General features: G+C 41.5%; 3 protein-coding genes across 4 annotated transcripts; 2 read left to right on the top strand and 1 right to left on the bottom strand.

Moving 5' to 3' along the window:
• The first annotated feature begins 30,742 nt into the window (after positions 1-30,742).
• On the top strand, positions 30,743-34,150 carry LOC306710157 (lysozyme C-like). Its single transcript, XM_079178558.1, has 4 exons — positions 30,743-30,893; positions 31,338-31,496; positions 33,643-33,721; positions 33,810-34,150. Exons 1-4 carry the CDS (start codon positions 30,767-30,769, stop codon positions 33,874-33,876), a joined length of 432 nt encoding a protein of 143 aa, XP_079034684.1. The 5' UTR covers positions 30,743-30,766; the 3' UTR covers positions 33,877-34,150.
• A 4,204-nt stretch (positions 34,151-38,354) lies between these two features.
• On the top strand, positions 38,355-41,370 carry LOC306710158 (lysozyme C-like; the record flags this gene model as incomplete). The annotated part of the gene is made up of 4 exons (XM_079178559.1): positions 38,355-38,481; positions 38,916-39,074; positions 40,881-40,959; positions 41,048-41,370. 4 exons carry the CDS (start codon positions 38,355-38,357, stop codon positions 41,112-41,114), a joined length of 432 nt encoding a protein of 143 aa, XP_079034685.1. The 3' UTR covers positions 41,115-41,370.
• A 3,232-nt stretch (positions 41,371-44,602) lies between these two features.
• On the bottom strand, positions 44,603-70,407 carry mbd2 (methyl-CpG binding domain protein 2). 2 transcript variants are annotated; one of them, XM_079179491.1, is made up of 7 exons: positions 69,960-70,407; positions 66,139-66,298; positions 62,219-62,359; positions 59,882-59,972; positions 59,620-59,797; positions 53,945-54,072; positions 44,603-45,358 (listed from the first exon to the last, which is right to left on the bottom strand). In XM_079179491.1, exons 1-6 carry the CDS (start codon positions 70,070-70,072, stop codon positions 53,955-53,957), a joined length of 801 nt encoding a protein of 266 aa, XP_079035617.1. In that variant the 5' UTR covers positions 70,073-70,407; the 3' UTR covers positions 44,603-45,358; positions 53,945-53,954. The 2 variants fall into 2 exon arrangements, with proteins under 2 accessions (XP_079035617.1, XP_079035618.1); XM_079179492.1 differs by having other exon boundaries at positions 59,891-59,972.
• Between the last annotated feature and the right edge of the window lie 1,682 nt (positions 70,408-72,089).

The following is a 72,089-nucleotide window of genomic DNA, read 5'->3' as shown; positions in this document are numbered from 1 at the left end:
GCTGGAGCTCGGAGGAACCGGACTGGGAACACTGGGGCTCCGGCTGGAGCTCGGGAGAGCCGGACTGGGGCTCCGGCTGGAGCTCGGGGGAACCGGACTGGGAACACTGGGGCTCCGGCTGAATCTCGGGGGCTGGTGATCGCTGCTCCTCGGAGACGGCGGCAGGGGCTGGTGATCGCTGCTCCTCGGAGGCGGCAGCAGCAGGGGCTGGTGATCGCTGCTCCTCGGAGACGGCAGCAGCAGGGGCTGGAGGTCGCTGCTCCTCGGAGACGGCAGAAGCTGGAGGTCGCTGCTCCTCGGATGCGGCAGAAGCTGAAGGTCGCTGCTCCTCGGCGGCGGCGGGAGCTGAAGGTCGCTGCTCCTCGGCGGCGGCAGGCACTGGAGGTCGCTGCTGCACGGAGGCGGCAGGCACTGGAGGTCGCTGCGGCACGGAGGCGGCAGCGGCAAGCACAGAAGGTCGCTGCGGCACGGAGGCGGCAGGCACAGGAGGTCGCTGCGGCTCTGAGGCGGCGAGGCTCAACCAAATGGCAAAGCCCGCCAGGAATAGGCTCACCTCATCGGCGGCGACCGAGTGACCGGTTCGGGATAGGCTGCGGTGCCGAGGCTGCGGTGCCGAGGCGGCGGCGGCGGCCGGGAACCGCTGTGGCGACGAGACGTCGGCGGCTGGGTCCGGGAGAGGCTGAGGCGCCGAGGAGACAGCTGGAGTCGGTCGGACCGTCGACTGGACACGGGGAGCTGGAGTCGGTCGGACCGTCGACTGGACACGGGGAGCTGGAGTCGGTCGGACCGTCGACTGGACACGGGGAGCTGGAGTTAGCTGCAGCCCAGCGGAAACGGGGGATCGCTGCGGCTCAGCGGAAACGGGGGATCGCTGCAGCCCAGCGAAAACGGGGGATCGCTGCGGCTCAGCGGAAACGGGGGATCGCTGCGGCCCAGCGGGAACGGGGGATCGCTGCTGCTCAGCGGGAACGGGGGATCGCTGCGGCCCAGCGGGAACGGGGGATCGCTGCGGCCCAGCGGGAACGGGGGATCGCTGCGGCCCAGCGGGAACGGGGGATCGCTGCGGCCCAGCGGGAACGGGGGATCGCTGCGGCCCAGCGGGAACTGAAGACTGACCCTTTCTCTGCCTCTGACTCTTCTTTGGGGTGACAGAGCGGCTTAGCTCCCGGTTAGCCCTCTGGATGCTCAGAGGCCCTCCATAGGCCTGGCAGGTTCCCAAAAACTGTTCCGGCCTCTTTCGAGAGTCGAGCAGGTAGTCCATCAGGTCACTCTTCTTCTTCTGGACACTCGGGGGCCCTCCATAGGTCAGGCGGGTTCCTGCTAACTGTTCATACCATTCCGAGAGAGTGGTATGAAAAAGGTCGTCTGCTGAGTCCTCTTTTGGCCAGATTCTTCTGTCACGGGGCATGGTGGAGGACACAAGCGCAGACCAGGCAGAGTAGCGTGTAGAAGTAGTTTTAATGAACAATTCAAAACCAACAGCAGACTTACAGGCACAATGGGGCATCCACGGAAGAGACACGGGAAGAGGGGAGGAAATCCAGCAGGACAGGAAACAGGGCAGGCAGACAGGGAAACCAGTAACTGGACAAGCCGAACGGGCGGGTAGACATTGCAAGAATCTGGCAAGGAGTGACTGATGGGCAGGAGCTTATGAAGAGGGAAGAACAGGTGAGAAGGGTTTTGCTGATGAGGGGGAAGTGCTTGATTACTAATCAGCGGCAGGTGAAGGGAATTAGGCTGAGGGAGTGACAGACAGGTAGAGTGGAGCAACACAGACACCCAGAACACAGAGGCAAAGCCTAATCGTGACAGTTTCAGCTGCTATGTTCCCAAGTCCTCAGCCTTAAATTTAGTGTTCTTATCATTTATAATATCAATCTGTCTTGTACAATTAGGTTACAGTAGAGGACCATATTTGTTAAGCCATGCCCTCAAACTACTCCTTAAACTAATTGCTTTGTTCCAGGACATTTTGAGCGTTTTAGAGGACGTTTCCATGAGCTGCTTTGAAGTATCCCAGGTTTTCCAGGTTCTGTGGGAACCCTGGTAAACCAAAGGTTTTTAAACTGATTTGCAAAATGCACCAGTAGCCTGGAACTCCCGGACCCTTTGATTTCCTCTGTTCGGGCAGGAAAAGGGACTCTTTAGTCTGAATGATGTTCAAACAGACTCGTCAGCTGTTGTTTTCTCTCAGTGACTGCGAAAGCCTTCCGCTGCAGGATGAAGAGCGGAAAATGAAGGTCAGACGTCTAATTGATGTTTTAATTAACTTATTAACCAAACGGCTCTTTGTAATTCCAGGAGGCCGACTTTGACTGTGTGACGACAATGTTCGAGTAAAAAGAGCCACATTAGCAGCTCAGTGAGGCTGTTCAGCTTCCGCTAAAGAAAACTTGAAGATGAAAAAAGGTTCATGTCCGACGTTTGCTTATGATCCTTAGCAGTCATGGTGAAGTAAATGCTAAGTATAATTTCATTATGCTGTTAAATGATTTATCATGTTTTACAATATGAAAGTACTTAGGTGTATGTGGCCAACTGTGTCTCCTCAAAACTTGCATTAATATACTGTACTACTGAATACTGAAAGGTTTTAGAGGAAATGTAATTGATCCCTGGATTATGTTCTCCGGCCATGTTTTCACCACTCCAGGAAATGCTACATGCTTGTACAAAGCTCAGGACACTGGAGAGCACTTGTTTTTCAGTTTAGGTTTTCTGTGTAGAATCGTGGTGGGACCGTGTGGCAGCGTTAAGCTAACCTGACCCGCCTGACAGTTTGTTACACAGAACCATCTGAGAAGACATTATAATATTTCAAAGGTCAGTGGATAAACCATCTGTCAATCATCTCTCTGCCGAAGCCAGGACATGCTGAACTCAGATGGTGCCATGTACCTCCGTTATATCAGCATGTTAGCTTATTAGCATTAGCATTTAAATCTAATATGATGTGATGCTGCAGTTGAAAATACACAAATCTGAAAAGTACTTTATAGATGAATTATTTAGCTGAAAGTGTAGCCTCTAAGAGTAGACAGTCTTGTACTTCTGTGTATAAGCATGGTGGCTAACATGTGAAACCAATTGTTATATTTAATTATATCACATAGTATGGTGAGAAAAATTACAAAAAGGCAATACATTTAATGCATTTGTATATCTATCTTAATATGAATTGAGTTAGTCGACCAGGAAAGGTAATAAGGGTTTTTAATGAAGTGTGTACATTACATGCTTGCGTACAGTTGAAACGTTTTCATTGATGTTTGGCATTGTCTTCTTTGTATCAGACATGATGTTACTGACCCTAGAAAGTCCCCGGGGGTTTGTGGGCCACACGGAATATTTGTTTTCAAATAATGGCTACAAATATCTCTTACAGTATGGTAATACATATAGTACTACATGGAATAAAGTAGTAACGCATATCCCTTTTGTCCAATTTACTCTGGAATTTGCAACTTTATGACTCTTAGGCTCAGAGAGAGACATTTTGGAGTTTCTCTGACGCCCGCCAGCCGAGAGCACGATGTGTCAGCCAATCACAGCACATAGGTGCGTAACGTGACCAAAAGAAGTATCCCACACATGCCAGCCTGATTTGCAGGAGGCCTCTTGGGGCCATAGAAAGATTCAGAAGGGACATATTTTTGTAAGCGCTATATAACTGTAGCCATTTAGAAGGAAACAGATCTTAATAAAATACCCAACATGTACCATCAGTATGATGTCTTTCCTCTGCTCTGACATGGGACATCGTTTGATAAACCTAAGCAGCATAAAGGTTTGAGGGACAAAGTGTCAGCTGTTGAACCTGGCCGGCATCTCGCCCGTTGCCATGAAAACCTACATTACCTCAACTTTCTCCTGCAAGCCCCTGGGAGAGAGTGAGGGCAGGGTTGCCTGGGTACCATGCAAACACAAACACACACACACACGCACACACACTGTAGCCGTGTGTGCAGATGTCCAGCATGATTCACCACACTTCAGATCAGCACATTCCTCCTGTCTGAGTTCACGTCAGAGTGTGAATGTTACACAGTCCACGGCTCCGTCAGCTCTGAGTCAGATCTCTGTTATAGCACTAAGGACTTACAATCCTACACATCATTAAAGGATACAATGTCCTCGGATGTGCTCCAGACTGTTCTTTCAGCACCAAGGACAGAGACTGGTCAATCAGTCCAACGTTTTTAGTGTTTTGTTTGGACAGGGAGACAACGGGGGTGTTGTGTAAAACTTAGATTTTTAGTGATAATTATATTGAAATATAATTATATAATATTTTATATGATATTTATAGTATGGAATATAATATGTATTATATGTGTTTTGTAGAACCAGTCTAAGCCAGAGTGCAGTGACCCCCGGAGCGCTAAGCCCCATTTCCTGTAAAAGGGCAGCTTTATTGGCACAAATACACAAAACACTAGACATTCGCAAGAGTTGAAATATTTCAACTTAAGAAAGAAAATTTGGTGACGCTGTGTTGCAAAAGCCTATCAGTGTTGAGATTCTCCTCCTCATGTAAAAATACATTGTAGCCGTCTGGGGCACCAAGAGATCTACAATAGTACCTCATGTACAGAGACCTGGGCCCTATTCCTCGTACGTGGTTGAACTAAGTCGATCAAATGTCCTATTATCCAGCTTAAATTAACTCGATGATTGACATCAGGCTATCTCGGTTCCTCAAAGGCTGATCCGCGCTCAAACAGTCTCGTTAATTTGAACCAGATGTCAGACAACAGTATCGTTGCGCGTGTCCGTCCTACTTCAAAAGGGGGAAGCGTCGATCACCGAAACCATGATTTTCTAACAGTACAACGGCAAATAAACTCAAAGAAAGAGCCTCTTTTTTCTCCGCTGACGAGCAGGAGATGATCATGAACGCATACGAAGAATTCAAGACCATAATCATGGCGAAATCTAACGCTGCGAGGGCTAGACAAGAAGCATGGCAAAATATCGCAGACGTCATTAAATGCGCAAGTGTTGGGAAAATGTATCGGCTAATTTTAAGTGCCTCATCACCCCAATCAATCAGATGATATTTCTTTAAGTAGGCTTAATGGAATGCATCATCCAATGAGATCTATAGCGAAAATAATTATATCAACTCTTTCAGAATAAGTAGATAAAAACAAGCCCAAAGAGTATCTAACTGATACCAATTAATAGATACTTATGAGGATATATGTACTGTATGCGCTTATGTATCATGTATATATATATGTGTATATACATGTATGTGTAGGTTACCATATAGAATAGGAGTTTGAATATGTGTGTGTGAATCTGTGTATGGGCGGATCAGTGTGTATGTATTATTCATAATAAGCAGTAAAAATAAATTGTGTGTAATTCTCTCTATTCTTATCATGAGTCCACCTTAATCATGTTCTACAACAATGATATCTATGGTGTACTAATAATACTGTCATATCATTATGAGTGCTTTCAACCATCATGTAGTTCAACCAGCCATCAAGAGACACGGGAGCAAGTAAACACTAAGCACACAAACATTATTCAGAATGGTGAGTCAATACAACATGTGTCATGGTGATGTAATGAACACATCCAGAAGTTTCTTAAGCGCCAAATAAACTTTACGAACAGCACGGCATGCAGCGGCTTTCCCGATGTTCTCCGCATCACCGACACTGTAGAAACATGAACCACTCGCAACACAGCGCGAGGCTGCATCCAGTCTGTGAGACAGTAGATGGCGTGTGGTGTTCAATGTACGGCTCGAGAAGGTCTTTAAATAAATGATTCCTTGTCGGTAGAATCGATAGCGCTCGTACAGGAAGTCATCATGATGTGATAACGGATCTTGATGATCTCGAAGAACTCTCTCCCTATAAAACGCTAATCTGACTAATATCGCTTCCTCATCGATGGATCTCTGAGGAAGGGAGCTGACACTTTTTTCCGGGGGAGTGGCAGTTTATCCAGCGGATCTAGCTCAAGCCTGCTCTGGAGCAGGTTCAGGCTTATGGATGTGTTGCTATGGTGATTTTTCCAAACTTGCTTCGAGGAACCGAAAAGCCTCACTTATGTAATCTCATCCTGGAAATTATCCGGCTAACTCAGTTAGCCACGTACGAGGAATAGGGCCCAGATGTGTATTGTGAATTAATGTATGCGTATAAATGATGGACTGTCTTTAATCAATAACATCAGCCTTGTTTATGATAGATGACGTTATTTTGAGGGTTGATGGGGCAATTACAATATCAGCATAGCCTAGCACGATCAATACAAAGTCCATTTAAAACTCCATTTAAAAAACAAGCATTTTAAAACATGTTTGCTTGTTGTCTTGCAGACGGACCTGACACGTATGAATCATTATGTAGTTATATCCTATTGTAAACAAATCACAGCAAAATCAGTTTATTTTGGGGTGATACCGCTGTAGTAATTACTTCGGATGTTGATCTGCCTCCAACTGTTATGAACTCGGACACAACAGTGTTTTGTTTTCCAACATATTGGGGACTTCCACAACATGTACAAAGCAGCAACAGTGGTTATTTTGGCCGTGGCTGGTGAAGCGTTGTTGGTCTCTTCCTGGAGTGAAGCCCCCCTTCTCTCCAGCGCTTTAGTGTAAATATACACAAATGATTCCGTGGTCAAACTCGCTTTGCTTTTGGTGCGAACATGTCAACTAAAACATTTGATTTAACTGGATTCAAGACTTGTAAATGGAAGCTCATCCTTGACCTTGGAGAAATGACTGTATGTGTGATAAAATAATCTCAACTAAAGGTCCACTTGTTAGCTTTCTTCTCACATCTCACAGCCCTCATCAGTCTGGAGACCCTCAGGTTTTCTCCTGTTGTCCACAAGTTTTCGTCTGAAAGGAGATCTAAAACAAAAACACATTTTTCACACAATATTTAGCCAGCTTAGTCTCAGATGAAGAGGCTGAAAGCAGTAATCAGACTACTCCAGTTTTGAAAAGGAGTGATCAGTTTTCTTGTAAATGGATGACATCTGAATTTGACAGACAACTGGTATTAATTAATACTTTAAAGCTAGAGAACGTACTGTACGTGAAATTGTTCTGGTGACTACTAATGTCAATGTGTTGACCGTTTCCTCAGAGTACAGTGACCAAAAGCAAAGCGGATGTCAGATGTCCTGCCTGTTTGATCACAGTGATACTGACGACATGATAATTACTTGTGAACACTGTTGATCGTACTCTGCACCCCACTGTTACTCTCTGCTCTCCGTCTGTCTGCTTTATTTTTTCAGTTTGATGTTTTGAGCATTTCTGATTTTGATGTTGTTTTTCCTCGTTATTTGCTTTGGTTTGAGGGCTGAGTTATATTTAGAAAGATTCCTCCAGGCCCCGTATATCGCCTCTCAAAGCTCTTATCGTCTGTTAACGTGAACCAAACAAAGTTTCATAATAACATGATGCTCACTGGCTTCTGCAGGAGCATTCCATCCAGATTTCCAGATTTGATGCCCGGTAGCAGGAAAATAAGATGGATGAGCGCAGCGGGAGGTCGGTGACTGTTGAGCCCACATCTTCACAGAGACCTGGATCCATCGTGGTCCAGGATCAAGCTACACTTGACGGGCGGACATCAGGACTCCAGTGGACCAGAGGAGGAGGACTCCGTCTACATCTTGATGCTTGGTGCTCAAACAGTCAGAGTTGATGGACAATGTCTTCCACATGTGGAATGTTTTATGTGAAGATGTCGGCCATATTATCTGACCAGAGGATTGTTTCGGTTAATGCTGCTTACATTCCTAATGATGCAAATTCAAAAGAATGTACTACAGGAATGTGCTACTGGTTTTGTTTGGTTTGTTTGTTGTGTTACGAATGGGCTACTACTGAATTTCATTGTGCATCCGTGTGTTTTATGACAATAAAAGATCCTTCAATCCTTACTAAATGTATCACACGTATTATGTTGCTATGTAATGTTTTGTCACATTGTTACTGCTATACAATGATATGTGATCCCCACCACATCACACACTGTTATCTTGTGTACTGTTCAATCTACAGTTACAGTACATAGCATAACATGCATCATGTTGTACTGTTATATTATTGTATGGTTAGTTACTATGGCACCATATGTTACTTTGTGTTGTTGTTAAGCCAGGTGTTGTAAAGTTGTTTTTGTCACGTTTAAGTTCATTTGTTGAATTCCTTCACGTCACCTTACATTATGTTACTTTGTGTCATGTGGCATGACAAGTTACAATAGAGTGTTGCAGGAATGAGTCCTAACACCCAGACATGCGTTCCCTCATCTCAACATCAATGGGTTTTTTGGGATGTTTTTTTTTTATTTATTTTTTAAGCTGAAGAGATTTAAACGTTTTCTTCTACGACATGACATAAGTCGAAATACCCCTCTCATGAATGTTAAAGCTTTTGCAAATCCTAAAAAAGGTGGTTGCTGACAAGAAGCTCCATGAGATGACGTCCTCACTAGAACACTGGTCCTCCTTTTCCGTGACATTACATTTGGGTTACTTGAGTTATTTTATGTTAAGTGAGTCTGTTACCTTACATTATGTTAAGTTACGTTTATGTTTACATACACAAAATATTCAATTTTTGCCCATGTTCAAAATAAGACCAAACATGTGACAATCACACCAATGTACTTGCTGTTTGGTTAAGTTAATTATTACTTTAAGTTACATTTTATTACTTTATGTCACGTTTTGTGTTAGGTTGCCAAACAATACATTACAATAAGTCACTTTGGTTTGTTATGTCATATTTCAAGTTACTTTGTTGCATTTCATACAGGTTCATACATGTTGCATTACAGTCATTTGTCATATTATGTTATATAACATTGTGTTATGTTATTGTATGTTAAGTTACTGTGTTGAGTTACTTTATTAGTTTCCATATTAAGTTACTTCATGTAATGTAACCATACAAGAGGTTACCTTGATTTGTTATGTTCTGTGAAGTTTTGTTATATTGTTTCATGTTAAGATACTTTGTGTTAAATTAAATGAAGTTACTAATTTATGTAGCATAGTGCATGTCACTTTGTGTCATGTTATCAATATTGCTATGTTATTTGTGTGACGAGACAATATTTCGTTGTGTCATATTATAGAATATCATCTGGTTGTAGATGCAAATGTGGTATGAAATTCAGGCAAAAGCCGAGAATTTAAAGGTTTGCAGACAACAGCTTAAACTTCCAGCACCCCCACCCCTCCCTCCATTATGTGTGTCCCAGGGTCAGGCTGTCTATTTCAGTATGAAAGTCCTGCAGGCAGCCTTGTGACCCTGGAGGTTCTGCTGCCTCTGAGATACCAGCCCTGAAATTAACAAACCTGCCCTCCTCATCCTTCACCCCTCCACTTCCACCATGCTGCTCTTTTATCTAGTTTATCTTTCCTTCTGTCTGTCTTCTCTCCTCTGTTTTTATTCTGAGTCCTCTTCCCTTCCTCCTCATGTTTTGATGACTTGTTTGTCCTTCTAATCCTTCTGTCTTCCCTTTTCTTCCTCGTCACTTTTGTCGTGAACCTCCTGCTCTCATCTCTCTTCCTTCAGATGATTCATCTTCAGCTATAAACAAGGAGGGTTCTCTCCTGCTTTAAGCACCTTGTCTGACTGTCATGTTGTGTACAGTGGAAGTTGAATACCCTCTCTACATGAGAGTAAGTGTTAGATTAATCAACTGAAAACTAGTAGGGGACTTTGAACTGAAATGTTTGACTTTGGCCAAACATTTTTTGTTGTAAATGTAGAACCATGATATATTATTTTTAGTTCATAGTATTATATTAAAGGTTTGTGAGATAATTGTTAAAGTGTTATTTGTTAGATTCTTCATGTTTGGTGAGCGACCAAAACTTGGAGTGATTGCTTGGGAACATCAGCCAAGAAACAAGGTATGTTTAAGCAGGACAGAGATGTTTTTAAATAGGTTTTAGTCCCCTGAACACAATATTAATATGGTTCTTTATAAGTATAAATTCCAGTCTGCTGCATGTCTTAACTGGGGGAGGGGACTGCGTTCAAGTCTAGCAAGGTAGATTATTTACTTTTACATTGCAAAATGTTTCCTAATGAGTTCTTGTTTCTTTTAGCTTTTAAACAAAGACACTAGAGGAGCCAACCACTGTTTTTCCCAGACTTCTTTGATTTTAGTGTGCCTTTTCACTAATCAATTGAATTTGCCATTTTCTGTGTTATTTGTCTTGTGGGGCTTTGTGCTGTGCTGAAGGGGGGACAGCGTGGCAGAGTAGTCATGTTCTATGTGTATCTTATTGCGTGGTTTGAGTCACCTTAGCTTGCTGCGAGTAGTTCAATTTGATTGGGTTTGTGTGCAGTGGTGGTTTATTCATAATTTGCTTCCATATTTTGTGACAATTTCCTCTTTTTACGCATAACTCTACACTGACCTTCCTGATGGTGCAGTTTAGTCCCACGTTGTTTATTTTCTTTGCTGGTTCATTTGTTGATTTGATTTATGTATTAATTGTATAATTTACTCCAACCCTCCTTTATTATGACCTGCATTTAGGCCTTCTATTGAAACTCACTTGTTGAGTGAAGACAAGTCTTCTATTCCATGCATTGTCAATAAAAGCTATATTTTCGGTGTAGTAGTTTCTGGCTCCAATTTATTCTGGGCCTTGTGCATTGAGTATCACCGGGTCACATAGACATAGTGTTCTCCAGAGATTGGGAATCTTTGGCAATCTCTGAACTTAGTTCAGAATTAGTACAATATCTGTGTCAGAGGGGAATAAATAATAACAATATCATAATTCAGATGCAGCTAACCAGCTATGAGACAACTTTGTTAACGTTGTTTTTCGTCCCATCTGTTATTTGGTTTCTCCCTACGTTACTCCAAGATTCCACACTTTACTCCGTGTCATGATTGGAATCGGGGTAACATTAGGTCAATCTCTGTAAAATAACAAAACAGATATGAATGTAGAATCTGTGGGCAACGGGACAAGAGTTTGGTATCGGCAGCATTCTGGATTCCGTATTTAGTTTGTGTGGTATTGACCAATTATTTTTTAGCAAGCTTTGGTTGAATGCAGGTAAACAGTAACAGTGTGGAGAGTAAAGGAGGCTGAACGCATTGGCTGAAATGCATCTCAGAACCCAGCGGCTATCATCTGATTATGATTTGGATTCTTATTAGCCTGGCTAATAAGCTACTTCGTTCGTTGGCGTCATCTCTCAATTCCAACTACATTGACACGTCTCAAGTTGCTAATCGGTCTGTAAGCAGAGGAAGTCTTGGTCTGGATATCCACAGAAATATTGGTTCGTTGTCCGACCAATAGCCAATGCGTTCTGAGATCGACATTGGAGTAATATTACTGTGGTCACGGGACTCCTCGTTGCTGTAAATTACCATGTCACATTACGTTTCTTTGTGTTGTTTTGTTTTGCAGTTGCTCTGAACATCTAATATTGCTGCAGACGGGTTTTCGTTGGAGTTAGTCAGGCTGGTCTTATCCAGCATTCGTAGATATGCCTTTCTTTTTTGAAGTGCAGTAACTTATAGAAATCCCACAGAATTGTTTTGTATGTTACCCACATAATCATGAACGAGGAAGTATAAAGACTGGAAAAGCCAACACAAGGAGGGAGAGAGCAAAGTTGGATGGGTCCAACAACCAGCAATCTTTCAGGCAGGAGAGCACTGTTCGATCACATAACTTGCGTACTTTAGTAACGGACCTTCGCTAGTTTTTTTAACCCAAACAAAACGATTTCACGATCTTTTTCTAAACCTAACTATTTAAAAATATTTTCCTTGACCTAACTAAGTAGTGTTATTACATAAACCTAACTAAGTATTTCCCAATCTTTTCCTTAACCTGCTAAAGTAGTTTTCTTGCCTTACTCTAACTAAGTTGTTTCCTGTGAAGAACTTTAATTTGAAAATACTTTTTGTGTGTAACGAGCGGAAGTTGACCCATTTTGCTGGCTTTCTTGGGAAAACGTATGAAAAATTAAGAGTAACTTTTCATAAAGATACAGTATCAAGGATTCAAGGCTCATTTATTGTCATTACGCAACAATGCTCAATGGAATTCAGTTGTAGCCCATTTTTAACGCAACAAACACATGACAAATATAACAAACAGTACTACATTCCTGTAGTGCATTGTTTTTATTTGCATCATAAGGAATGTAAACAGCAACAACAGAAACAATTCTCTGGTCAGATAATATGGCCGACATCTTCACATTCAAAATTCAACATGAGGAAAACATTGTCCATCAACTTTGACTGTTTGAGCACCAAGCATCAAGACACAGCGTCCGCCTACTCTGGTCCACCAGAGTCCTGGGCCCCGTTCCTCGTACCTGGCTAACTGAGTTAGCCGGATCATTTTCAGGATGAGATTACATAAGTCAGGCTTTTCAGTTCCTCGAAGCAAGTTTGGAAAAATCACCATAGCAACACATCCATAAGCCTGAACCTGCTCCAGAGCAGGCTTGAGCTAGATCCGCTGGATAAGCTGCCACTCCCCCGGAAAAAAGTGTCAGCTCCCTTCCTCAGAGATCCATCGATGAGGAAGCGATATTAGTCAGATTAGCGTTTTATAGGGAGAGAGTTCTTCGAGATCATCAAGATCCGTTATCACATCATGATGACTTCCTGTACGAGCGCTATCGATTCTACCGACAAGGAATCATTTATTTAAAGACCTTCATTTATTTAAAGACCTTCTGGAGCCGTACATTGAACACCACACGCCATCTACTGTCTCACAGACTGGATGCAGCCTCGCGCTGTGTAGCGAGTGGTTCATGTTTGTACAGTGTCGGTGATGCGGAGAACATCGGGAAAGCCGCTGCATGCCGTGTTGTTCGTAAAGTTTATTTGGCGCTTAAGAAACTTCTGGATGTGTTCATTTCATCACCATGACACATGTTGTATCGACTCACCATCAGTGGCGGGCCGTGGATTTTATACCTGGGCCTTCAGTGCTGTTTGACACTTCTAATAACCTCATTATGACGTCACAGCTACGGGTTATTATTTGTTTCGTGTAAAAGCCGCATATTCACATAACACTGCAACATTTGACAAATGAAATAAAATGTGCAGATACATGAATACGAGCATGACGGGACGCTGCATCATTAACGGACAATATAGTCCAAATCAATGTAACACAATGACAAACTCACAAGAGCAGCCGCATATATTCATATGACAACAAAGCAACAAATCAATCCAGCAGACCTGCAGCGGATCCACGCATTCCACCACACGAGCGCGAGCCATTCAAATATTCATAAAAACGCCACGATAGACAAATGAACAGTAGAGGTAAACAAACGAACTTCACTTACCAAATGCTGTCTATCCTCCTTTCTTTGTTGACAAAGAGTTTAATCCCAGTACATTAGAGCTATTTTATAATTTAATATTTTTTCTTAAATACATTTAATTTTTTCTTATATCTATATTTTCCCATTATCTTATTTTCTCATTGCACAGCTACTGTGTTCCTCAGTTGCTCTGCTTCCAGTGCAGCTTGTTTTAAGTAGAGCTTTTATCCAATCAGATTTCACCTCTGTGTCTCTAGGTAAGAAGAGAGGCCCCAGCCTGCAGACTCACCCAGTGCTGCCATGTGCAGTTTAAGTTGAATGGGGACGATATTGTTGATTCAACCAATCAGATCTTTAGTTTGAGATTCATGGACGCACCAGAGCGGTTTGCAGGCCTAGTTACGTCAACATTACTGAGTCCAGATGCCTCTCTCCCGCAAGGTGCAGTGTGCTGTGATTGGTCGGTGGGCGGGCACGTGACTATGTGCCCGCGAAACATAATGCTTGCTAGCAGAGCTTTGGTTGTAGCAGACAGAGTTCAAGTGGAAATATTTGAAAGACATTTTACCTAGCTTTGTTTTTTTAATATCAAATGGCGGAAGGAGGAGAAACGGATTTAGTGGCGGAGTTACTGGGAACGCTTTTCTCAAGAAGGACATTTCTGAACAAACTAGACAGTAAGAAACGACCCCACAGCTAGCAGCCCTGACCAGCCAGGAAAAGGATTTGTATGCAGCGTCGGAGAAGCATTGCACATGTTATGGCTGGGAATGTGTTTCATTTTAACTGAGCGTCGGTACTTTTGGAGAGACTCGAGTGGATCTACAACTCAACGACCACGTTCGCAGGGAAACAGCTCCACAACCGCGGCCCGCCCTTCACCGGTCCACGGCCGAAGACGACCACCGAACAGCCGCGGAAGACGGACAACCGACGATGAATGGAGTAGGACTTCTTACTGGAACTGACTTTGTGATTCTGTTTAGGCCAGCAGAGAAGGCTTTGCAGGCCCTGACGGCCCGCCACTGCTCACCATTCTGAATAATGTTTGTGTGCTTAGTGTTTACTTGCTCCCGTGTCCTCTTGATGGCTGGTTGAACTACATGATGGTTGAAAGCACTCACAATGATATGACAGTATTATTAGTACACCATAGATATCATTACTGTAGAACATGATTAATTAAGGTGGACTCATGATAAGAATAGAGAGAATCACACACAATTTATTTTCACTGCTTCAATTGATTGAATTTCTGATTATGAATAATACACACACACTGATCCGCCCATACACAGATTCACGCACGCACATTCAAACTCCTAGATCTATATGGTAAACTACACATACATGTATATACACATATATATAGTACATGATACATAAGCGCATACAGTACATATATCCTCATAAGTATCTATTAATTGGTATCAGTTAGATTCTCTTTGGGCTTGTTTTTATCTACTTATTCTGAAAGAGTTGAGATCATTATTTTCGTTATAGATCTCATTGAATGATGCATTCCATTAAGCCTACTGCCAGCAGCACATTTAAAGAAATATCATCTGATTGATTGAGGTGATGAGGCACTTAAAATTAACCTATACATTTTCCCAACACTTACGCATTTACGAGATTGTTTGGGCGCGGATCAGCCTTTGAGGAACCGAGATAGCCTGACATCAATCATCGGGTTAATTTAAGCTGGATAATAGGACATTTGATCGACTTAGTTGAACCACGTACGAGGAACGGGGCCCTGCTCTCAGTCCTGCTGTCCACCTCCTCCCTCTCCTCTCTGGGGCAGTTTGGTGGCGTTTGGTCCAGCAGGTCTGTCTGGTTGGTCGGCCGTGGGCGCCAATCGTCTCAAAGTCCGCTGCACTTAATCCCCACGCTTCTTTTTCAGATGTTGATGAATGTGTTCTGTCATAGGCCGTGAGTGATAAACACAAAAAAACGAATAAAGACAAAAATGTGAGAAATTCATGGGATCTACCGGCCGCAGCATGTACATGCGCCTCATCCAAACCATTGTATGAGGATACGTTGAGTTTGTTGACATCCTGTTGTGTCTCATTCAGATGCCAAAAGGATTCTTTGTGCATCCGTATCAGACACCAAAGGGCCGTGACAAAACATTGGCATTCGTCGCCCCGGCAATGAGACCACTAATAGCAGTATTACCAGCAGAGGCCATTCAGAAAAGGTTCTAATGAAGAGCTGTATTGACACACACACACACACACTCAGATGAACTGTGGGAGTTGAATTGCACTTCATTTTTTTTCAGCTCAGCCCTCTGGAACAAAACTCATCATCCCAGACATCATTTCTCTCCAGCCTCGCTCTCTCTCCCTCTTCATCCTCTCTACTCGAACCAATCAGTGACACAGAGAGGGAGGTCATCATGTGTCTCTGCTGAATACTGGAGTCATTATTCAAACTTTCATATGTCTGTATAAAGTCAGGGACGACCTCACATACTGAGTATAAATAAAACGTCTCTGGGTGTAAATTCAGCCCGAGGTGTCTGCGAGTTATCACTCACATTCATGGTGTCAATCTTGCTGTGAACCTGAACCTATAATTCACTCAATAAATGAGTCACGCCGCATATAATTGGTTTTAATGTGTTTCCAGGTTGTGTAGTGGATGGATTCCTGTTTGCTGTCTGACACCTTGTCTCACTGCCTTCCTCTTTGTTAGACATTGATTTTATGTTCAAGCATGTATGTTGGGTTCTTGTAAATAAACAAAAAGTTCTATTTTTATTCAGTATTTCTCACCAAAACCATGTATTTGCGTGAGTGCTGGGATGGACTCCCAGTGAACTGTGACAAACCACCACATGCTGCAGTATTCAAGCCCTGCACTCCCACACAGGTGTTGCCACTTATTCTGGCTCATTAGGCCTTTGCTCAGGTTGATGGGCGGGTGGAGTTATGCAGGGCAATTGTGTGAGGTCGCCAAAACTTCATGAACCAATAAGACCCGGGAAACATCGCAGAACCTCTTTGGCCCAAATCCTTGAAGGCCTTGAACCCTTGAACCCTCTGGGACTTGAACTGACGCCACCTGATAAATGGTTGAGTGTGAGAGACTGCAAGGGCTTGAAATAGTGTAAATAGGAACTAGACAGCACATTGCAGCGACATATCACATCACCTTGACAACGTAATAACATGTTATGCACAAATGTGGTTTTATTTTATACTTTTGACTCACGTCTTCCGGGCTCCAGTGTGCATAAAGGGCTCATGATGTCGGTGGGAGAGCCCTCAAGCACCTGATGATTTGACTGTGGGACAGTCCTAAACCCTTACGGACTTTGCAGGAACACGCATCAAAATACAGTCTGACTTATTTTTGCAACCAGAGGAGTCGCCCCCTGCTGGTCAGTAGAGAGAATGTACATTTAAAGCATCCTGCATTGGCTTCACTCTTCAGAACTGGAGATTGCCGTCTGGTCTGAAACAACTTTAGTGCAGACTTCAGTATGCCTGATGTGCTCAGTTCTGCCACCAACAGAGTTGTATTGTCTGTACTGTTAGCACCCTTAGCTGCTAGCTCAGCCATCTCCATGTCGAGAGCCATGTGCAGACTAACTCCCCGGCTGCATGGGTTGTAGCTGCTGCAGTAGTGGGTCAATCACATGTAGCATAGTTCCAACCGTTTATACTCCAAACTTTGTGAATATTCCAGGTGGTTTGTGAATCCAGCAGCCCTCAGGTGTTCTGAAGCCAAAAACACAATCTAACACAAGAATCAATCAGTTTGAAGAATGACTCAGACGTTCAGCAGGGACTCTGAGTCACACACATTCAAAATCTCTCTCCAGACCACAGATAAAGAATAACAACAAGCACAAAGATAGGTTTTAGGTGTAACCAGTGTTTGTTTCAGCACATATCAGTGTTTACTTCACAATCTGCGATTAGCAGGACTGTTGGCTCACTAACCAATCACAGCCCAGCCTGGATGATGGCCAATAATGTCCTGATTTAGGAATATAATGGATGAGGTTAAACCAACTCCCTTACTCTTGGAAAGTCTCATCCTGATTTATCTCTCTGTCTGTTACCAAAGATTAAAAAAAAGAAAAGAAATTGAAGACCATCAAAAATATACATATTTGGCTAATGCTGTAAGAAACCATCCGTTAGTTCAGCTGCAAGTGAGGTTCACCTTCAAACCAACACTGGGGTCCAGGACATGTTAAGCATAGCTAAGCACAAAGTCTGGAATCAGTTTTTCCATTCTGGGCTACTGTAGAAACATGGCGGTTCAACATAGCGGACTCCATGAAAAAGACCATATGTAAAAATGAAGTGCTCCAAGCACTGCAAACCATAGACTGTATACTAGAAGTGGACGTAGACACCCATTGGTTTGTGGACTGCCGTTTTGACGCCTCAACTTCAGTGTTTTGGCGATCGCCATCTTGGTTTATTGCAACCAGTGAACGGAAGTGACCATATTTGGAATGCTGAGGAGTTACGCCGGGGTAGAGACTTCGGGAATAAAACAATAGGCTCATGTTTACAATGTTTACCCACGTAATAAATCAAGAGATAGGTAGGGTCATTTTCGTCAAAGACTTCTATACAACCAGACACATTTTTGCAACCGGAGGAGTCGCTCCCTGATGGTTATTAGAGAGAATGCAAGTTTTAGAAACGTACACATTTACTTCACTTTTCAGAAGCGAAGGTTGCCGCCTGCTCGAAACCAAACAGTGAAGTGGTTCAACTAATAGAATTGCAGAACAACTTCTATTATGTTATTACTTACTAAATGTCTGTCCAGCCTGGAGGTCTTTTTTTTCTTTATCTGAATCGAGGGTGTAAGGATAGAGGGTGTCATATGATGTGCAAAAATGTGTAGAAATAAAACTTGACTTGTTCTATTTGTACAGATAACTAAATGAAATGGGATGAATAAAATTAGAGAGAAACATAATGAATCAACAGCAACTCAACAGTAGAAGCATTTCCTTTGCTGCATAAAAGTTTTAGAAGTTCACAGCTGTATCTGGAACGGGCTCCATGATTGTTTACACTGTTTTCAACATCTCCTCAGGCTCCCTCTCTTTCCCTCTCAGACAAATCCATTCTCGTCTCCCCACTCCGTGTGCAGCTTAATTGATCCGACTGCCTTCGCTCGCCCCGGCTGATTAATTGCGCTCTGTGCCAGTGTTTTCGGATTTTGAGATGAGACCGAGAGAGAGGAGAGCGAGCGAGGGCGTTTTGATGAAGAGCAGTCTGAAAACAGCGCAACGAGAGAATAGAGAAAGTTAGTGCCGTAAATGGAGTTCAGGAACTCCATTATGAGCGTGATTACAGCTCCGTATGATAAAATGTCTCAGAATGGAACCAGCAGTGACATGCAGCTCCTCTTCTTTTCTCACTTTCTGTAAAGTATTGGTGTCATTAGGTGCTTAGGAGAACGAGCAACTCCTAAATAATACAACTTTGCACTTTAAACTAAAGATTAATTGAGTTTGATTCAGTAAACACTGACATCAGTTTGTACAGTGTTTGACATTCAGTGTTAGCACAGACACGCACACACTTCTGTACTTCTAGTGCAAAGTCTAATCCCTCACACACTTTGAAGAGGACCAGACAACCCTCATTTTTCAAAAATATTTTGCACCTTCTAAAAATCCATCTACAAAATGTTGCCAATATTAAAACAGAACTTTCAAGTGAATGTGCTCTTCAGTCTTCACTCACCAACATTCTTTCTAAAATCACTGTACTTTCTACAGAAAATTAAAAAAAACATTTCAAAAATGTCCTGCCTTTTCAAAAAGTCCTCTTATCATTGCTGTACTCACTTTTAAAACAATCTTACTTCCACAAAAATGTCCTCATTCTGCTTTTTTTCAAAATGTCTCTGTTGAAAAATGTCCTCACACACACACACACACACACACACACACACACACACACACACACACACACACACCACATTTATCACACTCTGTTTTCCCAAACACTGACTTCTCACTTTTATAAATGTTCTGTCATCAAAATGTCGTAACTTTCATATGGGACCGGTTTTAGTGTCCCCTACATGACAAAAACATTTCCTCAATTAAAAAAAGTATTTACACTTTTTCATTGTTATCATTGTCTAAAAATGTCCACCATTCGAGAACTAAAACCGGTCCTCACAAAGCTGCAGGCACTCTCATAGCCACAAGATGCTGCTCCAAGAAAGAACAGGAAAACTTCTCTCTGCAAATAGAAAATCAATAGTTTATACACATTTCTCCTTAGATTATGTATATTATTATAAAGTCTGAGAGATGTTCAGTACAAATGTTGCATTAAGGGTAAATGAAAGGAGAATGTTGGATTTTGTTTTCTTTAGGTTTTCAATGAATTTATCCTGCTACTAACTACTACTGTGCACTCCAACATGGCTCGATGCCATAGAACTTCTCAGAAACTCATTAGACTTAACAGTAACTGTGCACAGTTCAGGTAAGGTAGAGCTCACTTGAAATGCTTTGTATTTTTATCATATTTATTCAGTCTGCTGCTGTTGGTTTTGACTGTCGGCCAGTATGAGCAAACATTACGAAACAGTGGAGTTTTATCTTTTCTGTCAGTATCAATCTGAGTCACTGTGGTTTCACCATTCAACAGCTGCTCTGTTTTGAGTTTAACCATAACAACCTGACAAAACAATGTGCTACTTCAGGAAGATAGTAAAGGGTGTTTCTGTGCATGCTTAGCTCATATGCTATAAATCCTGTAAACTTCAGTTTTAATGACGCAAAGTAAACTTGTTGCATAGCACGGTCAAATCAAAAACACGAAAAGGCGCAAATTTGTGCCAGGCAATGCGAAATGGCATGTTCAAGTACTGAAGCACCCACAGCTGAGAGTCCTCAGTTCATCAGTGGAGCTGAATATCAACCCCCAAATCCAGTGCTTTCCCTCTTTGTTCTCTCTTGCCTCAGAAGAAGGACTGTGTGGATAGTATAGGTGAAGCTACCTACATCACCCAGCTAGACTTGTTGAAAGGATCCTGGCAGGTTCCTCTTACATCCAAAGCTTCTGACATCTATGCTTTTGTCACACCTGATCATTTTCTCTTTTTGGGATGCGCAATGACCTAGCCACTTTTCAAAGGCTCATGAATCTGGTGTTAGGTGACATTCCTAACTGTAATGTGTACTTGGATGATGTAGTAGTGTACTCCTCCTACTGGTCTGATCACAAAACCACTTTAACAACTGTGTTTGCCCGTTTAGCTCAAGCATCACTGACTTTGAATCTGGCTAAATGTGATTTCGGAAAGGCTGTTGTGACCTATCTGGGGAAGCAGGCTGGCCTTGGGCAAGTGCGTCCTGTGACTGCAAAGGTGGATGCTATTCTGTCCTACCCTGTACCCACCACCGGACTGGAACTCCCGCAGTTCCTAGGACTAGCTGGGTATTATCGGTGTTTCTGCAGACATTTTTCTGTGGTGGTAGCACCTCTCTCTCGCTTGTGTAGTCCAACTCAACCTTTTGTGTGGACTTATGATTGTCAACATGCCTTTGAATGTGCCAAGTCTCTTCTCTCCCCTGACTTCCCCAGGACCTTCAAGATTGAGGTGGATGTAAGTGCTACTGGAGCTGGAGCGGCGCTGCTTCAAGATCAGCCATCCGGTCTCCTCCTACTCGGTAAAGTTTAAGCGTCCTCAGCTTAATTATTCAACCATTGAGAAGGAAACCTTAGCTATGCTACTTGCCTTGCAGCATTTTGAAGTTTATGTGGATTCCAGCGCAGCTGCTGTGGTGGTATATACGGACCACAACCCCTTGGTGGTCCTCAACCGGATGTACAACCAGAACCAGAGACTGATGCGCTGGGCATTACTGGTCCAAGAATATAATCTTGAGATCAGACATAAGAAGGGGGTTGACACCATTATTGCGATACATTATCCAGGTTGTTATTTTCACACGTGTATCTTGGTGTAAAGTGTGTGACATAACATTAAGAGTTATGCATGTTTTATGGAAGGGGGTGTTACGCCCCCTGACTTAACTATGCCTCTTTTCACAAGAGAGCTGTGTTTGTGTTTCAGGTCTGCCACGCCCCTTTGTGATCACTGAAGCACCCACAGCTGACCTCAGTTCATCAGAGCGGAATATCAACCCAGGTGAAAAAGAAATATGCTAAGTATATTTAATCTTAGCATACTTGAGTATACTAGAGTATACTTGAAGCCCTACTAATCATCAGTATACTTAAAGAGTGCTATTTTGGAACAACTTATTTTGTACTTAATATACTTTAGTTGTGATTAAGTAGTAGTTATGGACGATTTGAAGTGTATTTAGTATATTTTTTTTGTGCTAAATTGGAACAACTTAATGTATACTTATTACAATTTAAGTATATGACTGTGTATGTACTAATATACATGCTGATAGCCAACCTTTTAATCCCGAGCGACGCCCAATTCGGCGTCACGAGTGTTTTGCGAAGAAGAGCGTCATATAAATCACTTTTCCGAAACGAATATAATGAATTTTACCCACATGCTATATACCTACTTAACGACGAGATTCTGAGAAATACAAAAAAAGTCATTTTACTCACTCAAAACAGAATTATACACATAGTACTGTATAAACTACCAAGTTCTACAGCGAGCTACGCACTCCAAATGCAGATATCATCACAAAAAAAGCTGGCCGAACGACAGCTTAGCAAGCATGAGGATTCTACCCTGAATCCGCAGATATCTTTCATATTTCTCTCCTTCAAACAGTTCAAACGTTACACCGTGGAACACACACAAGCACAACGAAACCACAGAGCAAAAAAATTGAAACGCACCGTACCTTGAGCTGGTCTGCTGGGTGAAAAACTCTGTAAATCATTTCGCTACATATGCGCCGGTCCCGCTCTTTCGTTTGAGAGTAAAATAGAGTTAATCGAGGCATTTATGCATAGGTAGTCCTCCTTTTACTTTTCAGCGAATCATTTCGACGCTCGGTCTGTTGCGCAACTCTTTTGGAGTTTTCGTGGCTAAAAAGTCTGTCAATCCCCTGACTGACCGGCCCACTGCATTCTAAATTCATTTCCGCATTCTAAGACGTATCACATGTGCAAATCGACCAATCATAGGCTTCGAAAACTACCAATACACACACAGGGAGCGACGAAAAAATCACATAAAACACATAAATCAGGCCCCTGAGAGGTCAAAAATGGTTAAAAATGAACCAAACTGCTATAATAGATAGATTGAACCCTGTTAGTGATAAAACAAGTGAAATATATAGTTATATAGTATATAAAATTAGAATAGAACAGCTGGAAACCTGGTTCCAAAACCTGAACATTTTCAATTTGAGCTGTGTGTTATATTCATTCAGCATTTACCGGTAACATATACACTGATATGTACACATATTAACAAACTATCACAAGTGTTAGTGTTATTATTCCATTGAAATTATTCAAATAGACCTTGTAGTTAGCGAGATAAGCCCCTTTGAGTACGGGTATGAAATTTTCGAGGAGGCCTCAGAATAGGCTTAGAGGTTAAATTATACTTTTTTTGTGTGTTAAGTATATTTGAAATATTATGAGTGTTTTATGAATATGTAAACATTACAATATAAATATATTTATATAGTGCTAATAGTATACAACAAATTATACTTTTGACTTATTCCAATTACTAAGAAAGCACACTTTCTTATTACTTTGTACGCTACATAGTATTATATATTACAAATGTATTACCAGTATCCTAAATGGTGAATGAACTTCCCAGATAGTAATCAAAAACACTTTATTGAATTTCAAATATATTTTATTATATTATATATAATATATTTATCATACTAAATTGAAAATACACTAACCAGAATTGTAGTATTTGCGAATATATAAAATGTACTAACATTGTACTTCTAACAATTTAAAACTTTAAACACATTTATGAGAAAGAAAAGAAAAATATCCTGAACAGAGAGCAAAACATTTTAAGTTCACATGGTATTACTAATCAAAACAGAATGTTTCAGATTAAAAAAACTGAACCATCCCTAACATTGCACCGCTGCAGACTCTTGCTCTCTAAATAGAAACATGTTCCTTTCTTTTGGTTGAACTGCTCGTTGTTACACTTCCGTCTGATGACCGCTCGCACATCCGAGGCACTCGTCTGTGGAAACTCTTGAATAACAGCATCTGTTAAGAGAAGCGACGAGAGATGATGTCACACAGCATATTCATACAACATTTTCTTCTATTTTGACTACAAAGGCTTCAATATGTAAGAAGTTATGACATTGACATGACATTTTTACCTAGCTTTGATTTTTTTAACACTCAATGGCTGAAGGAGGAGGAAAAACGGATTTCTCGAGAAGGACATTTCAAGAAAAGCTGGACATCATAAGAAAGAGTCGGCTAACCCCACAGCTAGCAGCCCTGACCCAGCCAGGAAAAGGATTTGTACGAATGGTATTCCTGGCTAACAGCGTCGGAAAAGCGTTGCACATTTTATGGCTAAGAATGCGTTTTATTTGAAACTGAGCGTCTTGGTGTTTGGAGCTACGCTAACCCAATGGCGGGCCGTGGATTTTATACCTGGGCCTTCAGTGCTGTTTGACACTTCTAATAACCTCATTATGACGTCACAGCTACGGGTTATTATTTGTTTCGTGTAAAAGCCGCATATTCACATAACACTGCAACATTTGACAAATGAAATAAAATGTGCAGATACATGAATACGAGCATGACGGGACGCTGCATCATTAACGGACAATATAGTCCAAATCAATGTAACACAATGACAAACTCACAAGAGCAGCCGCATATATTCATATGACAACAAAGCAACAAATCAATCCAGCAGACCTGCAGCGGATCCACGCATTCCACCACACGAGCGCGAGCCATTCAAATATTCATAAAAACGCCACGATAGACAAATGAACAGTAGAGGTAAACAAACAAACTTCACTTACCAAATGCTGTCTATCCTCCTTTCTTTGTTGACAAAGAGTTTAATCCCAGTACATCAGTTCCAGTAAGAAGTCCTACTCCATTCATCGTCGGTTGTCCGTCTTCCGCGGCTGTTCGGTGGTCGTCTTCGGCCGTGGACCGGTGAAGGGCGGGCCGCGGTTGTGGAGCTGTTTCCCTGCGAACGTGGTCGTTGAGTTGTAGATCCACTCGAGTCTCTCCAAAAGTACCGACGCTCAGTTAAAATGAAACACATTCCCAGCCATAACATGTGCAACGCTTCTCCGACGCTGCATACAAATCCTTTTCCTGGCTGGGTCAGGGCTGCTAGCTGTGGGGTCGTTTCTTACTGTACAGTTTGTTCAGAAATGTCCTTCTTGAGAAAAGCGTTCCCAGTAACTACGCCACTAAATCCGTTTCTCCTCCTTCCGCCATTTGATATTAAAAAAACAAAGCTAGGTAAAATGTCTTTCAAATATTTCCACTTGAACTCTGTCTGCTACAACCAAAGCTCTGCTAGCAAGCATTATGTTTCGCGGGCACATAGTCACGTGCCCGCCCACTGACCAATCACAGCACACTCTGCACCTTGCGGGAGAGAGGCATCTGGACTCAGTAATGTTGACGTAACTAGGCCTGCAAACCGCTCTGGTGCGTCCATGAATCTCAAATTAAAGATCTGATTGGTTGAATCAACAATATCGTCCCCATTCAACTTAAACTGCACATGGCAGCACTGGGTGAGTCTGCAGGCTGGGGCCTCTCTTCTTACCTAGAGACACAGAGGTGAAATCTGATTGGATAAAAGCTCTACTTAAAACAAGCTGCACTGGAAGCAGAGCAACTGAGGAGCACAGTAGCTGTGCAATGAGAAAATAAGATAATGGGAAAAATATTTTTAGATATAAGAAAAAATTAAATGTATTTAAGAAAAAATATTAAATTATAAAATAGCTATAACTTTGTGATTCTGTTTAGGCCAGCAGAGAAGGCTTTGCAGGCCCTGACGGCCCGCCACTGCGCTAACCTGAGTTGACTAACCAAGGCAGCAACACGACACCATAGCACGACAGGACAATTACAAGCTACGGTGCTTTTGAAAACTTTCGGAGAGATCTGAGTGGATCTACAACTCAACAAACACGTTCGCAGGAGGACCTCTGGCTGGAACTGAACCGCACCGATGTTCTGTATAACCGCGTCATTGAACTCTTTATTAACAAAGAAAGGAGGATATACAGTCAGGGCCATAAGTATTTGGACTGTGACACAATTTTTCTAATTTTGCCTCTTTACACGACTCTAATGGATTTGAAAGGAAGCAGTCAATATGTGGTTGAAGTGTAGACTTTCAGCTATAATTAAATGGATAAAACATAAATATTACATGAACAGTTATGGAATTATTCTTTCACTATTTCATGAAAAATTATGCAGATAATAGGATTCAAAATGTTAAATTAGCAGTTGGTAGCTGGTCCTTGGAACTCTCAGCATGCGGACCAAAAAAGGTGTCAATGCAAGTGAAGGAGGCCCTTATTAGGCTAAAAACACTTAACAAACCGAGCAGAAAAATAACAGAAACATTAGGATTGACTAAATCAACAGTTTAGTACATTCTTAAAAAGAAGGAACTGGCACTGGCAAGCTAACCAACACCAAAAGGCCCAGAAGACCACGGAAGACATCTAAAGTGGATGATCGCAGAATTCTTTCCTTGGTGAAGAAAAAAACCTTCATAACATCTATTGAAGTCAAGAACACTCTGGAGGATTGTTAAAGTCTTCATGAATCTAAATACAGAATGATGGGAAGAGAAAAGTCTGGACAAGGAAAGGAACGGCTCATGATCCGAAACAAACCACATCTGTTGAACATGGTGGAGGCAGTGCTATGACATGGGCATGTATGACTTCCAATGGAACTGGGTCACTGGTGTATATTTGTGACACAACCCAAGAGCTTCTCAAGCCAAAGGAATGGAATATTCTTTAATTGGTGAAGTCAGTCACCTGATCTAAACCCAAGCGAGCAGGCTTTTCACTTTCTGAAGATTAAACTAAAGGCAGAAAGACCCACAAACGAGCAGAAACTGAAGGAGGCTGCAGTAAAAGGTCTGGCAAAGCATCTCCAGGGGGAAAAACTCACCGTTTTTGGTAATGTCTATGGGTGCCAGACTTCAGGCAATCAATGACTGCAAAGGATTTTCCTCCAAGTATTAAAAATAACGATGGGGGAAATGCCATTTTTACACAGTCCCCGAAATGTGGGGGACTGTGTAAAAATGGCTGTAATTCCTAAACAGTCAATGTGATATTTTTGTTTTATCCATTGAATTAAGGCTGAAAGTCTACACTTCAACCACATATTGACTGCTTCATTTCGAATCCACTGCAGCCGTGTAGAGGCAAAATCAGAAAAATTGTGTCACAGTCCAAATACTTATGGCCCTGACTGGATTTTGTCTTTAAGTGAACAGCAGCTTTGGTAAGTGAAGTGCTTCTGCATTTTTACATCTGCAGTAGCGTTACTGTGTTAATTTGTCTATGGTGTCATTTTTATAATATGGTTAGTGTTCCCTCTGATGTGAATAATATTTGAATGGTTCGTGCTCTTCAGTGTGTGGCGGAATACGTGTTTTAGCGCCGAAGGTTTGCTGGATTGATTTGTCATGCTTTTATGTCATAAATACTGTGGCTGGTTCTTGTGAGTTTGTTCTTGTCATTGTGTTAATTACATTGGTTTTGACTATATGCATTGTCCGTTAATGACGAAGCATCCCGTCATGCGCGGGGTTAGGGTCGGACATGATTCTGTTTGGGGGTTTTGTTTTCTTTAGCAAAGCAAGAATTATGGTCTGGAGAAATGGGGATTGTGTGGCGATTGCTTTAGCCCCGTTTGAATCAGTAGGGAACAGCTTAACGCTGCGGGGAGAGTTTGTAGCTTGTGTGCTGCTGTTGTTTTCCCGCTAAGCTAGTTTAGCGCGCCTCCCAGAACACACGCGCCTCACCAGGGTACAATGTTTTGTTTCCAGGGGCGGAGTGTCTCTTACCATGTTGCCATGTTGAGCGAAGTCCACTGAAAACATATTTCCCACAATTTAAGCTTCGTCATTTTCCAAATGCACTAGTATTAGTAAGGTTTTTGCAGAAAATAAAAGGGCTGGACCCAAATGCAGGGAGACACGGGAAACGGAAGGTTGGATAATCGTGGGTTTAATTGTAACAAAAATGTATTCAACACAAAAACGTGTGAATCACAAGTCCATGAAAATAAAACATCCAAAGAATCAGGGAACACGGCAAAGGGGAGCAGACACGAAACGTACCAGGAGGAAATGGCAGGCAGACGACAGACAGACAGACAGACAGACAGACAGACAGACAGACAGACAGACAGACCAGGTTACACCAAAGACGAACGAACACTGAGCCAAGGGACACACATGGTTTAAATACACAGGGAAGGTGCAGGTGATTAGACACAGCAGGTTTCAATTAAGGGTGGGGCAGACAATGACGAAAGGAACAGACGGGCAGAAAGTGAAGTGAAGCACACTGAGGAGGTGCAGGTGATTGAACGCAGCAGTGTCTAATTAGGGAAGAGCAGACCATCACAGGGGGAAGACAGACAAAGACAGGAAATAAAGTGCAAGACACATGGAACATCTCAATAAAACAGGATAACTAAATCCAAACATAAATCGTGACAGTATTATTCAAAAATGTATTGTTCAGTTTGTAAGCCTCGTACCGAAAGGTTTAATATGAATACGTGCATTGTTACACCCCTAGAAACAAATAATAACCCGTAGCTGTGGCGTCATAATGACGTTATCAGGAGGTGGTTCAACTGTAGTAGGACAGCACTGAAGGCCCAGGTATAAAATGCACGGCCTGCCACTGATGCTGACGTACTTGTAGGCCACCTGGACAGCTCTGACATGTCAAAGAATACGCCCAACATGTCAAACTAAAGATCTGATTGGTTGAAGACTATGAAAATCAATAATATCGTCCCCATTCACTTAAACTGCAACAGCGTCATAGCGGGCCTCAAGCCTGTCTTCTTACCAAGAGAAATAGGGGCAAAATCTGATTGGATAAAAGCTCTACTTAAAACAAGCTGCACTGGAAGCAGAGCAACTGAGGAAGACAGTAGCTGTGCAATGAGAAAATAAGATAATGGGAAAAATAGAATACATGTAGTGTATTTATGAAAAATTATTAAATTATAAAGAAGCTATAACTGTGTGATTCTGTTTAGGCCAACAAAGAAGGCTTTGCTGGCCCTGAAGGCCCTTCACTGGAAAATATAAATAAGTATAAAAATTAATTATTTACATTTATTTAAGATGAGGAACCAAACACCCTGGCCCGCCCCTGCATTAAATCAATTTAAATTGTAAATGTAGGGAGTAAGTGCTGCTCTGATCAAATGTTTTAAGGTTTATTAGTGTGATTATACTTTAAGGAGGTGATAATAAAAAGATAATTCTATTGTAGCACTCCTAATAAGGTGAACAAAACATGAATTAAATCTCTGTCTTTCTGTGCCTTTCCCGTCCTTCCTTGTGCTGCTATTTACATTAATGTGATGGGATTCAATTTAACATTAGGTCATGCTAGTCTTACAGGACAGCTGTGTGTGTGGTGGTGTTGCCTGTTTTTGCTTTGCGATTATTTGTAGTCATAGAATTATGCACCTTACTAACCAAGCTCGTTGGCTAGCGCTAGCTGGTGACTTGTGCTAACGGTACATGGTTCCAGCAGGTCTCCAGCCCCACCCTCTCGTCCATGGTCACTTCTGTCTCCAAAAAACCAAGATGTTGACGGCCAAAATGCCAAAACCACAAACCAATGGGTGATGTTCCGGTGACTATGTTGTCTTCTTATATACAGTCTATGGCAAGTACACTGGCAACATGATACACATTACTCACGATTTCATGTTATGTGCCATGATGACACAAAAAAGGTAGTATTGTGGCAACAAAGGCAGTCAAGACAAAGACTGCTTGCTAGTGAACATGGATGTGAACAAAATACTGAAAGTGAACATTACTTTGTTCTTTTGTTGAAACCTCTTGGACCCGAGCGAGCCCAAAAGGTCTCCGTTCGGTTCCGAGGCTCGGTTCCGAATGTCGTAGAATGGACTTTTCATAAAGAGATAAATAAAAGAAATCATTTTTTTTTTATTCTTTCGAAAAAAGTCTCCTTAACTTAATCATGTAAACCATTTTACACACTGCAAACATCATTATAAACTATTCTACTAACTAACTAAGAAGATCCGCCACAATAGCATGTATTTTACGCCACAGACGGCGAGCCAACAACTCAGAGAATGCTTCGAAAACCGGGGCCATTGTTTCTCCCTTAGCATATTACACAGGTAACAACATTAGCACTTCACACAGATTTCAACGGTAGCGTCCAAATTACTCTCCGTCAAAGCGTTCAGGACTTACAGCCAACAAGCCACAAAAAGCACAACTCTCACACTGCCAAATATTAGAACTGTATCATAACTTGAGTCGATTTTCAGGGCGAAAACGGAGGAATCCCAAATGATTCCGTATGACAAATGTGTTCGTCTGCTAACTGACTACGTCTGGAACTTAAAATGGCGTTCCTCTGTTCATCTGAGCCAAGATGGAGGTCAAAATGCCGGCGGCGAATCATACAGGGGGCTTGGGGGCTGACCGCGGCACGGTTTTGGAGTTTTATTGGCTGAAAAATCTGTCAATCACTTCATGAAACACACGAGTGTGTTCCAAATAAGCACCCGGATCTAACGAGATGTCACATGACAAGATCTGCCCGGCAGAGCCTGAGCAAGGGCTCCAGACAAACAGACAGAGACGAGGAAAATGCATGGAGGAGAGATATGAGAGGTCAAAATGGGTCAAAATGGGTCAAGGTGATGCCAAAATGATGCCAAACAGCTCTGTTAGGATAGATTGTACAATATGAGTGATAAACAAAGTGAAATATAGTGAAATATATAGTTATAGAGTAAATAAAAGTACAATGGAACAGCTGCAAATTCTGGTTCGAAAATGAGAATTTGGCATGTTTTATTTTAGATAAACACCTATAACTTAATGAACTTAATTTTCATTGACAGATGAATTTGTGTCAGATCTCCAACTTATCCTTGTCTTTCACATCAGTCTTTCTTATCACACTGATGACACAATAACCCTGAAAACAAACAGCTGATCAAAGTCGAAACACAAAAACCCAGATTCAAACTGCGTGGAAAGTGGAATCTCCACCTCTTTCAAAAGCTCTGTTGGAATTGGACGAAGATCAAAGAAAAAAAGAGTTAGTGTACAATAAAACGGCCACAGTGGTTTCAGCTGAGCTTCTTGACTATAAAAAGGACGTTTAGCAGCAGCTGTGGAAATATTCAGTCCAGCAGAGAGTCAAATATGAGGGGTCTAGTGTTTCTGCTCTTAGTGGCTGTTGCCAGTGCTAAGGTCTACCAGCGCTGTGAATTGGCCCGATTGCTGAAGGCTCGTGGGATGGACGGCTACCGAGGCAACAGCCTGGCTAACTGTGAGTATTAGACAGACAGTCTACAGATACTGTGTCTGGAACAGAAGAATATTACTCATTTTCTCATTACTCATGTACATTTTTATTATTATTGTGCAAGATAACATCAGTTAGGTCCATACCAGCCTACTCACTACAATTCACGTGTACTTTTTGCATATGCGTGTACTTTTCGTGCCAAAGAATGTATTGTAACATTAGAAATTCCAAAATATGTTTTCCACCGCAAGAGCTAGTCATTGGTTTCCATTCATTTTGATACAGTATGAAAATCAATCTCAAAATCTTTATTAGTGGGCAAGTTGTCAAGGAGTTGGCTGGATCTTCCCAAATGGGTTTTGATGCCCTGCTTTGACCTTTCTGACAAGGGTCATCTGTGGGTTTTCATGCCCGATATTGAGTTTTCAAGGGGTTTCAATGTGCACTGTTCTGTTTCCTCTTCAGGGGTTTGTCTGAGCAAGTGGGAGTCGGATTACAACACCAGGGCCACCAACCACAACACTGACGGATCAACTGATTACGGCATCTTCCAGATCAACAGCCGCTGGTGGTGTAATAACGGCCAGACCCCCACATCAAATGCCTGTAACATCAGGTGCAGCGGTCAGTGATAAACCACCACACCCAAAACTTTAACATCGGGGGGACATTTTCCTTCTATTTTTTTACCTGCCATGTTGTCATGCAAGTTTTTGTCACCGATGTGTCTGATCTGCCACCAAGCTTTAAAGTTGCAATAATCAGTATTATGTTTCTACTATTATCAGTAAATCTAAATGTTTTGTATTATGTAAGTGTCTCCCATGGATAATTCTTACCAACTCTGCAGCTCTAATGGCCTTTATGTGGTATAATGACCTTGTACAGCACTTTGGTAATAATGTCTGTAAAAAGCACTATATAAATAAATTGAACTTACTAACACTTTTAAAAGGACAGTGTCAAAGATTTGGTGGCACCCAGCGATGTGGGTGCAGATTGCAACCAACTGAACCCCTCCGCTCACTATTCCATTTCCAAGTATGCAGAAACACGAGCCGCCGAGGGCCTTGGTAACACTACTCGTTTCATTTAGAGAGCATCCTTACCACAATAAGACTACTTTAGATGAATGCTTTAGATCAAACAGCCAGCTCTTTCCCTCAGGAGCTGGTGGAGACCAAATCTGAGCTAAAAAGAGTGAATATTGGACTCTTCTTCATAACATGGACACGAACAACTCCAATGGGATGATACTTAGCACTGCTGTTTGTCAGATGTTTTTCAGCTTGTTGTGGAGTTCCCTTTTCCCCAAAGTACAAAAAGAACAATTTACTTCAACATCCTCCTATTTCAACTTTTGTTATCAAAATGTCCTTGGGTAGGGTGGATTGTCCTTGAACAAGATATGAACCTTAATTTCTCTCGATAGGCCATTAGTGGTAAGTTAGTGTTTTCAAAGAAATTCCACTGGGAATGGGAGGGCTCGTTTCAAGTTTGATTCTTTTTGCTAAAATATTCCTAAACATTGTTCTCTTGATGACCAGCCACCACACTCCAAATTAGAGAAGATCTGAGTTGATGAAAATGTTAATTATATAAATTTGCAATCACAATTTTCACAATTTTCCAAAATCACAATAGGACCGAAAGCCCATTTGTCCGACAGCCCGCTATCCCGAAAAATAAACAGCCATTCATCCGAAGGCCCATTGCTCAGAATATACACTCTCCCTGCAATGAATAGAAGCTCGTGGGTCATTATTATGCAGAAAGATGTCATCAGAACTTACCGATCGCAATATTTTTCACACATAGGAGAAGTTCGTCTAGTCAATGGCCATTTATTTAATCGGGCAAATGGGCTTTTTGTCCAATGACATTTTTCCAGATTATTGGGGTTTCGGAACCCCAAATTGTTATTATGTGTAAGGATTACAGATACTTGAACCCAAAAGCACAACTCGGAGACAAGAAATACAAGTTAGCTTTTTACTTGTTTTCAGGCAGGGTCAAAACCAGGAGGTCAGTCCGAACAGGCAAACAAATCCGATAAGGGGCAGGCAAAAATCCAAGGTCAAAAACAGGCAGACAGGGTCGGAACAGGCAGAACAAGAACAATAGAAAGGTACGCTGGAGAACTTGGCACTAACACACAAGACAATCTGGCAGGGAACAAGTGCAAGTGAGGGGACCTAAATAGAGAGGGCTAATGAGGGAATGGGCTGCAGGTGAGATGGGTGTGGAGGACCAGGTGAGGGGAATCAGCGGTGAATGGTGGGATCTGAAATGACAGGAGAGTTAATAAAACAAGCATACAGGATGAAAACAAACTAATATGAAGGGGGATTCGTGACATTATGTCGTGATAAACAAGCATCAGCGAGAGCCGATCTTGCCTTCTACTGCACGGAGGCACAGTCCTTTTGATGGATATTGTTGGGTCCTTATGCAGCGCAAAAGAAAGATCTCAAAGAAGTTTAGCACAGATCTCTTTGTAATAAAGTAGCATAATATGCATTATCTATCAAAAAGTATCAAGACTTGAGGAAAGAGGACTTAAGCAGATGGGTGAATGAGAGACAAATTGTAAAGTGCTTTGGATAAAAGCACGATATAAATGCAGTCCATTTACCAGTTCAATTATTATTACTGTCCTTTCGAGACGCTGGTTTCTTCACTCATTACGTAGCACATGCTGTACTTGCAGTAACGTTAATGTCCACTTTTTGAATTACCATTCAAATCCTGATTTTTCTTTTCATCACAGAGCTTCTGACTGATGATGTCAGTGTGGCGATCAATTGTGCCAAGCGCGTCGTTCAGGATCCCAATGGCATCGGAGCCTGGTAAGATCTGATCATGTGACTGTGATGTGTTGACAATGCAAACTTTCACATGTGGAGAGATGAGTTATGTCCCTCTGTCTGGTTTCAGGGTGGCCTGGCGCCTTCACTGCAAGAACCGTGACCTGAGCTCCTATGTGTCAGGATGTGGACTTTAATCAACACGTGGAACCGAGAAGCTGTCATCGACATAATCAAAGTCTCCCATCTTTGGAGTGAAATGCAGAGATAATGAAGCTACAGATTATTCTTTTCAAATAAAGACAATTCAAATCTTTACTGTCTAAACACTTGATGTATTTAGTCTATAATTTACATAATGTCAAAAATCTAATCAGTGAAGAGAAATGTGGTGATTTCTGCTTGTATCCGTTGTTGGACTCATTTCTAAACCAGATTAAAATGTTAATTCTCTCTTATGACAGTTGTTAATTAAACATGAATGTTAAAACAATGAAGTCTTTTTCATGTTTTCATCTTTGTGAGGCATGAGGACTGAGGTGTAAATTAATCTACTTCTTTATGCATGTTTGTTTTTTTAAAGAAAACAAGCTCATTCAAGAGGCCTCATGCATGAACTACTCGTACAAACAGATTTGTTCTTATATGGAATGTGCATCATGATTTAGAGAACTTTGCACATTCACATGTCTTCTCTAAAGTACAAATGATGAAATGATTGTGTGTTCCAGACCTGTCACAGGAGTCTTGTACAGATAGTCTGCCTCTCTGTGGAAGAAACCCCTTGGACATCCCACAGAAGTCTGGGCTAAGCCCGGATGCCTCTGTTCTTGGCTTTGTGTTTGGCGTGAAAACAGCATTTGTTTGAAATAGTCTTCAGAGGAAGAGCGGGTTGTCCTCCAATCGGAAGGTAGGCAGTTTGATCCCCAGCTCCCCCATATGGCTTCTCTAAGTGTCCTATGGCGAGATACTGAACCCCAAATTGCTCCTGAAGGCTGTGCGGTCAGTGCGTGAGTGAATGTGAGTGCGCATTAGTTTAGTTCCTTTTGAGTAATTAATTACAATTCAGTCTCTGGGGAACTTGGATGTCTGTATAAAATAATTCATGGCAATCCATCCAATAGTTGAGAATCAGAATCAGAATCAGAACCGTTTATTGCCATGGTATATTGAACATACAAGGAATTTGACATGACGGGAAGGTGCTTAACATTTAACAATCAACAACAACAACAACAACAATCAGTGCAAGTAGAAACAAAATAATATTAATATTGGGATATAAAATAAAGTAAGATATAAAATAAAGTGAAACATAGAATAAGGATGAAATATAAAATAAAGTGAAATATGAAATAAAGTGCACAAACGAACCGATAACAGGACTATAAACAACGAACAGATAACAGGACTATAAACAAGTAAGATGTGTAGTGTAAAATTGTCGAGTGAAATACGGATCGAAGGGATGCAGGGGAGTGACCGGTAGGAATTTTTCCTGGGGATGACAGTCAGTAGGGGTCCCGGGCTCTGTTAATGAGCCCGACTGCGGAAGGGAAGAAGCTGTTCATGTGTCGGGAGGTCTTGGTCCTGATGGACCTCAGCCTCCTGCCAGATGGGAGTGGCACAAACAGTTTTTGTCCAGGGTGAGAGGGGTCGGCTACAATCTTTCTTGCTCGCTTCAGGGTCCTTGAAGCGAACAAGTCCTGGAGAGACGACAGATTGCAGCCAATCACCTTCTCAGCAGAGTGGATGATGCGCTGCAGCCTGCCCTTGTCCTTGGCTATTTCTGTCGGGACAAATATGGTGGACGAACAGAGAGACAATGCCATCCCTAGAGCCACACTGCTAGCGTGACTAAAAATAGGTGAAACAAACTCCTCCACCAGATAAAACATTAAAATGCTGCTATACAGATTAAAGAAATAAAAAAATACCCTTTTATTCCCCTTGACAGGACAGAGCCAAATGCTTTGATTACAACTCTGTTGTAATCTAGCCCTATTTTTAGGCCTCTGCTCGAAAATTGCATGCCCATACCAAAAAGACTGTAATTCTGTAACTACAAGGTCTATTTTAATAATTTTGATGTGATAATAATGGTAACACTTGTGAGATTTGTTCAGATGTGTAAATATCAGTGTATATGTTACTGGTTAAGAGTAAATGAGGATGGAACACAGCTCAAATTGAAAAGTTTCAGGTTCACCTGAAATAAAAGTACTTTTATTGTTATTTCGTTCTTGAAATGAGGCCCTGGCTAGCATCCCAAATCATAGCACAACATGTCAGTAGTCTTTAAATGTGGCTTTGATAAAGTGAAGCAGGACAAAGTTAGAGAGGTTTTGGTACAGAGAGGTCAGGGGGGGTCAAGCTAAATTGTCATTTTGGAACCAGCTGTTCATTTTGGAACAAGCTGTTCCAAAGATTCTCCAACTTCCGTTTCACTGGGACATTAAGTCCGACATTAGTGGGGACCAAGCTACCGGTCTGAAAATATAAATAAGTATAAAAATTAATTATTTACATTTATTTAAGATGAAGAACCAAACACCCTGGCCCGCCCCTGCATTAAATCAATTTAAATTGTAAATGTAGGGAGTAAGTGCTGCTCTGATCAAATGTTTTAAGGTTTATTAGTGTGATTATACTTTAAGGAGGTGATAATAAAAAGATAATTCTATTGTAGCACTCCTAATAAGGTGAACAAAACATGAATTAAATCTCTGTCTTTCTGTGCCTTTCCCGTCCTTCCTTGTGCTGCTATTTACATTAATGTGATGGGATTCAATTTAACATTAGGTCATGCTAGTCTTACAGGACAGCTGTGTGTGTGGTGGTGTTGCCTGTTTTTGCTTTGCGAATATTTGTAGTCATAGAATTATGCACCTTACTAACCAAGCTCGTTGGCTAGCGCTAGCTGGTGACTTGTGCTAACTGTACATGGTTCCAGCAGGTCTCCAGCCCCACCCTCTCGTCCATGGTCACTTCTGGCTCCAAAAAACCAAGATGTTGACGGCCAAAATGCCAAAACCACAAACCAATGGGTGATGTTCCGGTGACTATGTTGACTTCTTATATACAGTCTATGGCAGGGGTGGGCAATTAATTTTTACCGGGGGCCGCATGAGCAACCTGAGCACTGCTGGAGGGCCACATCGACAATATTTCAATTAAATTTTGCTCAATATTATTTTTGATATACCGTAAGATAAATAATAATAATTTAATTTAACCTAACTTGACTTTATACAAAAGCAGATTGCTTTTGATGGTTTTATTTAAACTCTTAATCTTTAAATATTTATATTAGGCTATGTGAAATTGAAATAAGAAAACAAAAACAATCATTGAATCACTGCAATTTATTTTTATTTTTTTATTAATTTATTAATATTAATATTAATTTATTTTTAATATTATTTTATCTCTGGGGGTGTGAAGTTTGGTAAAAAGTCCTTGTTGGGTTTGCAGTTTTACCATCAACGCATCAGCCTCCCTTGCGTGCTCTTCATCAGACAGATTCCGGTATTTATCCTCGTGCTTCGTCGTGTAGTGGCGATTCAAATTATAATCTTTAAACACAGCAACCTGTGTACCACAAACTAAGCACACGGCTTTACCTTTAATTTCTGTAAAGAAATACTTGGCAGTCCATGTCTTGTTAAAAACACGGCATTCGTCATCAACTTTTCTTTTTTTAGCGTGAGCGGACATCTCGGGGGTAACCGGGCATCACTTGTCGCTGTGCACCTTCACTCACAGGTTACGCACGGACATACGTCCATAAATAACACGTTTCAAAATAAAAGCAGCACAGTTGTATTGCACGCACGACATAGATGTTTTTTAAAATTTATTTTGTAATTTGTGATTGCCGCTGTTCACCTTCACTCACAATCACGCACGCGCATACGTCCACACGGAAGTAATACAAATAACGCTTTTCAAAACAAAAGCAGCACCGTTGTATTGCACACTCGACATAGATATTTTTTTAATTTATTTTGTAATTTATGATTGGCCTCACGCGGGCCGGACAGGGACGCACAAAGGGCCGGATGTGGCCCGCGGGCCGTAAGATGCCCAGGTCTGGTCTATGGCAAGTACACTGGCAACATGATACACATTACTCACGATTTCATGTTATGTGCCATGGTGACACAAAAAAGGTAGTATTGTGGCAACAAAGGCAGTCAAGACAAAGACTGCTTGCTAGTGAACATGGATGTGAACAAACTTAAAACTTTTAATGAGAAATACTGAAAGTGAACATTACTTTGTTCTTTTGTTAACTTAGGTTGGACACTTATTAGACCGAGAATAATTTGTCATGGTTTCCATAAGTGTTTCATTTTCATTGACAGATGAATTTGTGCCAGATCTCCAACTTATCCTTGTCTTTCACATCAGTCTTTCTTATCACACTGATAACACAGTACGCCTGAAAACAAACAGCTGATTAAAAACTGAAACACAAAAACCCAGATTCAAACTGCGTGGAAAGTGGAATCTCCACCTCTTTCAAAAGCTCTGTTGGAATTGGACGAAGATCAAAGAAAAAAAGAGTTAGTGTACAATAAAACGGCCACAGTGGTTTCAGCTGAGCTTCTTGACTATAAAAAGGACGTTTAGCAGCAGCTGTGGAAATATTCAGTCCAGCAGAGAGTCAAATATGAGGGGTCTAGTGTTTCTGCTCTTAGTGGCTGTTGCCAGTGCTAAGGTCTACGACCGCTGTGAATGGGCCCGAGTGCTGAAGGCTCATGGGATGGACGGCTACCATGGCCACAGCCTGGCTAACTGTGAGTATTAGACAGACAGTCTACAGATACTGTGTCTGGAACAGAAGAATATTACTCATTTTCTGTACATTTTTATTTTTATTGTGCAAGATAACATCAGTTAGGTCCATACCAGCCTACTCACTACAATTCACGTGTACTTTTTGCATATGCGTGTACTTTTCGTGCCAAAGAATGTATTGTAACATTAGAAATTCCAAAATATGTTTTCCACCGCAAGAGCTAGTCATTGGTTTCCATTCATTTTGATACAGTATGAAAATCAATCTCAAAATCTTTATTAGTGGGCAAGTTGTCAAGGAGTTGGCTGGATCTTCCCAAATGGGTTTTGATGCCCTGCTTTGACCTTTCTGACAAGGGTCATCTGTGGGTTTTCATGCCCGATATTGAGTTTTCAAGGGGTTTCCATGTGCACTGTTCTGTTTCCTCTTCAGGGGTTTGTCTGAGCAAGTGGGAGTCGGATTACAACACCAGGGCCACCAACCACAACACTGACGGATCAATTGATTACGGCATCTTCCAGATCAACAGCCGCTATTGGTGTAATAACGGCCAGACCCCCACATCAAATGCCTGTAACATCAGGTGCAGCGGTCAGTGATAAACCACCACACCCAAAACTTTAACATCGGGGGGACATTTTCCTTCTATTTTTTTACCTGCCATGTTGTCATGCAAGTTTTTGTCACCGATGTGTCTGATCTGCCACCAAGCTTTAAAGTTGCAATAATCAGTATTATGTTTCTACTATTATCAGTAAATCTAAATGTTTTGTATTATGTAAGTGTCTCCCATGGATAATTCTTACCAACTCTGCAGCTCTAATGGCCTTTATGTGGTATAATGACCTTGTACAGCACTTTGGTAATAATGTCTGTAAAAAGCACTATATAAATAAATTGAACTTACTAACACTTTTAAAAGGACAGTGTCAAAGATTTGGTGGCACCCAGCGATGTGGGTGCAGATTGCAACCAACTGAACCCCTCCGCTCACTATTCCATTTCCAAGTATGCAGAAACACGAGCCGCCGAGGGCCTTGGTAACACTACTCGTTTCATTTAGAGAGCATCCTTACCACAATAAGACTACTTTAGATGAATGCTTTAGATCAAACAGCCAGCTCTTTCCCTCAGGAGCTGGTGGAGACCAAATCTGAGCTAAAAAGAGTGAATATTGGACTCTTCTTCATAACATGGACACGAACAACTCCAATGGGATGATACTTAGCACTGCTGTTTGTCAGATGTTTTTCAGCTTGTTGTGGAGTTCCTTGTTTTGAGGCAGTAACACCAAGGTTGTAGAATGCTCTGCCTGCACCTTTGCATTTTGCTGTTTCTGAGAACTCATTCAAAAATCTGCTCAAGACATACCTGTTTAGACTGGCGTTGGGGTAAAAACTCAAGTCCTAGGCCTGCTTCTAAGCCATGTTTTATTTTGTACTTTCTGTTTTTTGTGCATTCTTAAGTTAAATGTAAATGATTGGCCCTTATATGGTCACATTGTGTTTTTTATGTTTGTAATTCTGCTCCTCTTAAGCACTTTGTGACTAATGTCTATGAAAAGTGCTTTATAAATAAATCTTACTTACTTACTTACTTTTTCCCCAAAGGACAAAAAGAACAATTGGCTTCAACATCCTCCGATTTAAACTTTGTTATCAAAATGTGCTTGGGTAGGGTGGATTGTGTCCTTGAACAAGATATGAACCTTAATTTCTCCCGATAGGCCACTCGTGATATGTTAGTGTTTTCAAAGAAATTCCACTGGGAATGGGAGGGCTCGTTTCAAGTTTGATTCTTTTTGCTAAAATATTCCTGAACATTGTTCTATTAACGACCAGCCACCACAGTCTAAATTAGAGAAGATCTGAGTTGATAGAAATGTAAATTAGATTAATTTGCTTTTAGTTATTTGTGCCATTGTTTCGACATCCCAATTTTCCAAAATCACAATAGGACCGAAAGCCCATTTGTCCGACAGCCCGCTATCCCGAAAAATTTCATCCGAAGGCCCATTGCTCAGAATATACACACTCTCCCTGCAATGAACAGAAGCTTGTGGGTCATTATTATGCAGAATGATGTCATCAGAACTTACCTATTGCAACATTTTTCACACATAGGCGAAGTTCGTCTAGTCAATGGCCATTTATTTAATCAGGCAAATGGGCTTTTTGTCCAATGACATTTTTCAGATTATTAGGATTTGGGAACAATGGATCATCCAAACAATGTCCCCCAAATTGTTAGTATGTCGCGATAAACAAACATCAGCGAGAGCCGATTTTGCCCTGGGTTTCTCTTCTACTGCACGGATGCACAGTCCTTTTGATGGATGTTGTTGGGTCCTTATAAGGAAGATCTCATTAAAAATCCAGATTTTTCTTTTCATCACAGAGCTTCTGACTGATGATGTCAGTGTGGCGATCAATTGTGCCAAGCGCGTCGTTCAGGATCCCAATGGCATCGGAGCCTGGTAAGATCTGATCATGTGACTGTGATGTGTTCACAATGCAAACTTTCACATGTGGAGAGATGAGTTATGTCCCTCTGTCTGGTTTCAGGGTGGCCTGGCGCCTTCACTGCAAGAACCGTGACCTGAGCTCCTATGTGTCAGGATGTGGACTTTAATCAACACGTGGAACCGAGAAGCTGTCATCGACATAATCAAAGTCTCCCATCTTTGGAGTGAAATGCAGAGATAATGAAGCTACAGATTATTCTTTTCAAATAAAGACAATTCAAATCTTTACTGTCTAAACACTTGATGTATTTAGTCTATAATTTACATAATGTCAAAAATCTAATCAGTGAAGAGAAATGTGGTGATTTCTGCTTGTATCCGTTGTTGGACTCATTTCTAAACCAGATTAAAATGTTAATTCTCTCTTATGACAGTTGTTAATTAAACATGAATGTTAAAACAATGAAGTCTTTTTCATGTTTTCATCTTTGTGAGGCATGAGGACTGAGGTGTAAATTAATCTACTTCTTTATGCACGTTTGTTTTTTTAAAGAAAACAAGCTCATTCAAGAGGCCTCATGCATGAACTACTCGTACAAACAGATTTGTTCTTATATGGAATGTGCATCATGATTTAGAAAACTTTGCACATTCACATGTCTTCTCTAAAGTACAAATGATGAAATGATTGTGTGTTCCAGACCTGTCACAGGAGTCTTGTACAGATAGTCTGCCTCTCTGTGGAAGAAACCCCTTGGACATCCCACAGAAGTCTGGGCTAAGCCCGGATGCCTCTGTTCTTTGAGTGTCTTTTAGTAGAACCAAACACTGACCTTGTTATTTCTAAAACCCTGCTCACAGCCAAGCTTATTTTAATCATGTTTTACTATCTAGAAAGACCAAGACCTCCATGCAGGAGTTGAACTCTTGGAAAGCCTTTGAGGACTCGGACAGATGACTTAAAGGGCCAGATCACCCAAAAACATACTTTACATCAGGCGGCAACCTCCGGTTCTGAAGAGTGAAGCCAATGTGGAAGTTTCTTAAACTTGAAAGAAAATGACTCTACTTCTCTCTTGATCTATTACCTCAGTAAACATTGTAAACATGAGTTTATGGTCTCAATCTCTAGTTTCAAGTCTTCTTCAATACAGCATGATGTTCATTTAGTAAATGATGGTCCATTTAGAGTCAAACAGACCATAAAGCAGGGGATGCTTTAGGGCGGGGCTACCTGTGATTGACAGGTTGCTACGACGACGTTGTATGGTCTGGGAGTTGTCCATGTTTTCTTCTTAGAACTTAAACCAGTGTGTTTTCAGTTCATGAAAGTTATTTGTATCATTTTGATCGCAATAACATTTCCTTTTACAATCAACACTTGAAATGATGAAGGCACTTGCAAATGAGGTAGTACAAAATGTAATCCATACGTTGGTGTTTGGTATTTTGGAAGACATCCTATAATATATTATAGTGTGATACTAAAGGCTACAAACAATAGTGATAGGCCACAAATAACACAGTTAAAGATTAACACTATGGGTAAATATACAAACACACCACAGTACACCGATATTGTTAGTTAGAATATTATTGAAGTATTACAGGCCTACTATAGAAGACACATAGCCCAAGTATAATAATAATAAAATCACAAAACCTGCTTAAAAAAAAAAATAAAATAAATAGGAATAAGCAGCTAAGCTAAAGATGCTCCGCCATCCAAAACCACCCTAAAACCAAGTTTTAGCAGCTTTTCGAAGAAGTACGAATTGATCAAAATGTCCTCAAGGTCTTGGGTGTATTTGGAAAAATCCAGTTCCTTGATGTGATTCCCGCAGCCAGCTTCCAAAATCTGATGAAAACCCTAAAAAGCCCATGGTTGTGGAATGACACGTTCGTGGCTGCAATGATTGAGCATAAATTTATATCATGACCAACCAAGACATTATTATTAGCGGCAGCTTCATGTCTCCTCTTTAACCTCAGCAAGTGTTTTCTGATGCAGCGCACGATCGGAGCTGCTGTTACAGGATGGAAACAGGAATCCCTGGATGAGAGAGAGAGAGAGAGAGAGAGAGAGAGACAGAGAGAAAGAGAGAGAGAGAGAGAGAGAGAGAGAGAGAGAGAGAGAGAGAGAGAGAGAGGAGCATCTGGCAATGAAGCAGGAATTTAAATGTGTAGTTGCAGTGATCAGAAACTGGCATCATAGAGCCATTAGCAGATGCAAATGAGGGCAGAGCTGGCAGGCTGGTTTGTCTTTAACACATAAGCACCACACACAGCTCATAGTTATACAGACAAAGTCCAACATCTGGACTGGGAACAGTTTATGCCAGGAATCTGACAGAAGCAACAACACACTGATGATTTAGATATTTTTACAGTCTAGCCAGTAATGGAGCTAAAAATGTAAAAATTAGTCCTCAGGGTGGAGCTAGAAGAAAGGTCATGGGGTCATTCAAATCGAAAGGGTTCGCCCTCTGGGGAACATGAATGTGATCAGGAAATGTAAGTACACTCAAACATTTCAGCTATATGTGACTGTTGAACAAGACATTTCAAAGCACTGATCTGCTGCTATTAACAACCAAGCAAACTTTAATTACACAGCGCAGAAGTAATAAAGTGCTGTGTTGGACAACACATTCTCATTCCCAACTCATCAAATACTGATGCTTGGTCAGTGGCCCCAGGCTTCAAACCATGATGTATAGGTTTCCCTCTAGAGTCAGTTTTGGACGTGTCAGGGACAAAGTGTCAGTTTACACTCGTTACATAGTGTCTTTTCAAAATAAACTTCCATGTTCACAGGAAATGTAGATTTACTCCGATTTTAGGTTTACTCACATAACAAAACTAATTGGTTAGGTTTAAGAAAAAAATCATTGTTTGGGTTAAAATAAGTTTGTTATGTAACTGCCATTAGTTAAATACTGTACATAAGTTACATAACAAAAGTAAGGTCAAATAAGGTAAGATAACGTTGACTTGGTTTCAAGGTACACAAACAGTGGTGTCCTGTGTTTGTTTGACCCAACCTTCCACCCTGACCTCCTCACTAAGCAGACTTTCTTGCTCTTTATACTGCATCAGTTGTTCTGACCTTCTAATAATCCAGATACGTCTGATACAGATGCTAACGGTATATAGCATATAGTTGTATAACCAACAATAGTCTAACAATTGACAAGAGTCATCACAAAGTCACTACACCTGGCTATTGTTCACAAAAAATAGCTCCAGCACGTAAACCCCAACAAACTACAAAATGTAGTTTTTGTATGTCCGTCCATGCACAGAAATAAATCAAATGAGATACAAAGAATGTTCATGAACTCTAGAAGTCTTGGTAGGCGTATTTTTTTTAAAACTTTGGACAGAACCAGGCTAGCAGTCTCCCTTTCTTTCAGTCTTTATGCTAAGCTAGGCTAACCACATCCTGACTCCAGCTCCGCACTTAACTCACAGACATGAGGTTCTTATTGATCTTCTCATCGCACTCAGAAAGAAAGGAAGGTGGTGTATTTCCCAAAATGTGTTCCCATTCCTTTAAAGGTTGAGCTGTCTGCAGGGTGTAGAATATTGATTGTCAACATCATTAGAAACACAGTCCTTTGTCAGCAGAATTTAAAAGAACACCGACAAGCAATGGTGAATATAATCATTTATTTACTCCATTCCAAGAAATGTACACATATGTTCTCTCAAGGTATAAAATTTGTCTTAAATAAGCAATTGTTCCATTTCATATTCATGTAAATTCTCATTATTTTACAATCTGACACCACAAACAACCAAAATCATCAGAGAGCGCAAGAGGAGTTAGTAGAGTTAGCAAAAGCCGTCCAGCAGTTTGCAATCTGACTTTGGGTTTGTTGAGGGCGTGGCTCTTCAGCATTTTCTTTAAAATCATTTTTATCAGCTTTATATCAAAAGGCAAGAAAAGTAATATCTGAATCTGAAAAGTGAGTCAAGGTAAGCACTTGTTGTAAAGTTTGTACAGATGATAAAACACAGAGAGGATTAGAAGCTTCAGTTGTTGCTTTAGATACTCCACTTATTGCTGCTGTTGCTCATTCCTATGTTGCTGTTTCATGTTGCTGCAACTTTTAACGCTGCAGCCGGTGTTGCTGGTGTTGTTGTTGTTGTTGTTGTTGCTGATGCCGTTATTGCTGTGTTTGCTGCTCCCGTTGTTGCTGCTGTTGCTCTGGAAAAAAATCACTGTAGTTTCCAGATGTCAATAGATCCTGAAAATTGTTTCTTTAACGGGAAGGCTGAAGCAATCGCCTACTGAGACAACAGATCAGTGCACGTGGGTTTCAGTCTGTGGGTGGTCTGTTTTTGGTCTGTTGTCTGGATTAAGAGGAAGTTGATTATAAACCTGAGGCTGGTGAACAGAGGAACCCTGGAGAGAGAGAGACAGAGAGACAACGAGTTATTGTCACTGGTAGAAGTATAGTTGATAGATTTTGTAGTCACTTGTTGCCACAGTGATCGCAGGAAACTATTATAACCACATCATGTTCGCTCTATTTCTGCCTGACTGTCTGAAGTAGTTTTGGTTTTGGTTTGAGAAAAAAAAAAATCCAAACTCAAGGGCCACTTACAATCTTGTTCTGGAACTTTCAACCACATTATTTTGAGTTTGTCACTGAGATAAATCTGTTGACATGCAAGCTCAGCTGCTATTGTGATTTCATCCGGAGCACTTTCAGAGCTTCTCATCTGTGTGGGCTTAAAAAGTAAACTCCATCGGCCAATCAAGATTATGTGACATAGTTGATGGCTGCAGATACTGTAAAGCGAGTAAGTGGACCTTGAGTTAAGATTGCTCAAGAGTGGACTTTCTGGTGGGTTTTGATCATAAAGTTCACTGAAAATAGTTTTAGTTTTTTTCTTTCTGCATGTATGTGTTCTGTCTATGATGAAAAGGCAAAAAATAAAGTGTGGGAAAAAAAAGTTCACTGAAATGAGAATGTGAAAGTGGCATCTTGGAAATGAAGTTTGGTGACACAGCAAAACCTGGGCCTGTCAATGTGTTTGATACTTAAGACAAACTGTCCCAAAACAATACTTTTTATATTAACATTTCAACTTGCTGAATATAAACGTACTAAATGTACTATAATAAGCCAAACACAAGCAGGATTTTAGACAAATAAAATAGGGTACGGCATGAACAAATGAATGAAGTTATACTTTACATATACAAGAATACGCAAAGAACACTATGATTATGGATTATTAAGTGCTTTTGGAATGTGCAGACCGTTTTGTAAAGTGAGGACATGATTGGTAAGCAAAGACATTTTTGTCGGGTGAGGACATTTTTGTGAATGGGCAAATGTTTCAAAGTGGCGATATTTTTTGAAAGCGGGAAATCATTTTCCCAAAGGTAGGGCTATTTTTGGAGAGCTTGGACAATTTCCAGGACATTTTTGGAAGGTGGGGAGTGTTTTTGTGAATTGGGCAAAGTCAAGACGGGTATCGTTTTTCCTTAGTGAGGAATTTTGGGGGAAGTGGGGACATTTTGAGGAAACTTTTGGACAGTGAGGTAATGTTTGAAGATATTTTAAGGGAAGTGTTAACATTTTATAAATTGAGGACGCCCTCCCTGGACAGGACACCGTGGAGAATTCAGCTCACCTGCTCGAAGAGCAACCCTATAAAATTGTCCAACCTTTAGGTTTTGTTGCGTTTGGTTTGTCTTACTTTAACTTCTTTCATGACCATGTAAAATAAACCTTTTTGTGGTCTTACCTCTTTTGTCCAACCTTGCGTCAGGTTGTGATTACATTTACAGAAAATGAGAACAAATTTTAAGGTTAAGAAGACCTGGTTTTAGGATTGAGGTTAGAATAAGCTTTAGGTTAGAGTTAAGGGCTGGGGCATGTTTTAGGTGAGAGAGGGCCCTCTCATGTATAGAAGGACCAACACGCGTTTGTGTGTTAATGAGCACTCAGGTCTATACTGATGTCGTTTCTAACAGTGTGTAATTGAGGCTCCCTGCAGAGACCTCTAAACAAAACTCCGCCTCCTACCTCCTTCCTCCATTAGAGCCAAATTGACTCGTTAAGCTCGTCTTAATAAAACCCACTTAATAAAAACATTCTACGGAACAAACAGTCTCTGCCGCCTTTCTTCCACCTCCTGCTGAACAATAAACATCAGCCTCTGGACAAAAAAAAGAAGTCCAATTAATGTGGAGAGCCTCCATTCTAATCACTAGCTTCTCCATTAACCCCTCAACACCTCCTCTCTCCTGCTGCATTAATGAAGGGGGCGGGGCTACAACCAGGACCCCCGGCCTGTGGAGGCCTTTTCCCTGCACAGAAGAATGTTTTAATTATACATGAAACACCACAGTGAAGCGCTCACACAGGAGGAGAGGAGTGATATCAAATATTACCATGTTCTCCTCCTTCTGTTGCGCCTCCATGTGCTTTCCTCAGCTGTACAGCCCATTCTGACTCCCAGATTTAGAGCAAGTCTCGCCATGATGAAAATGTCAGAACTGACATAACAAACAACTAAAGTTGCCTTCAGACTACTGGGAAATCCAGTCCATTAAGATGTCATGAACCAGTCTTTCCGTTTTCATTTTACCATTTTGGATCCCGCCTTTTCATTTCTATGACATTGAAATTATGACATTTTAAATCAATAATTACACCATTTCAATTCCTCCTTTTAATTGCAATTCCTGAATTCACATCAAAACCTCTTCCAGTTGTTCCCATTTGAATCCTATGTTTTGCCATTTTTTAGTATTTACTCTTTTCTATTTTAAATCTTTATTATTTTATTTGAATTTCAAATTTCCTGTTAAGCCATTTTGAATCCTTTTTTTCTTGAATTCTGATTATTTCATTTAGTCCTTCCATTTGTAACCATTTTGAATCCTTCATTGTCATGTTTTGAATACCTCCTCTCCATTTTGAATCTTATATTGTGCCACTTTATTCCTGCTCTTTCCATCTAGAGTCACTTTTTTCTCCCCTCATCCCTTCCATATTGATATTTTGATTACCTCATTCTTTCCATTCTGAATCCCTCAGTGTTCCACTACGAAAATGCAAGTGTTGCCAAATCCACCAAACAGACTATAGGATAAACTCTTTGTTTCACTGTTTTACTGTTTCATTGTTTTGCTGTTTCAGCATATTAATGTATCTGAAAGTGTTCTTCCTTCAGTGTTTCGGAATTTTCATGTTTCAGTCTGATAATCCTCAACTCAGTCTTAATTACTCCCTAATAATTAGAAAATCCTGATAATCTGCCGCTTAATCGAGGCAATTCAGCTGACTGACAGCACACACACACACACACACACACTCCGCAGTTATCAGCCTTGTGAATGACTTTGAAGCAGATAATTCTCTGTGTCTCAACATCCACTAATTACCAGCAGCTGAAAAATGCTGCAGGAGTCTGAATCAGCTCCTCTGGAAATTACAAGATACATAGCTAATAATCACACACACACAGACACACACACACACACACACACACACACACACACACACACACACACACACACACACACATGCCAGTGCGTTTGTGTGTCTGTATCAAACTGTAACAGTCTGTTCTCAGTCAGCAGTGTGAACCTTTCGTCTCGATCAGATAAAAACACCAGTCTGCACATTTAAAGGAACAGTGCATCATGTAGTGAAATTCATATCATCATCCCCAGAATCAGTTGAGGGGATTGGATGTCAGTTTCATCTGTGTTTGTCTAATAAAACAGAAGAGTGGTGGGAAAAGGTTCTAGAACCGAACCTTTTATTTCTCTTTTTGCACTCGTCTTCAGCCACAGAATGTAACGGGGGTCAACCACGCTATTTTTCTAAACCTATCTAAGTGGTTTTGTTGCCTAAATCTAACTTCCTGTGTCGAAGGAAGTTTATTTTTAGAAGACACAATGCTTGTCCAAACATGTCTCCTACCTGTAGTTTGAAGCGTCGGGACACTGACCAAGCATCAATTTTGGCTTTGAGTTGGGAGTGAGAACATGTTGGATGACGGCACGAGACGAAAAGTCAAACTGTCACCAGAGTCAGTAAGATTCATCCTCTGGGGACCATGAGTGTTTGTCCAAATTTCCATAATCCTATACTCGGATATTTCATTCTGGACCAAAGTGGTGGACCGACCACCCAACATTGCCATTCCTAGAGCCATGCCACTAAAATGGCCAGACATTTGGCAACTTTTATTATGAGTGTTCAAGGCCCTGATTGGGCGATTGTGTACATTGAAAAAGTACATTTACTCAAATACTGTACTTATGTACAGTTTTGAAATACGTACAACACTGTACTTTTATTCCTCAACAGCTTTTGTTGTAAAACTTACTAGAAAAAGATTCAGCATACAAGAGAAGATGCATTGAACGCCCATATCTGTTAGTTTCCTTCAGCTGAATAATTGTCGGCCGATAAGTGAAATGAAATATCAATGTGGCCAGTTAGGCTTGATGTCATTTAAAAACAGTGTCTCCTGTCCACCTGAGAAGAAAGTTTATTTTTGAACTGTAAAAAGTCCCACACACAATACATAACCAAATGTAATGAATCCTTAACAGTGTTTGTTTATGCTATGTGTCAAAAAGAAATATCTATTTTTGGAATAATGTGCTTAAAGTACTTTTGTACTTACATTTAAAGCAACGCTTTGAAAGCAGGACATTTACGAGTCATGGAGTATTTCAACACTGTGGTACTGCTACTACTACTACTAAAAGGATCTGAACACTTCTACTACTGAAAGAAACGTTAACAACAAAGTAATGCTGTTTGACTTGTTTCCCCTTCCTGTTTTATTCCTGCAGTGTAAGCAGCATTGGTGTGTGACTGCCGCCTACTGTACCATGTGTCCAAGACACGGAGGTGGAATAGAACGGAAGACACCAACTCAGCCATAAAACCAACATAAATAAATTAGCAAGAAGCAGCAATAACAGTCACTGCAGCAGGAAACCAACGGAAAGGACTGAGGTTTCTGCAAAGATTTAAAATGGTTGTTTCAACAGCTGGAAAGCAGCCCGGGAGACACAGAAACACACACACACACACACACACTGGCTGGCCGCTGCCCTCTCTCTCTGGTCCAGCTATAAAAAGCCATTAGTAATCACTCCTCGACTCTCAGCGGCTCTTTTTGCCCAAACGACTTCCATCCAGCCAATCTGCATAAATCTGCATTAATGGGCGATTTTCCCTCCGCAGAAAACAAATGTGCTTTAAAAAACAAAACGCCTCCTTATCTGTCGGCTTTTAGAGGAAACATCACAGAGCAGGGACACACACCATCCATCTCACACACACACACACACACCCTTGCAGCTTCTATTAACAACCGATGTATCACGACAGACGTATCACTAAAGTAACACTCACAAAGGAGACATAATGTGAGTGTTGAACTTGACAAACAAATGCTGATGATTTAACTATTCGTATGCTGTGTTCACATCAAACGTGAAATGAATGATGTAGTTATTTCAACATCCTTTTTTATCTGTTTATTGCAATTAAATCAAAGCAAAATAGTATAGTTTTGGAAAATTCTATTTGCATTTGTTGTGAATACAGCATTAGAGCCACGACCACAACCTTCCATCGACACTGCTGATTGGTGAGAGCAAATCACCGATGACACAGAAAACTGCTCACAGGAACACGGGTTCAGATTGACTCATTAACTAAAAATGAGGCTTATTCACCGTTGAAGTCATTTTCAGATACAAGCAACTCAACATTTTGCCTTTATTTCAAAATAACATTGTTGTTTGTTAAGGAAACGTCAGCCACGATGAACAAAGTAGTCCTCCAATGGTGTGTGTAGAGCCAAGTTAGCCCAATGAGAATGAAGAGCATTTGTTTAGCTCTATAAAATAATGTATATTCATTTAAGGAACATTTGAATTTTCAGATTTGCATTGAAATGTTCCCCAGAGGATGAACCTCTGTTATTTAACTCCACCATCAGGACGAACTGCACTCTGATGTTAAATCCTCTGACAGCTAAATCTGGACCTAATTAATAAGAGCTGGAGTCAGCAGATGAGACTTTTCTCCTTTCTCTGGTAAAAAGATCAAAAACTCTCCAGATCTTAAAGTCTGCTGCAAACATTTTTACACTGAAAGCAGTCTCTGGTCTGCTGTCTGCCCTGTTGCCACGGCGACCCTGACCTGGATAAGCAGTTGGGAAGCGGAGGGATGATGGATGGATGTGTAAACTTCTGAAAGTAAATGTTTTTTAATTTAGTTTTGTTTACAGGCTCTGCAGAGTGAAATATAACCAATAACCAAACAAACTGTAATATAACACACACACACACACACGGATCACATTAACCATTAACACACACTCCAACAACAAGCCCACGGCCCATCAATCACACTCACATTCACACACACTCATGCACACACACAAACACACACACACACAAAGTCGGCTGCATGGCTGAGTTTCAATCAGACGCCAAGAATCCCATCAGCATTCACAACAAGTCTCCACACACACACACACACACACACACACACACACACAGAGCCAGATAGGGTTTCTGACAGAGCAGATTGTTTCTGCTTCTGCATTGTTCAAGACATTTAAAGCTGTGATCTGGAACTTTCCTCACGTTTAAACTGCAGCACAGAGTCATTCATATCTTGTTGGAAGAAATACTTAGTATGATTCATTTTCTAATGTTGTAGTTCTGTACTTCAGTAATTCCGTTAGTTACTTTAGCCGTGTCTTTAGTAGATGTTTGACATTTAGTTGTCGGGTAGTTAACAATAGTTTAGGTGATTGATAGTTCAGTATTTTACCAGTTCAGTATTTAAGTACTTTGCTGGATTATGTGTTTAGTAGTTTGTAGTTCAGTAATTAAACACTTTAGTAGTTTAGTTGTTAAGTAGTTCAATAGTTTAGTAACTAAGTAGTTTGATAGTTTAGTAGTGGCTTAGATTTAGCAGTAGCAGCATGTTGCACGTAAATTCTCTCTTAAGTTAGTCTGCAAAGTTCACACTAGCTCAGGGTTCAACCTTTACTGTCCAAAGAGACATGTTGATCTATTTTCCACCAAATCAAATGTGTCTGGAGCCGCAAAAGCTATTTGATGTCACAGTTTATAAAGTTTTATATATAGTTATGTTATATATACAAAAACTATAGTTTGGTGTATTTATGAAATTATAGAACAAGAATAAAGACACGACTCTGATGAAGAGGAGAGTTTGCTGCAGCAGAGGAATCGCTCTTTTTCGCTCATCTCCAGCGTGAGACTTTCAGCTAATGCTGTGTGTTTGTTCTGGAAGCGTCTTTCAACATTACATTTTTTTTTTCTCATTTCAAGCATCCAGGTCAGCCAGCATTGTTGGTAGTGAAAGCAAATGAATACGTCATAATTAAACTCTCTATTTCCATGTCCAGCGGTGTTACCAGCCCTACGGAGCGGACGTCTGAAGTCACGGTTAGCAGCTTTGAGGAGGACGGACACAAAACGGAGGACTTTCCTTTTCTTATTATTGTTTCTTAACTATTGTGAAGTCCAAACACATAAACTATAAAGGAACTAAACACTGATTGCTCTCCAGAACGACAGAGACTTCAGTCACCAGCAGAGAGACGTGTGTTGTCCTCATTTATTGATCCATAATCTAGTCAACTTTTATGTGTAAGTGTTCATTTTAAAGTCAATGTGATGTGAGAGAGATAGAGCAAGACCTGCAGCACTGTAACTAAGTCTGAAAAATACAACTACACGAAATGTGTCTGTTTGAGTTCATAGAGGAATATTTTAGAGGAAGATCTTAAGTATCAAGCAGGACCTTTCATTATTAATATTACTCTGTCGTATTTTAAACTAAGCAACCAATCTACTTCCTGTTTACACCGGCACCATCATGCCCAGTGTACGGGAATAGTCACGTGATATTCGTTTTCAGGCATTTAAGTCTGGACGGAGATCATTTAGAAAACGATGCTGAAACGCCGTGTGGACGGAGATCGTTTGAACACGAAAACATTTTAGTGTGGATGTAGCCTCAGGGAGCCGCAACAGAGGGGCTGAAGAGCCGCATGCGGGTGGCCGACCCCTGGACTAGACGATACATTTAAACCAGTAAGTTTGATACTAAAGCTGCGTCAATGTTTGGTTGCACCACGGAGACGTAAGGTCCATCTTAGTTACTCTGGCGCAAAGTCTACACAAACGACACAAAAAATATTTGTTGCCGTTATCATTTTCTGTGACCAATCAGTAAAAACACCATTCTTTTTGCAGTTCAGCGAAAAAGTTAATGATTAAAAATAGCAAACTTGAATCACCGAACAACAAAAACAAGGTACATTGTACAAATGTAACACACAGTATATATATATATATATATATATATATATATATATATACTGTGTGTTAAATTTTTTCATCATATGATGATGTTCGCCGACTTTAAACCATCTCCTCACCTCACTGTGACTTTTCTTTTCCCTCTTTACTCTGACAGATATTTCATCTCTTTCTCCCATATTCTGCTTCTGACTGATGTGCACATCATCTTGCCTGCCTGAAAGCAGGTTGTGTTACTATGACAACTGGCTATTGTTAGCAATCCCCTCGCCAATCCTATTTGCAGCTCATCTGCACATTTGAGACAGGGTCTTTAACACTTTTAATACTAATATATTCAACTCAGACATGCTGGGAATTGTAATACAAACACTTATTTTTTTAGATGTTTTAAAATCTCATTCAACTTGCTCAACAGGAATATATATGTATATATATATATATATATATATATATACATATATGGCACATGGCCAGTTGAAGAAGAATAAACTGCAGTAGAACACAGAAAGAAAAGACTAAACAAACTGTTTGATTCTATTTGAACTATGAAACTAAAAACACGATGAGACCACAGAAGTTCTTCTGCTTATTAAAGACACGATTATAAATAACATAGTTCATCTGCCTCACCTGTCCGTCTTCAGGCCGTCTTACCCTCCAGCTGCTCTCGGGTGTTTTCGGCGGCCCGCGCCAAACCGTCAGCCATCAGTGCATCCTCCAGACTCCTCCTGGCCTGGTAAACTTTCAACTCCTGCTCCCTGCACACACACACACACACACAGAGATGGGAGAGGATGTCTTATTATGGCTCCTCTTTATGCACCTGAAACATAAAATCTTTCTGAATGACAAACATCACAGAAATCCTTGAACAGCCAGTGGACTGCGACCCTTAAACTCCAGAGGGAAACACATAAACCCTAACAATGACGCCTTTCTGTGTAGTCTTAATCACTTTGCATGTAGTTATTTAAGTTATTTAGTCTGTCAAATGTTAGGTTTATACAGAGGGGGGTACTAGTGGAAAGATTATGGTGTCATTTAAATCTAAAATGTTCATCCTCTGGGGAGCAGGAATGGGATCAGGCAATGTTATGACTATCCAGCCAGTAGTCTTTGAGGTACATATGAACAGGACTGTCAATATACTTTCATGTACTTTTGGCCTGGGGCTGTTTTTCCTGCTTTGGGCCCCTTTGGTTCCAGTGAAGGGAAATGTTATCCTACATCATACAGTGATATTTGAGACAAAAGTGTGGCCCCAACTTCGTGTTTGACCCTCTCATGTTTCAACGTAGTAATGCCCAAAACCAGGTCCATGAAGAAATGTGTTTTCCCAGTTTGTGCAGACTGAATCTGGATTAATAATCAGCCAAAGGTACAATGAGACACTACCTTGCAATACAATGCTATCTGCTTCTGTCAAAGAAGGGACCGTTTTAAAGATGAATCAAGAAAAAATTATGCAGTTCAATATTTTTATTAAAAACAAAATTAGAAAGATTGAAGGAATGCAAAGAGATAAAACAAAAAATAAAAAAATCGAGTTTGATGTAGCAGAGGAGATAGAGGAAATAAGCGTAAGAGAGGGAGGAGGGAGAGGAGAGGAGAGGAATGAGAGCGATTTAGGATGACAAGCACATTCAACTGAGGAGAGAGAGGAGGGAAGAGGGAGAGAATTGGAAATTAATGGAGGGGAGAGATAAGAAAAGAAGGAGGAGGAGAAGAGGGAGGGAGGGAGGCTGAAGGGAGGGGTGGAGGGGAAATAAGAGGAGAGGAGCGACCGGGAGGAAGGGGAGGAGGGGATGAAATGGAAAAGGAGAGAAAGATCGAGGAATGGAAAATCAAAGGGAGGAGAAAGACAATAATGTATTGTTGGAGGGAAAAGGATGATGAGAATGGAGGGAAGATGGGAAATATTCAAGGAAAGTAATGAAATTTAATTTATGAAAGAAGAACATAAGGAAGGAGGAAAGGTGAAAAGAAATGACTGAAGAGAGGATGGACATCACAAAGAAGGAGAGGAGGAGATTCAATTATTATTATTATTATTATTATTATTATTATTAAGGTTAAGGACTGCACGATAAAGGAAGAAGATAAGGAAGAAGGGAGGGAGGGAAGGAAATAATGGGAAAGAAGAAAAAAGGAAGGGCAGAATAAATAAGGAGATAAGAAAATGTGAAAGGATGCTGAGAAGGATGGAGGGAAGCAGTGAAATAAGGAAAATGTTAGGAAGGAGAGAAGGAAAAGGAAGGGTGGAAGGAGGGAGAAAGAGAGCCAGAGTAAAGAAGGAGATAAGGAAATATAAGGAGGGACCAAAGAGGACAGGGAGTACGTAGTGATGTATTCCAGTGATTCTGCTGTAATGGCTTTGGCCAGCTGTTCTCTACTCTGTTTTCAACTGGACACACACACACACACACACCCACACACACAGTCTGTTGGTGTGTGCCCCCACAGTGCCCCCTCCTGTCAGCTTGCATTAATTGTCTATGTGGTTTACAGGGACTCTGATCTGAAGACTTATCTTATCACCTTTCTTTTTAAAATGTATAAGCATTGATTTATTTTCTTGGAATATGTAATTGTCACAACAGGGTGATGCAATATATATATAGTATTTGTCCTTCTGCAAGTCCCATGGCTGCGAATAAAATTGAAATTGAATAAAGGAAGAACGAAACTTGACAGTCTGATTCCCCCGAGCTGTCCAAAGAAACAAACTTCATTTTTCTTCCATCAATCATTCATCCATTTTTGGATTGACTTCCTCCCTTCATGCACCCATTGGTTTCAGTTCATTTCTGTGAAAACTTGCAATACAGCGAGTTACAGACAATATTTCAGTCAATCTGAAACCTCAGATGTTGAATTGTCTTTGAACACAAACACGACAAAAAACAGTCAGCATCACCAAACAGCAAGCAACACTGACATTTTCTAATTTGTGGAACAAACATTTTTACATTACTTAAACTGACATATCATCACCTTTTAAGTTGATATAGTGAAGTTTTGCAGTCGCTCTCTTTAAGCTCTGTGTTTGGTCTCCACCAGCTCCTGAGTCTCTTTAGCTGCTCACTGTGTTCACCAGCTAGTCCCGAGCAGCTATTGTACAGTCAACTTTTAGAGATTCTTTGAGCGAAGGCTTTCACATGCATTCTACGCCTATGTCATTTGATGCATCGTATACTTTGCTCACTCTTTTTGTACATATCGTAGTAGAATTGTTGGAGGAAACCTTAGAACAAGAATGGCATTGCTTACAACTGCTCCACCGTTGTCGTGCATGTGGAAACTAAAGACTTGAAACACTTTTCCTATAAAAACAATGATTATACAATCTTTAACTCAGTAGTCGTAAATCTAAAAAGCTAAAGGTACTGCTGCAATCTGTTGTTGTGGAATCTGTTGTTAATTTCCCCTTCTTCCCATCAGGCCACCAATGGGAATCAATCTGAAAGCTGATTTGATGGTGGAGGTAAATGTGACCTGTAGCTAATGTGCTAATTTGCTTGTCCTTTAACAGTTTAAGCAGGTGAAATGGATGCATCTACAGATGATCAGCTTCAGATGATAACTGATTTCGGTCCACCTGGATGTGATTCTGAATCACAGCTTCGGTGTTAATTCCCCAGCATGACTGTAGTGGGGGCTGCTTTTCTTCTTCCTCCTCCTCCTCATTCATGCTTCATTACTTCTCATCTCTCATCGCCCCTCCGCTCTCTCATCACCGTCCCATCCTCCTTTCTCACTATACAACTTATTACTCCCACAACCCAGCATGCATCAGTAATCTGCACTCATTTAATCGCTCTCCGGCTGGAGAGGAAGATGCTGGCTTCCCCCTCTTCAAGGTTTTATGAGACAGTTGAAAAGTAATAAATGGCGTTTATACACGGCTGACATGTGTTTGTGATACTAAAACAGTTTTTTGACACCAAACATCTCATCATTATGAAAGGACACACCCAAATTCAACAACGATAGCTCTTAAACAGAAACAAAAATATTTGTTTCGGTGGATACCCTAAAAGTCCAGAAGAACTGTGGACTGGCCCCTGGTAGTCTTTGTTATTTTTTTTTAAATACGGCAGTTCAGCTGGTACCTGCCCTTCAAAAGAGACAGGCTTACTGTTCGGTTCTGTATGCACTGCTGGTACAAGATAAGCAACTGCAAAACATTGGGGATTTTAACATAGTTTAAGCTGATAAGAGTCATGGTGCTCTGAATAGTGTGGAAGAAAAGGTTTGTCTCGATATCTGCTGAGACGTTACTTTGCTGAGGCCTCAAGTGGCACTAACAGGATATTCCTAAATGCTAAAGCGTCACGCAACAGTAGCATTGACTCAGTGATGACTCTAGTGTCAGTTACACAGCAACATAATTGGTCTGGGATGACCAGTAAGCTACTGGTCATCCCAGACCAATCCGGCTTGGGCAGCGAAACCTGAGTGTATTGAATTTAATTAAAAAATATAATTCTTTCTTCTTTCAAAAGTTACATAGTATCACAACAACTAAGAAACTGTGAGCTCCGAAGACACCTGATGCAATGTGATGAAATGTATCAGCATGAAACAGCATCTTATCGGTGAAGATTTCCCCCGATCATAATACACCTTGCAAAGGTTCCAGTTTCACAGTAAGAATGTAACGTAGTTACTGCTGTATAAATCATCTAAGAGAAAACAACAAAAGACGTACAACCTGTTCTTTCATGTACAAAACAGAAAGATGTGTAGCGGGACTACTGAAGAAAACCTAAAAAACAGTGGCGGGCTGTGCATTTTATACCTGGGCCTTCACTGCTGAAATACCACCTTATAACCACATGATGGCACCACCGCTAGGGTTATTATTCGTTTCTTGGGCTGTAACTATATAACGTTACGTATTTGTATTAAACCGTTCGGTACGAGGCTTACAAACCGAACAATACGTTTGCATAATACGAGTGCATTTGGAAAATGCAGAAGCTTAAATTGTAGGAAATAATATGTTTTCTGCGCTCATTGGAGACAGCGGTCTGTGTGACCTCTGAACCGGAACAAAAACAGCTGTGCCCCGCCCGTGTTCCGGGAGGCTAGGCTAGCTTAACGGAAAAACAACAGCAGCAACACGCATTCTGCCACACACTCAAGGGCCATTTAAATATTAGATGTAAAAAAAACGAACCAGTTGACTTACCAAATGCTGATCACATCCGCTTTTCTTTGTTGACAATGAGTTTAATCCAACAGTTAAATCCCAACTCACAAATCCGTTTCTCTTCCAGTTTCAGCCATTGAGTGTTAAAAAACAAAGCTAGGTAAAAAAAAAAAAATCTACACCAAGAAAAATGCAAAAAATATCATAATTTCATTCATATCTTTCAATATGAACTCTCACTACTCGACTAAGCCTCTGCTGTAGATTTCGTTTCAAAATAGTCACGTGCTCACCCACTGACCAATCACAGCACAGAATCTCACTGCAGCGCTGCTGCTAATGCTGACGTAGCTGTAGGCCTGCAGGCCGCTCTGGCGCGTCAAAGAATGTTAAACTAAAGATCTGATTGGTGCCTGAACACTATGCCAATCAACAATATCTTCCCCATTCACTTAAACTGCACATGGATTCACTGGTGAATCTGCAGGCCTGGGGCCTCTCTTCTACCTAGAGGTGAAATCTGATTGGATAAAAGCTCTACTTAAAACAAGCTGCACTGGAAGCAGAGCAACTGAGGAGCACAGTAGCTGTACAATGAGAAAATAAGATAATGGGAACAATATTTTTATAAATTATGATACATGTAGTGTATTTAAGAAAAAATATTAAATTATAAAATAGCTCTAACTTTGTGATTCTGTTTAGGCAAGCAGAGAAGGCTTTGCAGGCCCTGACGGCCCACCACTGCTGATGATTCTCAGGCAAGTTCTGGAGCAAAAAACTGTGCGAGGGAGATTTATAGACGGGTGTTTATTCGTGAAAGCTATCTGAAAATATCCCCTAAAAGTGTTTGTCAGACTGAATATATAGATATGTGCATCATGTCTGTGTGTTTCGACTCATGTTGGCGCAATCGGACACGAACCTTCATTGCCTCTATGAGCAGTGTGTCTCTAGATGTGTGGGAAAAACTACAATAACTAACTTCCTGTTGTTTTCAACGATCATACACCTCTCAGAAGCAGAAACACATTCTTTGCCTTCCCATCGGTTAAAATGTTGATCGCAGTGACAAAATGTACATATTGCTAACTGTCGAACAGTGGGAATAAGGACGAGTATGGGACAAGATGAAGACAGCGTCTCTCACCGTATCTGTTCGTCGGTGACGGTGAAGGCCCTGCAGAGCGGCTGGGACGTGTTGAGCCAGATGGCCGGGTTCTTCTCGGCAGCCACAGTCGTCTGTCCCGTTATCGGAGCGGAGCTCATGTGCAGGGCGCTGGCGATGGCCGACAGCAGAGTGTCATCGCTGGAGTCCGGCCCGACGCCTGCAGAGAGAGAGAGAGAAAACTCAGAGGTCAGAGGTCGGGACTGGAGCACGGTGTGTGTTCAGGTCCATGGTAGAGACTTACTCTGCAGACCTTTGGGCAGGTCCATGGTCCGCAGGACTTCCTCTGTGACGTCTGATGACTGCAGGCCTTTCAACCTCCTCTCCCAGAACAGCTGCAGGCAGACAGACGGCAGACAGAGTTGAGAGTCTGCAGCGGGCCGTTCGGATCTCTGCAGTTTCAGTTTAGTTCCCTTCATTGTTTTCTGATCGGCTCCATGCTCCGAGTCTGCTGTCGTGTTCAGACTCTGTTAATGCCGACCAAACACTTCCTGCCGCTGCTTCACATTAACAGCTTTTTCCAATGGTAACCACTTGAAGGCTTTTACTGTGAAGCAGCTATAGAACGTTTTTTCAGTGGATCAGTATTAAGTGAAGGATGCAAGGATGAACAGGAGTCAAATACAACCACAACACCTTTACTGACGATCCTACAGAGTCAACCCAACAATATACTACATATTATACTACTTACAGGAACTCTAACATGAGAACAACCACTCAGATGTTACTCGACAGTGTAGCTGAAATATGCCTCCTCAGAAACACAACGACGTGTTCAGGCAACAGCAGTTATAGAGATGTGGGAATAACAAGCTCTGTGATTGGTCAGCTGGGGTCTGCATGTGTGGCCTTATGCTTCAAACTGTGACGCTCTAGGTTCCCCTCTAGCTTTAGCTTGAGACGGGTCAGGGGCGGTGTCTCAGTTTCCACTCGTTACATAGATAGTGTTTTTTTCCTAATAAACTTCAAAGTTGGAATACTTAGTTTAAGTCTACAAAGAAGGTTTATGAAAAGATCGTGGTTTGGCTTAAAATAAGTATGTTTTGTTGATGGGCTTAATAAGTCAACGTTGACTTGGTTTCACTTAGGACATAAACAACGGTCCTGTGTTTGTTTGATCCATGAAATCTCCATATCCCTCTTTATAGTGCATCAGCTGCTCTGAGCATCTTAACACAGCAATGACCTCTCCTGTTTAGCCACAAGACAAAGTGAACTAATGTTATGATGTAATTGCAAGTATGCGTGTGGCCCACGGTCGCTTTGTATTACACAATGAATGAAAGACTGTGGGGAATATAAGTAAAACACTATACAGCCTGATTATGTACAATTCATGTCCTTGAGGGGGTTAATTATATATAGAGTTGTTCTCCAACTGTCTTCATCATTCTGTAACCATAACACGCACCATAAAATGTTGAAGTCGCCTCATTTTAACTCCCGCCCCTAAATGGAGGCAACCATTGACTGATGTTACTATTTAAAGTTACACAATATACTCAACACATTCTCAAACCAACGCGTCAAATAACGCAGCTTGGTCAGCAGCAATAAACCTCAAACTACGACTCTTCGTACCCTTCGTGTCAGTGACAGCATGTGAATATACGCTTGTTATAACTCAAAGCGTCTTGTCAAAATAAATGTCTTTACAGGAAGTTAAGTTGAGCCAACAGAACCCTCTAAGGGGCAGATCACAGCGAGACTCGTTGCAACAGGCGCGGATGATTCAAAAACGCCCCTATGGAAAAGCAAGTCGGCCAAAACAGCTGATGAGCCGGTGGAGATGATCTCGGGGAGAAAATGATTCAATGCAGACATGGAGCTCTTGCTGCTGCTTTGCTGTTGGTTGAGGAGGATGAGGGGGAAATGATATAGTTCATTGACATTAACTATCGCTAATGTCAATGTCCGTTCCAACCACATCTACCGGCATCAAAACAGGAAGACAGTGGTAAAGTAGTAAAACCCGCCTCTTGCTAGAGTTGATTGGCAGCATCGGGCGAATGTGACATTGACCAACTCCACGCCTGACGTTAAACAGTTGAGAAAATTAGAACTTTTTCAAAAAACTGCCAGAAAAACGCGGCATTTGGCGGAAGAAAGGAGCGCACGCCAGACGCCATAGGAAAACATTTGTTTTGCTCGGCCCCTTAGTTAGGTAGCCTTAGTTAGGCAGTTGGGGTGACTGAGGGGAAATGACACAAAGTTTGGGTGGGAAGGTTGAAGGTTTTCCACTTGATACTCTTCAAAAGTAACAGCCTTACTACATTTACTACACTGCACTGTTAAAAACGACATTAGTACACATTATGCTTCCTTCTCTCCTTTTCAACCCTTCTATCATCGCTCCTTCTCTGCCAGTCATCCCACCATCCTTCATTCCCTTTGCCAAACACACTGTGTGAGAGCCATGCTGCTTTTCCCATGATACCTCAGCACCCTCTAGTGGCCCCAGTCACCATGACAACCTGCTTTTCCCCCAGCGTCTCTTGTGTAACAGCCTGACCTCGCCCTCGGGCATTACCATGGCGACACCAGAATGTGTGTGTGTGTGTGTGTGTCAGCCTCTCACCTGTCTGGGCTGCTCACTAGCTCTCTGCAGGTCTGCCTTCACCTTGTTGCCGGGGTGGCTCGTAACCTTGGTAACAGGCTGTTTAAAGATGGATGCCGTCTGTCTGATTGGCAGGGCTGTGTTCAGGTCTGGTTTACCTCCCTGGATGAGACGGAGACAGAGTCTGTGTGTTGGTGACATGTTTCCTTTCCCCTCTTTCCCAATTTCTTTCTTTTTCCTGACCTTCCCTCATTCCCACCCTTCTCTCCTTCCTACCTTCTTACCTTCCTTTCCTTGCTGTTTTACCTTCCGAATTAAAAGTACTGAGAGTGATAATAATATTGTAATCTGTGTGCTTGTGCTTGTTTACGTGTGTGTGTGTGTGTGTGTGTGTTACAGGGTTAACTCTAAGTTGAGGTTTCACAGACAACAACAGGAAGTGTGTGTGTGTGTATGTGTGTGTATGTGTGTGTGTGTGTGTGTACTCCCAAGTAATGAGTGTGAAGAGCAGCAGCAGAAAGTTACAAACCATGTCAATAAAGCTCACACGCACGCACACACACACACACACACACACATTTTTTCTGCCCTGCCCATGTTAATGTTGGTTGCTTGTATTGAAAACACCCTAACCTCAACACCTACTGGTCTGGGGGGGCTGATTTGGTTAGTTAGGTTTTAGAATACAAAGACGTGACAGGAGGGAAAGCGCGGGTGTAAATAATCAAATGAATGGCGATTGAATTCCATTAACACATTATGCTTTTGATGCTGTGACGTTAGTCCAAATGTCTGCTGTGGAAAAGGCCTACTGGTATCGATCTACTTATTTCCCAAATTGTCGAATGATCGCCTTCAAACCAGGACCAAAACCAGCCCTAATTCAACGGAGGGCAGAGTTCTGCGTGAAGCTTTCCACATCGACGTTCAGCAGGCGTCGCCGTTTCAGCTACACAGTAGAACTAATGATGACATGCTGTGGTTTTCCTGACAATTGCAGTGTGTATTAAAAATGAAAGGTAAATAAAATAGCAGCACCTTTTATGGGAGGGCTTTGTGTATGAAGGCAAATAATACAAATGATCGAGGTTTTATATGCAAAGATGTCAAAATAGACACATAGCTGAAAGCAAGTCAGTCACTGTCTACAAAATATGTCACTTTGCATCGTTAGCAAAAGTATTGCACATGCCATGTACGTTTCTAAACTCTCAGACACTTTATACGTTACACGTTATAGTGCAATATATAGTAAATAGTGCGTATCCAGGGCACCGTCTTTGAATTCCTCCTCATTTTCCAAGGTTCTCTTGAACCAGTTGCACTAAAATCATCAGCTTGATTTTAGTGGAATGTGATAACAAGCAGGCAGGAAACATGCCTCCTGGTGAGCTCCGGTGCGTTTCACTTCTTGTTTTAATTTTGCGTAAAAAAACTGTGCCACAAGTGACGGATGGACATTCAGTCATCATGTCAGTAAACAACATTTGAGCATGGGAGTCTCAATGTCCACTTCCTAGCTTTTATGACCTTTCAGCCGTACCTTAGGGTCCTCATCAGCAGCATTTTGCCAACAGTAGCCGACATAAGCTTCTGGTCATAACAGAACAAGTAATGCCGCAGCAGCAGAACCCCTGAATGTGCTGAACTGAGCAAAGATGCATTTGGTTGCTTAGGAATTCATCCTCAAAGAACCCATGAGCTGATTTAGAAACTGCAAATAAAACCAAAATCAAAGAATCCAGCTTTTCCCTTGTCGGAAGAATGTGCTATTTTGTTCTTTCAAAAGTTTTACACTTTTTGTTTGAATCTCATAAGAATATTTAATAAGCTGTTTGCACAAGGCTAAAAGGACAAAGAAATCTGCGGCCTAATAAATAAGCCCGTTTATGACCTTTTAAAAGGCTCAATGTCATGAGGGGTCACAAAACATATCTCCTCTTATAGAAGTTCTTTGTCTGACTATCTCCTGCAGCTCCAAACTCTGCTTAGTATCAGCACAGGTAGGAATCATTTCATAGCTTACCAAAACACATAGAATGTGCTTACTCCTTAAAGCATCGCGCTGAAACTGTTGGCCCGTGAGAACTGCTTTCCCACGTGGAGACAAACAGTTTTTCAGAGCCCTGACCCCCCCCCCCCCCTTCCTGCTCCCCAGAGGATGAACCCATTTTTTGCACTACTACTGGTAAGACTTTTATATTGTGGTTGTAATGAACACTGGAGCCTCAATATACTACGATGGGACACCAGCAGGACTTTCCACTGGTTTTAAAAGGTTACTATTGGTCATGATGGTCACATGATGTCTATAAAGAGGAAATCTGTGCCTGATGGTCAAACCCTGCTTTTTCCTACTTTCCTTCCTTCACTCCGTTATGTCCCTACTTTCTTCCTTTGTTATTATCTACGCCAGGAAATAATAAGATCGACTGTGTGTGCGTGAGTGTGCATCTGCGTCTGTCCACCATTAATCGCGCACACTGTTGTACTAAACTACAGTATATATATATATATATATATATATATATATTAGGGGTGTAACAATACACATATTCGTGAATATTGAATGGCTCACGGTTTGGTACACATTACGAACCGAACAATACATTTGAATAATACTATTGCATTTGGAAAATGCAGAAGCTTAAATTGTGGGAAATATAATGTGTTCAACATGGCGACCCACCCGACGTAACAGACAACGTGCTGTCCGACCATAGGAAAACATCCTACACGCTACGCTAAACTAGCTTAGCAGGAAAACCAACAGCAGCACACACGCTACAAATTCTCCCCGCAGCGTTTCGGCAGCTGTTCCCTACCGATTCAAACAGGGCTAAAGGTATATTTATAGCCGCGGATATGAGACCCTACTCTGGAGTAGAAAACCAGGCTGTACTAGCATGCTTAATTAATGCTATTGAGAATCAAATGTCCGAAGCAGCATTCACACTGAGGTATACTCAAGCGATGGTCGAGCAAGGCAGCCCGCCATCAGCCCGCCATCAGCCCGCCATCAGCCCGCCATCAGCCCGCCATCAGCCCGGTCACATCTCTGAAAACGACGCAGCAAATTTCAAACAAGCAATATTTGGATAATCTGACCACATATTGGAAATGGAAACGTCTACCTCCTCGTAACATATTAACACTTAATAAAGTGACATATTAACAACTGTGAGCCTTGCTTGAAATCACAAAACTGACGGCCGGTCTCAAGGCCCCCCAACGCAATGCATTGTGGGGCAGTTGGGTTTGCACAGTAAGCTCACGTCACATACAAAGACATACTTGCCAATGTATTATATACATCTGGACATTTCTCGCATACACAAAATCCACATAAGTGCAAGTGCTCTACACAAACAATGACCTCATACTTAGTGTGACTTAATATAATAGTATGATAGTGTGTGATTTTGAACACAACCACAGTGGGGGAAAACACTTTGTTCACTTTTATTGTTTTGGATGGTGTGTTTGGCTATCAGCGAAAATAACTACACAGAACCCCTGACTGCATCGCCACAGCCAACAGGTAACAGAAAACACACTGCTGACTGCATCACCGCCACTGCTGAGCAGACACACACTCTACTGAGTGCACCTTTCTACTTGTCTCTGGTTTTTATCACTGTGTGTGTGTGTGTTCATGAGAAGTTTCTTTTTTTCTACACCCACGAGACCAAGACAAGTCAGAGATCATAGACTGGATTTGAGTGCTACAGCCCTGGTACTGTCACATGAATGATGAGAGACGTGGACAGACAGTCGGTGGTAAGGATTTCACCCACACCTCACACTCTTCCTCTGTGGTAAATGAGTGCTTGTCAACTGACTTGCTGGACTGTCAACCTGTTGCAGGACAAACTGTGTTAATCTGATAATCTGACAACACAACCACAGCCTCCTCCCCCACAGTGATTCATCAGTGTTACCTTGGCCAAGCTGAGCGGGTCGTGTCGGAGTCTCTGTTTGTTCTTCTGCAGTTTTCCGGGCATCATCTTCCCCGTCCGGAAGTCGAAACATCCCAGATCCACTTTGTTTCCAAGGTAACGGGACAACTGAGGCTTACTCCGGAACTTCTTTCCTGAAGGACTGAAAGAAGGAAGAAAGGAAGGAAGAAATGAGAGAAGGAGGAGAGAGCCAGACAGAGAAAGATAGTGTGATTAAAGACATTAATATCTTAGTGTTGGATATCCAAAAAGGATCATTTGCATTATATTAATTGTCAGGAATTAAAGTTGTCTTAACTCGCATTGTGACTAGTCAGAACAAAAGTGGAGCTTGAATTTGAGACAGAATTAGAGAAGTGTCTTTGGAGTTGTCGTATTATCAGTGAGAGAGGTATCTGGAATTCATGTTTCACACAGACCAAGCTGAACTGTCGAAATCTCTACAGTCTCATTATATTGTCAAATCATCAGCTTTACTCTTCATCCAGCATGGAATTTAAGTTCCTCATTATCAATGACGGCAGCTGCCATCTTCACTTGTCTGATGGTGCGACCATAGAAACGCGTCCCACAGCACCCGAACGCAGCTCGAGACATTAGGCCTTTCTCCATCTGCGTTCTCATCAGTCCGCGTGTCACATTTAGTCAAGTACTATCCAACCACACAGACGTTCATGCTCCACCAGCTAACCTGGATCTGTACAACAATAACGTTTGTTTACCAGCACCTCTTAATATATATATGTAAACTTAGTACAGTATCAAAAGGAAAGCTCAGAATCACTCAGCATACTGTCAGCTATGACATAAGATCTGACCCCTGCAGGAACTGTGAGGGCCCTCATTGACATAATGAATCGCCTCTAACCTCAACCTCAGTCTTATTCTAACCATAACCCTAAAACTAAGCCTTAAAAGGCTTTTACACACCAGGGGCGTGATAAATAACCGACACAAAAATGCAAAATACTTGCGAATGATATATGTTTCGAACTTCGTCATTTTGGTTCCGACTACGGAGTCTGGTTTTTGTTGTTATATATATAGGCGCAACTCAACTCCACCCAACTTGATTGGTTAATGCCTTTATTCACAATGTAAAAGCTCAGACAATTGTCCACGTTCAAAAAGATATTTAGAACATGGCTTTTTCACCACGTAATGTTCGCATTTTGTGTGAAAGTATTCATGACAAAAACATCAGTTTGAATAAATATATTGAAGTGCGAATTAATCGATCAAACAACCCCCCCCCCCTTCAAAAAATGTCCTCACTTTCCCAAAACGTCCTGAAAGGTCCTAAAGGGTAGTTGGTCCTCACAGAGACTGAAGTACAAGAGCAGACACACAGTCGCTCAGCTGCGTCTGACATGTAGGTCAGCAGCAACAAAGCAGAGATCAGAAGCTGTGTGTGTGTGTGTGTGTGTGTGTGTGTGTGTGTGTGTGTGTGTGTGTGTGTGTCTGACAGTATCGCAGATATTGTGTTTCATCTTGCTACAGCTCTTTACAGAAGCTTTAGGCCGCTATAACGGAGTGAAATAGTCAAAGCAGACAATGTACCCGAGTATTCTAATGTGAAAGAACTGAAAATAAAACGTGGGTTCTAAATAATTTCCTGTTAAGCAGCATGGGTTTGTAGAGATGGAGCCATCAGAGGCCCCGGCAGGCTGTTACTGCTCTTCCAGTAAGACGACCTGCTGACTGGTTTCCTAACTGGAACCGATGAGTCACGTCACACAGTAAACTGAAAGCAAAGGCAGGCCTCAGCTCCGGACGGCAGATCTCCTCCGCGTTAAAGGCTTCAGGGTGTGACGGAGCCCGCCGATAAACAGGAAGTGAGCTGCCGACAGCTCTGCGGGCGTCACGGCCTAACCACAGACCTGCACTGTAGGAGCGACATCATTTCCTCTGCCATCGTGTGCAGCTGTAGCTGGTGAAGCTACGGAAACGGGAAAAATGTAAAAACCTCAGACTGAACTTGGGTCCACTTTAGACGAAGAGTTGAGCTTAAATGTGATGAGGATCGAGGCGGAGGAACACAGGGACAGGCGGGAGCTCTTGATCATCTGAATGCAGTCATTGTTGGTGTTGTCGGGCAAAATGTAATGTGCAGGAAAAGTGCGTGAAGGACGAAACAGAGCTGACGCTGCAACTTACTCATTACTGATTTTCTTTTCTTTTTTTGGATTGCGCTTCCATAGAGTTGGGGGACTTGTGAGAGAGAGATTGATTGACAAAAAAAAAAAAAGGTCAGAATTTCGGCAGGAGGGGCTGAGATATCCTGACTTTTTATAATACGTATTGCAAGTGACATTAAGGTTGCTTACATTGCTAAATGCAATCTTTTCATATATCATATTGTGATATTTTTTTGCTTAAAAACAAGAAAAAGAATGCTATAAATAGGGTGGACAAAATAATAGAAACACATAAGTATGACACGATACCGCGACACAAACTACAACCTCTGAAACGACGGTTAAATCAACACCTCGCTCCCGACAAAGAAATCTTCTTAACATTTTTTTAAAAAGTGTACTGAAGTAGCATATCATGGTTACGCTACGTCTGAGTTAATATTTGAGGACTATGACTGTCAAAGCATCCTAAAGGACGTAGTTGAGGACTGTTTGTGTCTCTTCATTTTGAAACAGGAACAGCCAATGAGGAAACTCCCAACACTTGACCGACCAATGGTGTTACTTCATCAGTCGCTGAGAAAGTCTGGTACATACTTTCACTTTGACAGGGCTAGCCCCGCTAGCTAAAGGGGCTAATGTATTCAGAATCAGAATATTCGTAGTAGTAATAATACCAAAAAAGAAAAGTTAATTACTTTAAGTTAATACTTCAGCTGTAATAAAGCTATAATGCTTATGCTATGCAATAACCGTTACATGTATTGGTATTCTGTAATGAGCTCTCTATAAAGTAGTTCTCATCATAGGTGGCAGAGTCCGCCACTCACAATGCCAACTGTTGACTTACTCCTTTAACAAAACAGCAGAAGTTGCTATCAACACAATCGATTACTATGAACCAATTTGTTGATTCCATCAATAGTCCATCTAATCATTTAGCACATTATAGTTAAACAGCCCCACTTTAGCAACCATTTGATTTTTTATTGATATTTTATTTATCTTTTACGTGGCATTCAACAGAGCGGTCTGTACCAATAGAGGCGAGATACCCAAAGTCAAAGGGGGCATACGTTCTTATAAAAAACAACACGTGAGCCTGGAACAAGAGTGGTGCATCATAAATATAGTGTCCATAAGTGGCATATGATCAATAGATCAGCGGAGGAATACCAGGGATTCTTACATGACACTTATGCATCACATCATTAGCCAGCTCATCTACCACTCTCAGCTCACCTTTAGGGCCAATAAAGAAATAAGTTACTTATGATGGAAAATGAAACTTACTATGGCCTTAATAAACAGTCAAATCAAAAGGGAAAAATCCAATCCATTATTTTTTTGGTGGGACTCATGACCTCAGTAGTTCAAATCTAACCGCCAGTATGTTCAAACCCCGCAGAGGAATAGTATTTAAATATGTATGGAATGTGATAGAGTAACAGGAACAGGAACGTGTCATAATGAGCGCTACATTGTAACTCCTCTCTGACAGCAACTAAGTCATCTCACACTTTCTGATCAACTTGTGTCGGCGTACGTATCGCGCGTTCACAACCGACGCTGACAGTCAAGAGTTAGGACCATTAACCGCGGGGGTCGACCGATCGATCGCTGGTTTACCGCCACCGATCGGTGGCTGATCGATGAGTTGGCTACCTGTAGTAGTAGACGTCGCTCTTTCCAGCGCTCAGTCCGGACTTCCTGATCACTTCTTCTTTCTTCCAACCGGGAGGCAGAGCGGGGCAGTCCGACCTCTTCTTCTCCATCATCGCGCACTTATCTATCCCGCGGTTGCGCTCCGATCGGACCGATCGATCGCTCGGTACACACCGATAAAGGGACCCTCCAGACGAGCAGCGTGGTTATGAACCCCTAGCGGGAGCAGCAGCCCGGGCGGACCGACGTCACGGGCGTTACGTTAACGGCGGCTCTCCCTCCCTCCGCCCGGGTGTTTATGCTGCTTATTTCGGGTTAAGGACAAATAAAAAAGTGTCCCGGTTCAGAGCGTGAGCTGGGATGTCTCGGGTTAAACTGCCTTCAGCTCCGGATTTAGTTTTATTTAGCCGAACTGCTACCTCCGGAGGGAACCAACCGATGATCTGAACTGAACTGGACCAACGGCAGGCTGTGACGTCTGCGAGATCACACACACACACACACACACACACACACACACACACACACACACACACACACAAGCGCGCTCTCAGAGATCGTCTATTGAGACAAATGAACGACTCAGTGGGAAAAGAACTACCCATTAAAGGGCCAGTGTGTAGCATTTGTTTCCCCGTTTATCTTAAAATCATAAGTCAAGGAAGGATAGGCTATGTTGTTATTAAATTGGTTTGTATAAAAGTAGAAATATAGAAATTAAAAAAATTCTATAAAATTGATAAAAAACTAATTGCAAATATAAATAAATAGCACACACAAACAGAGTAGACTACAACAATGATATGCTATTTTTTTAAGAACAAGATAATATGTTGTTCTTATCTTTATAATACTTCACACTTGGACATGCATGTCTTGACCAGGCAGCAACCTCCGGTTGCAGAGTGAAGCCAATGCTGAAGTGCCTTAAACATGCATTCTCTCTACTGACCCTCAGGGGGCGACTCTTCCGGTTGCAAAAATAAGTCTGATTGTATAGAAGTCTATGAGAAAATGACTCTACTTCTCTCTTGATTTATTACCTCAGTAAACATTGTAAACATAAGTTTATGGTCTCAATCTCAAGTCTTCTTCAATACAGCATGATGTTAATTTAGTAAATTATGGTCCATTTAGAGTCAAATAGAACATAAAGCAGAGTATGCTTTAGGGCGGGGCTACTGTGATTGACAGGTTGCTGCCACTACCAGAGCCGTACACGTCACTCCTCCAGATTCCAAATATGTCAACTTCCGTTCATTGGCTGCATAAAAAATAACATGGCGATGGCAGTTATCCAAGAGGGCGACGGCGAAATCTCCAAACTTGAGGCTTCAAAACGGTGCTCCACAAACCAATGGGTGATATCACAATGACTACATCCACTATTTTATATACGGTCCGTCTATGGTCTTGACCAAGCGGAAAGCTCTGGTGCTGAGAAAAGCTGACACGGAAATGCCAAAAACTGCAGTTCTTCAAATGGCCACTTGAGGCTGACGAGTGACTCAATCCCCATAGACCGCCATGTTAAAATGCCCAACTTTACTGCAGATAATAATAATCATGTTTACAGCCTGGTCTCTATAGATAATGTCACCGTGACACTGTCTGACAACTGTAGATTATTTTAAGGCTTAAAGTAAGGCATAATTAAGGGCGTGGCCGCTTTGAGTGACAGGTGAGGCTGTCTCAGGTTGCTCTTTGCTAGCTGTCTGCTCTGCTGGGTCAACCAGGCCCGCCTCAACGATTCAACTCTTTGCCCATTTTTGGATTTAGTCAGGAGTTAGTCTGTGTAGGAGCCACCCACTTTGAGCTTCACAAAGGGCTCTTAGGAACCATATATGGGTGATGTCACAGAGACTACGTCCATATTTCATGCAGTATATGGTTTGCACTTACTGTTTTTTTTGCCAAAATACTTTTAGTAACATAAGAAGAAAATTCTCAAGACAAAAAAAGAAGTTGAACTGATAAAAATGTCATATAAAGTTAAATAAAACATCCATGGAATTACTGGATATTCTAGTTAAAGGTGTGCTCACCTTTACTCGTGCAGTGAAACTCCACAGGAGAGGAAAACAAGCCATTGCGCTTGTGCGTCTCTGCCAACGTGGATTTTGTACACCG

This window comes from Pholis gunnellus, assembly GCF_910591455.1.
Source record: "Pholis gunnellus genome assembly, chromosome: 18".
Lineage (NCBI taxonomy): Eukaryota > Metazoa > Chordata > Actinopteri > Perciformes > Pholidae > Pholis > Pholis gunnellus.
Note: the sequence above shows the minus strand (reverse complement) of the source record. Positions and strands in the feature narration are given on the sequence as shown.

Excerpts from the sequence above, each read along its gene's own strand:
- LOC306710157 (XM_079178558.1), top strand. The coding sequence starts at position 30,767 with ATGAGGGGTCTAGTGTTTCTGCTCTTAGTGGCTGTTGCCAGTGCTAAG. Across the intron at positions 31,497-33,642 it reads CTGTAACATCAGGTGCAGCG|AGCTTCTGACTGATGATGTC; the intron begins GTCAGTGATAAA and ends TTTTCATCACAG. Across the intron at positions 33,722-33,809 it reads CCCAATGGCATCGGAGCCTG|GGTGGCCTGGCGCCTTCACT; the intron begins GTAAGATCTGAT and ends GTCTGGTTTCAG.
- mbd2 (XM_079179491.1), bottom strand. The coding sequence starts at position 70,072 with ATGATGGAGAAGAAGAGGTCGGACTGCCCCGCTCTGCCTCCCGGTTGG. Across the intron at positions 66,299-69,959 it reads AGCGACGTCTACTACTACAG|TCCTTCAGGAAAGAAGTTCC; the intron begins GTAGCCAACTCA and ends TCCTTCTTTCAG. Across the intron at positions 62,360-66,138 it reads ACCCGCTCAGCTTGGCCAAG|GGAGGTAAACCAGACCTGAA; the intron begins GTAACACTGATG and ends CGTCTCATCCAG.